Source organism: Musca domestica, unplaced genomic scaffold (assembly GCF_030504385.1).
Source record: "Musca domestica strain aabys unplaced genomic scaffold, Musca_domestica.polishedcontigs.V.1.1 4, whole genome shotgun sequence".
NCBI lineage: Eukaryota > Metazoa > Arthropoda > Insecta > Diptera > Muscidae > Musca > Musca domestica.
The window spans coordinates 24,444,932-24,517,020 of record NW_026712328.1 but is presented as its reverse complement, the minus strand read 5'-3'; the positions used below and the strand labels follow the sequence as shown (position 1 = coordinate 24,517,020).

At 34.9% G+C, this 72,089-nt stretch overlaps 7 protein-coding genes across 7 annotated transcripts in view; 3 read left to right on the top strand and 4 right to left on the bottom strand.

Moving 5' to 3' along the window:
* Positions 1-20, bottom strand: part of LOC105262584 (attacin-A) — a 1,074-nt gene extending 1,054 nt beyond the window's left edge. Inside the window, exon 1 of the mRNA XM_011298228.3 lies at positions 1-20. This exon is cut by the window's left edge and continues 255 nt beyond it. Within this exon, the coding sequence (XP_011296530.2) occupies positions 1-11 (11 nt within the window). The 5' untranslated portion in view covers positions 12-20.
* A 7,422-nt stretch (positions 21-7,442) lies between these two features.
* LOC101889785 (serine protease snake) lies at positions 7,443-13,987 on the top strand. Its single transcript, XM_020034655.2, has 7 exons — positions 7,443-7,565; positions 7,631-7,846; positions 12,877-12,944; positions 13,005-13,120; positions 13,191-13,426; positions 13,487-13,644; positions 13,703-13,987. Exons 1-7 carry the CDS (start codon positions 7,514-7,516, stop codon positions 13,886-13,888), a joined length of 1,032 nt encoding a protein of 343 aa, XP_019890214.2. The 5' UTR covers positions 7,443-7,513; the 3' UTR covers positions 13,889-13,987.
* Positions 13,988-22,838: 8,851 nt separating this feature from the next.
* Positions 22,839-33,260, top strand: LOC109614187 (serine protease snake-like). Its single transcript, XM_059126827.1, has 7 exons — positions 22,839-22,997; positions 23,063-23,260; positions 32,142-32,209; positions 32,261-32,376; positions 32,444-32,679; positions 32,739-32,896; positions 32,958-33,260. Exons 1-7 carry the CDS (start codon positions 22,949-22,951, stop codon positions 33,123-33,125), a joined length of 993 nt encoding a protein of 330 aa, XP_058982810.1. The 5' UTR covers positions 22,839-22,948; the 3' UTR covers positions 33,126-33,260.
* A 2,578-nt stretch (positions 33,261-35,838) lies between these two features.
* Positions 35,839-47,305, top strand: LOC101888154 (CLIP domain-containing serine protease C9). Its single transcript, XM_059126700.1, has 13 exons — positions 35,839-36,041; positions 36,107-36,322; positions 41,681-41,748; positions 41,800-41,915; positions 41,994-42,229; positions 42,287-42,444; positions 42,506-42,686; positions 42,761-42,784; positions 45,005-45,099; positions 45,161-45,276; positions 46,306-46,541; positions 46,802-46,959; positions 47,015-47,305. Exons 1-13 carry the CDS (start codon positions 35,993-35,995, stop codon positions 47,180-47,182), a joined length of 1,821 nt encoding a protein of 606 aa, XP_058982683.1. The 5' UTR covers positions 35,839-35,992; the 3' UTR covers positions 47,183-47,305.
* A 3,965-nt stretch (positions 47,306-51,270) lies between these two features.
* Positions 51,271-56,149, bottom strand: LOC101888327 (serine protease persephone). Its single transcript, XM_005190529.4, has 5 exons — positions 55,347-56,149; positions 52,217-52,332; positions 52,026-52,135; positions 51,798-51,962; positions 51,271-51,737 (listed from the first exon to the last, which is right to left on the bottom strand). Exons 1-5 carry the CDS (start codon positions 55,867-55,869, stop codon positions 51,299-51,301), a joined length of 1,353 nt encoding a protein of 450 aa, XP_005190586.2. The 5' UTR covers positions 55,870-56,149; the 3' UTR covers positions 51,271-51,298.
* Positions 56,150-59,588: 3,439 nt separating this feature from the next.
* LOC105262346 (uncharacterized) lies at positions 59,589-60,148 on the bottom strand. Its single transcript, XM_011297095.3, has 3 exons — positions 59,996-60,148; positions 59,789-59,924; positions 59,589-59,726 (listed from the first exon to the last, which is right to left on the bottom strand). The coding sequence occupies exons 1-3, from the start codon at positions 60,008-60,010 to the stop codon at positions 59,635-59,637; spliced, it is 243 nt and encodes an 80-aa protein (XP_011295397.2). The 5' UTR covers positions 60,011-60,148; the 3' UTR covers positions 59,589-59,634.
* Positions 60,149-66,043: 5,895 nt separating this feature from the next.
* Positions 66,044-68,679, bottom strand: LOC109614046 (uncharacterized). Its single transcript, XM_020039279.2, has 4 exons — positions 68,621-68,679; positions 68,395-68,548; positions 66,285-66,806; positions 66,044-66,208 (listed from the first exon to the last, which is right to left on the bottom strand). Exons 1-4 carry the CDS (start codon positions 68,621-68,623, stop codon positions 66,078-66,080), a joined length of 810 nt encoding a protein of 269 aa, XP_019894838.2. The 5' UTR covers positions 68,624-68,679; the 3' UTR covers positions 66,044-66,077.
* Between the last annotated feature and the right edge of the window lie 3,410 nt (positions 68,680-72,089).

Genomic DNA, 72,089 nt, shown 5'->3' with positions numbered 1-72,089 from the left:
CTTAATGGCATGACTTCACAAGCTGTGCAGTATTTATAGGAATAAGTTTCTGCAACTGTATCGTTCATTGCGGGATTTTTTCCACTGCAAAGATGATAAGAAGGACCTAATTAATGTTGCTGATAGAAACAAATTCATATGATATTGTCGGGACTTTACAATCAAATTATTGTGTGTGTGGCATCAATTGTTTTTACAGCTTATGGTAAGAAACCAATATGAGCATATGAGTTACTTCTCTGCTTTGACGGGCATAGCTGTTTGCTATCACAGGCATCCATAGGTTAAGGATGGTTGAAGTCTAGTATATAATGGATAGCGATCCAAATGAAATAGTCTTGGTTTAAAAAAATTGTATATGTAACAGATTTATATAATATACTAGCTGAACCCGGCGCGCTTCGCTACCCCTTTTGATTTTATATGCATTCAAAATTTTATTTACGAATATATGTTGGTTAAAAAAAAAAAAAATAAAATAAAAATTAAAAAAAAATTATTGCACTACTTTAATGCGTAAATAACCAAAAGCAGTAACATGACATACATACACGAAGGGTTTGTCCTTCGGATTTATTTATTTCATAGCAAATATCAAGCGTGCAGTAAACTGCAATCTTTTGAAGTTAAGTGGCATTTCTATTGCAATTAGTGAATTCGAGATAACAACATACTTCGCCGTAATAATCGTATTTCAAATCAATTGTTGTGTTGTTTTTTAGTGTTAGCCTAAGGCGTTGTGGGTCAATGGTTCTTATTAAAATCATATCCCAATCTGATCCGATTTAAATATAATTTAAAAAAAATACTTTTACACCAAACTCCGCCACACCTTTCATATTTCATTGAAATTAGTGCGTCAAATATGTGAAATCGGCCGATAATATATATATGGGAGCTATATCCAAATCTTAACTAATTTCCAATTAATTTGTCACATTTATTATTGTAACCAAATTCCGCCACACATTCTGAATTTCTTTAGTATCGGTCATATATATCATGTTTGGTGCATAACATGTATGAAATCGGCCGAAATATATATATATATATATATATATATGTTAGCTATATCCAAACCTCAACTGATTTCAATATAATTTGGCAATTTTTTCTGGTGCCAGATTTTGTCTCTCTCGCTTTGGGTGCATCAAATATGTGAAATCGGCTGAGTATACATATGGGAGCTATAATCAAATCTGAGCGTATTTGAATATAATTTGTCAAACTTATTTTTGTACCAAATTTAGCCACTCATGCCGAATTTCATTGGGATCGGAAATACGTATCGTGTTTTGTGCATCAAATATGTGAAATCGGCGGAAAATATATATGGGAGCTATATCCAAATCTGAACCGATTTTAATATAATTTGACTAATTTATTTTCTAATCAAAATCCCGTTACATATTCCAAATTTCTTTGGAATCGAACATACATACCGTGTATGGTGCATAAAATACATGAAATCGGTCGAAAATATATATGAGAGCTATATCCAAATCTGAACCGATTTTAATATAATTTGACAAATGTATATTTGTTTTAATTTCCGCTACACATTCCAAATTTCATTGAAATTAGAGATACATAGCGTGTTTGGTGCATCAAATACATGAAATCGGTCGAAAATATATATGGGAGCTATATCCAAATCTGAACCGATTTCAATTTAATTTGACAAATTCATTTTGGCTCCCAATTCCGTTACTTATTTTAAATTTCATTACAATTGGAAATAAATATCGTGTTTGGTCCACCAAATATATGAAATCGGCCGAAAATATATATGGGAGCTATATCCAAATCAGAACCGATTTCAATATAATTTGACAAATTTATTTTCGGATTAAATCCCGTCACACATTCCAAATTTCATTGGAATCGAACATTCATATTGTGTTTAAGGCATCAAATGAACGAAATCGGTCGAAAATATATATGGGAGCTATATCCAAATCTGAACCGATTACAATATAATTTGGCAAACTTATTTTTGTTCCAAATTCCGTTACGTATTCCAAATTTGGAGACTGTATCTTCAACCAATCAATAGATATGTGCATATAAAATCTAAATTTTTGGGAGGTACCTCCGATTCTGATGCTATATCTCCAGTTCCAAGTGGAAATTCAAAAATGTATATAGCCTATGTTACTTTCAGGCGATGTTGCAGTATATATGGAAATTTTCAGGAAAATCTATTCAGCGGTTTTCGAGTCCATAAATTACAAACAAACAAACAAACATACAAACATTTTCCTCTTTTATAGATATAGATACTATATATACTATCCCGACGGGTATCGCTACACCAACTACAACTTACTACTTAGTCATTGTTATATATTCCACCTTAGCTTGTAGCAAATAATGTAGGTACTATATGGAGGTTTTAGACGCCGGATCCGTTCTCGTTTTTGTAATTTTCGGTTTTTAAGTGAATTTGAAATGCCAACCAACCAACCAAAATAAATTGAAGGTTGCTTTTATTGCCTGATTGAGATGAAATTTTCCACTAATCATTTTTTGTGGATCAAGGAAATTGGTGGTAATCGGATCAGTTTGGATATAATTTCCATATATAGTGTCGGCCGACTTTATAAGTTTGTGCCCCAAAGGCGTAATATCAAATGTGAATGCATTTTAGCACACACGGCCAGGTTCAGTCCAGAAGTATGTATGGCAAATTTGGTGAATATTGGTCAAGATTTATATAAATAGCTTCCATATATATTTTTGTCGATTTCAATTTTATTGATATAGACTTCGGCACACCCTATCGAATTCATTCCGGAGACAAGTACTTATAATTTGGTGAAAATCGGCTCAGATATAGCTATATATACTATATATATGTTTCATCCGATTTGGGGTTTAAGTCCCCGACATTCGTAATATGCACTCCCGAAACAGTGGTATTTGGTACTTGATTTCAGAAACGGCATCAGAAAAAATCGATATCGGCTTAGATATATCTTTATATATATCATTATTTGATTTGACGTATTGCGCACCAAAAATTTAATATCAGCCCAAATAGAATGGATTTCAGCACATATGACCTAATTCAGCCAAGAAGCGAGTGTAAAAGAATCTCTTCAGATATAGCTATATCTTACATATATTTGTTTCAGTCGTTTTTCTATCTAGTCACCCAAATCCGTATAATACACTCCATAACAAGGATTTCCGATATAGGATATTGGGTAAGGTATGTATCTTACATTTTCCAAGTTTTGTCGAGATAGGTTCAGATTTAGATATACCTTCCACATATATTTCCCTTCGGCTATTTTCGCATTCAAATAATGCGATTAAATTAAAACTTCTTTAATTCTTTTATATTAACTGAGTTTTTTAATACTACAAAGTCATGCATATGTGTTTCTGCTATCTGGGACTTTCACACTGTTTTTTATACCCTCTGCCATACATAGTATGGAGTTTAACTCATCAAAATAATAATTTTAGACACAACGAAGTGTTTATATTCTTGATCAGCGTAAAATGTTAAGACCATTTACCCATTTTTGCACAGATCAGTCTTTTGTCTGCAGGCAGGTCAAGTTCGAAGATGGGCTATATCGATGTACGATATCGTATAGGCGCCATATAACGGTACCCCCGATATTCGATATTTTAATGATTGTAGTCAAATTTCTAAATGAAATTGTTTGTTCTAAGCACTTTACCCCCTGGAAGAGAAAAGTCTATATAGGTCCACGATATCGTATAGCACACATTCAACCTTACCCCTCGATATCCGATATTTTCAGGGACATTATTCACAGGAGTTGTTTCAAATTTAGTATTTAGGGTTCGTAATGGGAATTGTCTTTACAGGTCCAGGTCTTCGCAGAAGCACCCTATATTCAGTGTTTTGACGATTTTAAGTACAATATTCACCGAAATTGTTTGAAATTTTGTATTTGAAGTTTCTAACAAGTACTACAGCCTGTGACAGAACTTCAGACTGCTGTAACTTCTAAACCACTCGTCCGACAGCTGTTAAAATTATTCCAGTGACAGCTCATTATATTGTTTACAAGCGCACAAAAGCAATTTGGTGAGAATTTTCCAGAAAATAAGCGTGATAGTGTGATTTATTTATATTTGGCTTGAAAACCACAAGTGACTATCGTTAGAGCACTCCAGCATTTAAATGTGAATAAATCGTTTGTGCTTCATACCATCGCTCGTTACCGTGACGGTTATTCGAAAAAATACAGTACAGTACAGAAGAAACATTCGTATACATCTATACAGTACCCAATATATTGCTTAGCATTGACAACAACCCAAGAAAGCTAAGTTCCTTCGTAAAGCTTTAATTAAAATTTTTGATTAACCCTACCTTCATAATATGTGTCACTGTGTAGCTTCAGACGTAAATACATGTAGGGTATATTTTGAATCAAAAGAACAAAGAAATTTAGTTTAACATCACCCAAAAGTTTCAAATGGAAAGCCTGCTGATGACTTATTAAAAAGTTGTCTTCTTTTTATACCCTCGACCTTGGAAAGGAGGGTATATTAACTTTGTCATTCCGTTTGTAACATGTCTAAATATTCATCATATATTCATAATCAGCATAAAATTCTAAGACGATATTACGATGTCCGTCTGTCTTTCTCTCTGTTGAAATCACGATACAGCCCACATTTTTTGACGTAGAGCGTCAAAATTTAGCAGAACAATTTGCATTATACCTAGGATTAAAAATGAGATATATCGGTCCACGTTTTTGGCATAGCCCCCATATAACGGTACCTTTCAATATTCGGTTATTTGTTGATTTTTGCCACATTTTTCCAGGGATTTGTCTAAAAATTGGTATTTGTAGGGTACAATGATTCCTAGCTTATGTGTCGAAACATTGTATGTATAAGTCCACGTTTTGGTATAGCCCCCATACAATGGTACCTCCCGATATTCGGTATTTTGGTGAATTTTGCCACATTTTTTTCACGAATTTGTCTAAAAATTGGAATTTGTTGGCCATGATGAGTTCTAGCTTATGTGGTGAAACAATGTGGGTACAGGCCCACGTTTTGGTATTTCTCCTATGTAACGTTACCTCCCGATATTCGGTATTTTGATGATTTTTCCCATATTTTCCACGAATTTGTCTAAAAATTGGTATTTGTGGATCATAATGGGTTCTGGCTTGTTTGGCAAAACATTGCATGTATAGATCCACATTTCGAAATTGCCTCCATATAACGGAACCTCCCGATATTCGGTGTTTTGATGATTTTTGCACATTTTTTAATGGATTGGTCCAGAAATTGGTATCTGTAGTTCGTAAAGGGTTGTAGCTCCTGTTGCAAAACATTTTACGTGAAGGTCCATGTTTTGGTATATCCCCATTTAACGGTACCTTCCGATATCCGATAGTTTGATAAAAGTTAGTATTTTTAGTTCATAATGGGTTCAAGCCCGGGGGCAGAACATTGAATATTTAGTTCCACATTTTCATACAACGCACACATAACGATACCCACTGATATTCGGTATTTTGATAATCCTAGTCCCATTTACCCACATAATTGATCCAAATTTGGTATTTAAAAGATTTGATAGATGACAATTCTTGAAGGTTCCCGTTTTGGAATGGCTCGCACACTTTACGGGTTTTTGATAAGTTTAACTGCATTATGCAAACGATCTTACTGGTATATGAAGTTTATTGTAAACATGATTGAATTCAGATACTTTTATATAAAAATGTTTCCTTAACCCTACGGAGGAGGGTATTAAAATGTTTAATGTTAATGTTTTTTTACTTGTTTTAAGTAATGATATCATAGTTTGTACTAAAGTTTTTTTTTTTAGTTACATAAAAATATCATAGCGATATGATCGACATGGCTTTTACAATTAAGAATCAGCTAAGAGTTTGGGAAACTCTTTTTTCTAAAGAAAAAAGTAGACAAAATAGTTTACGTCAATTTCAATAAATTATAGGATATAAGACAACAGGTTTTTTTTATATAAAAACCATTTACCATTTTATCATTTATATTGTAAATACTTTGTCTAAGAAAGTTTAGGCCGCATTGAAATTGCACAAAATCTCGTTAATGGAATGTGTCATAAAACACGACGAATTCAATCAAGAAATTACAGGATGAGATAAAAAAAAACTGCAACAAAGTCAATCGTCATAATTTTTGCATTTTTTTTTATTAATTTTATTGAATGAAAGCAAAAAATTTCGGAAATAGCATCAAAATTTATAATAAGTTTAGATTTGTTCGAATGTTGCTCTGCGGTATTTTGTTCCATTCCAGGCGAAGCGCTTGCTTGATGTGATCTACACTTTGGTACGTTTTTGTGCTAACCTCGCTTTCCCAAATACTCCAGACACAATAGTCCAATGAATTGGTATCCAGTGATTTTGGTGGCCATTGTTCTCCGGAAATGAGGTTCCTCTCATTTTGTAACCATTCTTGTGTGAATTTTCCAGAAAATAAGTTATTCGCGATGGAATTCCAGCGTGATTTCTTTATATTTGGCTGGAAAACCTCAAGTGGCTATCGTTAGAGCACTCCAGCATTTAAATGTGAACAAATCTTTTGTGTCTCGTAACATCGCTCGTTACCGTGATACTGGTAGCGTAGCCCGACGTCAAGGAAGTGGACCGAAGAAAACAGCAACTTCAGAAGAAATGGTTCGAAAAGTGTAGAATTGACTTGATCGAAACCCACGCCGCAGTGGCCGAAAAATGGCTCGTAGGCTGAACATAGCGCAATATTCCATTCGCCAAATATTGAAAAATGAGCTCGGAGTAAAGCCACTGAAATTCCAAAAAGTGCATGAACTTACACCGCAACAGAAAGAAAATAGACTCAAAAGAGCTAAAGAGTTGCTTCGCTTCGATGAGAAAATATTCGTTGTCCAGCAGTTTGTAAACAAACAAAATGATCGTGTTTACTTGCCAAAGAGGTCAGCTGAAAATGTACACCTTCGCTTGGCCATCAGAACTCAAGCGCCGGCCATGGCGATGGTGTGGGCCGCCATTACAGCCGATGGTCGCTCTCCGCTCGTATTATTCGACCGTGGCATCAGAATAAATGCCGAATATTACAGCAAAAAATGAATAAATGTAAAAATTATGGCGTTTGACTTTGTTGCATTTTTTTTTATCTCGCCCTGTAAATAAACTACTTTAATTTTTTTTAAATTTCTTCACCTATGTATTCATTTTAATAATTATTTATCAAATGATAATCCCATGTACATAAACAAAAATATCACTATATTGATTTTATTGTTAATATTGTATTTTTTATTAAATTTTGTATACATGTGTAGACAAACACAATCGAAGCAAATGTACATTTCACATTTTTTCAAAACAAGAATTGAGTGAACTGACACGTTTTTGTACTCAACATGATTAAAAACTCGTGAAAGCTTCAGTAAATCACAGATCTTCAAATAATAGAATCATTCATAAACAACGCTGCAAGACGACGTATCAATGTATTTGCATTGTCCGATTCAATGTTTATCAAAATCACATTCATAATTCTAGCACTGCATCATTTTCAATGTGGTAATTATTTTTCGTGAAATAAAATGAAAACTAATATTGAAAAAGAACATATCTTAATATTACAGTGGCATCGTCTCCTGAGGCTCAACAAGTTACAGAGAAAATTCCGACAGAATGTAAATTTCCCGACAATTCAAATGGAAATTGTGTGCCCTTAGAAAATTGTGCAGCCGCCATAACGGGGAAAGATGCAACAGAATGCTACCGCCACAATAATAATACCTATGTTTGTTGCAAATATAACTTGTGGAGTGAATATAAACCTAGAAAACTAACTGATGGTAAGTAAAATAGACGATAATTTTGCCATATGCAGCAGTTAGTGATGTTGGAAGTATAGAAAAGCTGTAATTATGAATTTCTACCTATACAGAAGCAAATATTTCGTTGTAGCGGAGTTCATAGGAACACTAGCATCGTTATAAGTTATTCGCGATTCACGTTAATGTTGTTTTTACTCTTTGCTAGGGAGATATATACATGCTGCATACATATGAATATAGCATAACTTTTAAAATATTAGAATTCAGGTGTTGTTTAATATTATAGAAGTCAGATAAACAGTGCTGCCCATTGCTAACAATGTCAAGAACACCAACTTTTGCTTCGGTTCAGATTTCCAATTCTATTTTATAGCTTGATCACTTTTGACTTAACCCTGAACTTCTTCAAAGATAGAATATTTTGCTGATATGATTTTTCTTCGCAGCATTGCTTAGTGGTATAATTTTGAAAAAATAAGAAACATTGTCTTCATTGAAAATTAATTTCATATACATTTTGACTTTTTTATACCCTCCACCATACATATTATGGAGGGTATACTAAGTCCGATATTCTGACTGTAACTCATCGAAATAATAATTAGCCACATTTTTAATGGAATTGTTTGAAAATCCACACAAGGATTTCTTTCTTAGTACTTTAAAACCTGAAAGAAAATTGATTACATCGGTCTACTATATCGTATAGCCCCTATACAACGGTGGCCCCCGATATTCGGTATTTTGGCGATTTTAGCCACATTTTCTTTCTGACTACTTTAAAACCTGAAAGAAAATTGTCTATATAGGTCTACGATATCGTATAACCCCCATAAAACGGTACCCCCGATATTCGGTATTATAGCGGTTATATTCGATATTTTTATGATTTTGACAGAATTTTTAGCGTATGTTATATTTTTAAAAATTGTATTCAAAGTTCAGCCCAGCCGAACTTACTGTTTTTTTACTTGATACATATCATATTTACACACTGTGGTGCAGGTTGTTATGTTTATGTATTTTTTTTTTTGTTTTTTGTTTTTTTTTTTGCAATATTCTGTACCTTCGGTTATTTTAATTAAATCTATTAAAAGCGTGTCTAAAATCAGCAAAAAAGGAATATGGGGAGGTACATTATGGGGATATGGAGGCATGTTATCATGTTATCTTTTTGAAAATTTCCGAATTCGCACCAAATAGGGGAGGGTATTCAAAGTTCAGCCCAGCCGAACTTACTGCTTTTTTACTTGTTACGTCTCATTTATACACTTTTGTTTATGTATTTTTATACCCTACACAACAAGGTGGTCAGGGTATTATGTCTTTGTGCATTTGTTTGTAACAGGCAAAAGGAAACAAGATAGACCCATAGTTCCTTTTGATGATCTGCATAGAATCACATTCTGAGTCGATTTATGCATGCCCGTCCGACTGTCGATGCATTTTTGTAAACAAAGTTAAGGTCGCATTTATTGCCCGATCCAGATGAAAATTTGCACAGATCATTTGTTTGGCCCAAGGACGAACCCTATTGATATTGGAGATAATCGGTCAAAATTTAGATATAGCTCCCATATATATATATCTTCGTCCGATTTGCTCTTTTGTGTACCAAACGTGTAATATCAGCCCGAAATGTATGGAATTTTGCCTAAATTAGGCCTAGAAATAAGTATGCCGAATTTGATCGAAATCGGTTCAGATATAGCTATAGCTCCCATATATATTGTTCATCCGATTTGTTATTTTTGTCCTTCGCTGCCGTAATATGCACTCTGCAACAACAATATTTGGAGAAATATATCAAATACAACTCAGTAATACATTTGCTAAATTTTATCGAGATCTGTACTGATTTGGATATAGCTCCCATATATAACTTCGTCCGATTTACTTTTTATTGTGCACCCAACGTCTAATATTTGTCCAAATGGGATGGAATTTGGCACTTAAGACCGAATTGAGTCTAGAAGCTAGTATGTCAAATTTGGTGAAGATCGGTTCAGATATAGCTATAGCTCCCATATATAGTGTTCATTCGATTTGTTATATTTGTTACCCACAGCCTTAATATGCACTCCGTAACAACGATATTCAGGGAAATATATCAAATACCGCTCAGAAATATCTTTGCCAAATTTTATCGATATCGGTTTTGATTTGGATATAGCTCCCATATATATCTTTATCCGATTTCAAATTAATTGTGAACCAAATGGGCAATACAAGTCCGAATTTGAAAGATACAAATGCTTCGGCATATTGAGTCTTTTGAACTTTAAATTATAATTATAATCATATCGTGTATGATTGAATTCTCCCATAAAAGCATTTAATTGTTATGTGGAGCTCTACTAAACTAGCAAAGTGATTTAGGGTATCATAAAGTCGGCCCAGCCCGACTTTAAGACTTTCTTTACTTGCTTTTTTGTAATATTCTGTACCTTCGGTTATTTTAATTAAATATATTAAATTTGTGTCTAAAATCATCAAAAAAGGAATATGGGGAGATATATTATGGGGATATGGAAGCTATACGAAAACGTGTGCCAACACGTCTCATTTACGAAATTAAACTATCTCAATTGTCCCCTTCTATCTCAATGACGAATATCGTTTAATTGACTAAGACTTTTACGCAGATCTGGAGTATATATACTGACATGGGTATTTCGAGGAGTTACAAATGGAACGACAAAGTTAATATACAATACTACAGGGTGAGATAAAAAAACTGCAATAAAGTCAAACGCCATAATTTTTACATTTTTTTTTTTAAATTTTGTTGAATGAAAGCAAAAAATGTCGGATTTACCATTTAATTATAATACAAGTTTAGTTTTGTTCGAATTGAGGACATTTGGCACGAATTATGGCCTTCAGACGGCCAATGAAACCGCCACACTCTGTCCAAATGTTGCTCTGCGGTATTTTGGCATATTCCCGGCGAAGCGCTTACTTGAGGTGATGGAAACTTTGGTATTTTTTAGTGCCAACCTTGCTGTCCAAAATACTCCTGACACAATAGTCCAACGTATTGGTATCTGGAGATTTTGGTGGCCATTGTGCGCTGGAAATGAAGCGAAGAACCTTGTTTTGTAACCATTCTAGGGTGGCGCGTGCTGAGTGCGATGGTGATGAGTCCTGTCGAAATGTCCAAGATCTGCGGCCAAAATGTTTGCGTGCCCAAGGCTTTAATACAACCTCCAGAATATTTGCGCGATAATATTCTGATGCCACGAGCAGAGAGCGACCATCGGCTGTTATGGCGGCCTACACCATCACCATGGCCGTCGCTTGAGTTCTTGTGGCCAACCGAGGGTCCACATTTTCAGCTGACCTCTTTGCCAAGTAAACACGATCACTTTGTTTACAAACTGCTGGACAACGAATGTTTTCTCATCGGAGAAAATCAAATTCGGCAGTTCACCACTTTCGCCCAAGCAAAGCAACTCTTCAGCTCTTTTGAGTCTATTTTCGTTCTGTTGCGGTGTAAGTTCTTGCACTTTTTGGATTTTCAATGGCTTTATGTTCAGCTCACGAGCCATTTATCGGCCACTGCGACGGGGGTTTCGATCAAGTCGCTTCTTTACTTTTCGAACCAATTCTGCTGATGTTGCTGTTTTCGTTTGGCTACGCTACCAGTATCACGGTAACGAGATTTATTCTCATTTCAATGCTGGAGTGCTCTAACGATAGCCACTTGTGGTTTTCCAGCCAAATATAAGGAAATCACACTATCACGTTTGAATTCCATCAGGAATAACTTTTTTTCTGGAAGATTCTCACCAAAATGCATTTGTACGCTTGTAAAGAATATAATGAGCTGTCACTGGAATAATTTTAACGGCTGTCGGACGAGTGGCTTAGAAATGACAGCAGTCTGAATTTGGTTGCAGTTTTTTTTTAATTTTGCCGGAAATTGACTTTAGCACTTAAAACGTTCACGATTGAATGACAAATTTGGTATATAACTAAAATATAAAGAGGGCTATAACTTTGCTTCGAATGGACCGAAATTGTGACATGCAAAAATCAGGCGTAGATTAAGTTTATATTTAGTTGTTTTGCGATCAACTCCGAAATTATAGAGTAATTTTCTAACCATAGCCCTGATCTAATGTAAAATTTCGCGAGCATCGGAAATTAAATTCGACCTTTAGATTGATTAAAACTTAACATGGACGGATACACAAACTTAAATTGAATTGACACATAACAATTAAAAGTTTTTATGGGAGAATTCAATCATACACGATATGATTATAATTATAATTTAAAGTTCAAAAGACTCAATATGCCGAAGCATTTGTATCTTTCTAATTCGGACTTGTTTTGCCCATTTGGTTCACAATTAATTTGAAATCGGATAAAGATATATATGGGAGCTATATCCAAATCAAAACCGATCTCGATAAAATTTGGCGAAGATATTTCTGAGCTGTATTTGATATATTTCCCAAAATATTGTTGTTACAGACTGCATATTACGGCTGCGGAGGACAAAACTAACAAATCGAATGAACAATATATATGGGAGCAATGGCTTTATCTGAACCGATTTCGATCAAATTTGGCATACTTATTTTCAGGCCTAATTTGGTTGTATGTGCAAAATTCCATACTGTTGTTACACGTTTGGTGCACAATAAAAAGTCCTTGGGTCAAACAAATGTGCAAAATTTCATCCGGATAGGGCAATAAATGCGAACTGTACCTTGTTTACAAAAATACATGGACAGACGGATGGACGGAAAGACGGACGTACATGCATAAATCGACTCAGAATGTGATTCTAGGCAGATCATCGAAAGGAACAATAGGTCTATCTCGTTTCCTTTTGCCTGTTACAAACAAATGCACAAAGACATAATACCCTGACCACCTTGTGGCGTAGGGTATAAAAACAGTTACATAATTAGACGTAGCTCACATATTTAATAACTCAAATTTTGTAATGCATATTGATCTACTTTTAAGAGCTTTTAAAAATATTGCGGATTATGTTATGTTAAATATTTAATTAAGTATTTTATTTTTCCAAGGATGTGGCGTACCGATAGTAAATATTATACGGGGCTTACTCACCAAGGAAAAGGAATTTCCTTACATGGTAGGTTAGAATCCTCTGATTGCTAAAAGTGATTACTATTTTCTTTATTTCATTTAAAAGGCCGCGTTGGGTTGGGAGTCAACATTTTTCGATGAACCCTTCGAGTATAAATGCGGTGGAGTTTTAATAACACCAACTTATGTTCTAACAGCCGCTCATTGTGCTCGTCTAAATGGGTAATACACAGAAATTCCAAAAATAGTAATTAAAGCTTTTAATATTTTCATTTCCCCTGTAAAAAACTAGGCAAGCACCTTCTGTCGTTTTGGTGGGTGGTAATAATTTAAAAGACACTATCAATAAACCGATTAACATTGCTGAAATTATTGTTTATCCTGACTACAAACGAAACGAATCATATCATGATATAGCGCTAATAAAACTTGAGCAATATGTAATAGAAACCTCAGCCTGTATTTGGAGTCTGTATGCGATGGACAAAGTAAATTTGACAGCAATTGGTTATGGAACTACACAATTCGGTATATTCATTAATTTCTTAAAGAATTAAGTTAATAAATTAAATTAGTTTCTATTTCTAGCGGGTCCCACTTCTGACAGCTTGCTGAAAACTTATTTATCGGTTGTGCCAAATAAACAGTGTTCAACCCATTTTAGAGATGAAGCAACTTTGCCTAGGGGCCTACACGAAAGTCAATTTTGTGCCCAGGATTTTGAGAGAAACAGCGATACATGCCAGGTAGTATTCCGCATTACAGTTGGTGTTTAATGAATTCCAAATTTCTTTTACTTTTCAGGGTGATTCGGGTGGTCCATTAATTATGAATTCAATTAATCCCCAAGGATTTAATACGCCATTTGTTGTAGGGATTACTTCGTTCGGCCGAGGTTGTGCCTTGGAAATACCTGGAGTATATACAAGAGTTTCGGAATATGTCGACTGGATAGATAATGTGGTATATAATAAAACCCGAGCCGTTTAAATTTTAAGTGATTGTGTGTTTGTTTAAATTTCTACGAGTTTTAAATGTTCAATATAGACATTCGCATGTTTATAATATAGGAACTTAATTATATTTTAATTTCTTTTATTTTATTAAGGTTCCACGCAATGTAAATATAGGTATATTAGATTTCCTTTAAAATAATGCTGCTGTAATTTAGTAAAAAAATTCAAATGGTTCATTTGAAAAACATTTTACATACAGCAGTTGTGAACGTATCAGTGGTTTCTGGCTACAGATATACCTTCTCGTCCTATGACCGTATAAAAAATAACGTTAAAATATAAAGTGTAATTTTTAACAACTATAGTAGGGTTTAAAAGACATAAAATTCAGAAAAAAATCATGAAGTCTTTAATTCAACTGATATACAGCGTGAGATGAAAAAAAGTCAACCAACTTCAGACTGCTGTCATTTCTAAGCCATCCGTTCGACAGCTGTTAAAATTATTCCAGTGACAGCTCATTATTTTGCTTACAAGCGTACGAAAGCATTTTGGTGAAAATTTTCCAGAAAAACAGTTATTCGTGAAGGAATTCAAGCGTGATAGTGTGATTTCTTTATATTTGGCTGGAAAACCACAAGTGGCCATCGTTAGAGTACTCAATCATTTAAATGTGAATAAATCTTTTGTGTCTCGTAACGTCGCTCGTTACCGTAATACTGGTAGCGTAGCCTGACGTCAAGGAAGTGGACGGACGAAAACAGCAGCATCAGCAGAAATGGTTCAAAAGGGCTAAAGAGTTGCTTCGCTTGACCGAAAGTGGTGAACTGCCGAAGTTGGTTTTCTCCGATTAGACAACATTCGTTGTCCAGCAGTTTGTAAACAAACAAAATGATCGTGTTTACTTGTCAAAGAGGTCAGCCACCAGAACTCAAGCTCCGGCCATGGTGATGGTGTGGGCCGCCATAACAGCCGATGGTCGCTCTCCGCTCGTTTTAATCGACCGTGGCATCAGAATAAATGCCGAATATTATGGATAAAATATTCTGGAGGGAGTATTAAAGCCTTGGACATGCAAACATTTTGGCCGCAAACTTTGGACATTCCAACACGACAGGACAACAACACTCAGCACGCGCCACCCAAGAATGTGTACAAAATGAGGTTCCTCGCTTCATTTTCAGTGCACAATGGCGATCAAAGTACCCGGATACCAATCCGTTAGACTATTGTGTCTGGAGTATTTTGGAAAGCAAGGTTGGCACTAAAAAATACCAAAGTGTCGATTACCTCAAGCAAGCGCTTCGTCGGGAATGGCCAAGATACCACATAACAACATTCGGGCAGCGTGTGACGGTTCTTCTCTTCACAGTTACGTTTCGATTTTCAGAATCTTTTAAAAAGTATGGTTCAACCCGAAACGCGTCGCATAGTGGTGAGTGTGTGATAGTGTCTATCTGGCTTTCCCTTTCACTGCAAATTTCAGATCATTAAGCTCGTCTCGAAAGAGAAAACAAACACATAAATCATAAAACATATGATCTTCGCCTTAACAAGGCAAAACTCAAAAATTCAGCCGAGCCTGGCTGTGGGATTTGAACCGCGGACCTCGGTGTGCAGCCAACTAGAAGTTGCCGTCTCTACGTTCAGAGCCATTAACCCGTCTTCCTAAAGCAGCACTAAAACAAGTGTATGCATTGGAAGCAATGTAGCTGTTGTGGACAAAAAATCCATCACTACAAAAACAAAACTTTGCTGTGAAAAAGATCTGCCAATAGAACTTGAGTCGAACCTGGAGAGTTTCTAGTGTATAATTCGAATATGCTAATTTGCAATAAGTTCGAAATATATACTACTTTCCAGAGAACGGCCCTTGTAAGCTATCATCCACACCAAATATGCCTGATGAGCCGCTTAACCAACGGCGAAACGCGTCGTATAGTGGTGAGTGTGTGATAGTGTCTATCTGGCTTTCCTTTTCACTGCAAATTTCAGATCATTAAGCTCGTCTCGAAAGAGAAAAGAAACACAGAAAACTCTTTTGTTTACGTACCCATCGAACCAAAAATGAGCTTCGTCCCTGAACGCGATGAACTTTCTATACAGAGCACGGACTCTGATAATTAAATTTTATTATTGCCTACATTGATCGTTTTTAAAATGATTCATTGTTAAATTATGGACCAAATTTTTTTGGTTGTTTTCCCCAGATATGGTTTAAAATTTTCTTTAAAGAAAATAATCGCAAGTCAAAATAATCTAATTTGTCATATAGTTCTACTGTGGTGCCCGGAATACATTAAAAGTCTGAATCCTCACTAAAACCATGTTTGGTTTAACGCCATATTTCATGACATAGATTATTCTTCATCCAATTTCAAAATAAGTCCCCAAAGAACAAAGTAATAAGGAAAAAGCATGGAACAATGAATTCAAGGTAGGGCAGAAATACCATATGATTTAATTTTTTTTGTTATTTTTCTGGCTTAATATGTCAACTTCATTTGCTTATGTGTGTGTCTTCTTTTCAATAATAAAAAAAATTGTTCAGAAAATTGTCAAATTCGGGTGTTTTCAAAATGCTTATTGCAACGAATGCATCGACAAAATCTACAGTTTTTGTCGCGAAATAAACCATAATAGATATATAGAACATGATTTGGAAAATAAATTTTGACCTTTCATTCAGTTTTTGGGTTTTAAATTATTTATTCAAAATCAATGCAATAAGGTGTTTGCTTTTTTATTGTTTTGATAGTAATTCTGAAATTACAAGCCAAACAGGTAAACCTCTATACTTGCAATTTTTTCAAAGTTAGCCTACCTTGTCTTCATTGTACCATGGTACAAAGGGCTGTAAAACAAACAAATAAAAATGCATTAAGTTTGGCCGTCCAGAACCTTTAATACCCTCCACCATTAGGTACCTAGATAATTAATGTTCTGCCACCAGATCTAAAACCCATTATGAACTACAAATACGAATTTTTAGACAAATCCGTGGAAAATGCTGCAAAATCATCAAAATACCGAATATTGGGAGGTACTGTTATATAGGGGCTATACGAAAATGTGGACCTATACATACAATGTTCCGCCACAGAAGCTAAAACCCATTACGAACTACAAATACTACCTTTTAAACAGATCCGTGGAAAAATATCCGAAAAATCGTCAAAATGTCGGGAGGTTCATTTATATGGGGCAAAATGAAAACGTGGACATATATATACAATGATCCGCCACCGATGCTAGAACCCATTTCGAACTATGAATGTCAATTTCCGTAACAAAATGTAACATATCAAAGTATGGAATATCGGGCGGTATCATTATATGGGGCTAAAGAAAAATGTGGACCTATATGTACAATGTGCCAATGTTCCGGAGGTGAAACTCATTACGAACTACAAATACCATTTTTTGAGACAAATCCGTGGAAAATGATGCAAAATCATCAAAATACCGAATATTGGGAGGTACTTTTATATGGGGCTATACGAAAATGTGGACCTATACATACAATGTTCAGCCACAGAAGCTAAAACCTATTACAAACTACAAATACTGCCTTTTAAACAGATCCGTGGAAAAATATCCGAAAAATCGTCAAAATGTCGGGAGGTTCATTTATATGGGGCAAAATGAAAAAGTGGACATATATATGCAATGATCCGCCACCGATGCTAGAACCCATTTCGAACTATGAATGTCAATTTCCGTAACAAAATGTAACATATCAAAGTATGGAATATCGGGCGGTATCATTATATGGGGCTAAAGAAAAATGTGGACCTATATGTACAATGTGCCAATGTTCCGGAGGTGAAACTCATTACGAACTACAAATACCATTTTTTGAGACAAATCCGTGGAAAATGATGCAAAATCATCAAAATACCGAATATTGGGAGGTACTTTTATATGGGGCTATACGAAAATGTGGACCTATACATACAATGTTCAGCCACAGAAGCTAAAACCTATTACAAACTACAAATACTGCCTTTTAAACAGATCCGTGGAAAAATATCCGAAAAATCGTCAAAATGTCGGGAGGTTCATTTATATGGGGCAAAATGAAAACGTGGACATATATATACAATGATCCGCCACCGATGCTAGAACCCATTTCGAACTATGAATGTCAATTTCCGTAACAAAATGTAACATATCAAAGTATGGAATATCGGGCGGTATCATTATATGGGGCTAAAGAAAAATGTGGACCTATATGTACAATGTGCCAATGTTCCGGAGGTGAAACTCATTACGAACTACAAATACCATTTTTTTAGACAAATCCGTGGAAAAGTGTGGCAAAAATCATCAAAATACTAAATATCGGGATGTACCGTTATATGGGGCCTATTCCGAAACACCGACCGAAATTATCAAAATACGGAATATCGGGAGGTACCGGTAAAGGTAAAGTATTGTCACCCCATGCCAAAATGAAGACAAGGTATCCTAAGTTTGAAACAATTGCAAGTATAGCGGTCTACTGTCTGGCTTGTAATGCAAGATTTACTATCAAAACAATCAAAAAACCAAAAAACTTGTTGCATTGATTTTCAATAAATAATTGAAAACCTCAAAAACTGAATGAAAGGTCAAACTTTATTTTCAAAATCATGTTCTATATATCTCTAAAGGTTTATTTCGCTACAAAAACTGTAGATTTTGTCGATGCATACGTTGCAATAAGTATTTTACACACATAAACAAAAAAAAGTTGGCATGCTCGTATATAGCGAAGAAAATAAACAAGTTAAAAAGCAGTAAGTTCGGCCGGGCCGAACTTTGAATACCTTCCACCATTTGGAACGAATTTATAAGTTTTCAAAAAATAAAATCCTTAACAAATTCTGTTAAAATTTAAACAAGTAAAAAAGCAGTAAGTTCTATGTCTGCGTGTAAAGTACTCACAAGGAACTCCTTGCATGGATTTTCAGATAATTCCATTGGAAAAGTGGCTAAAATCATCAAAATACCGAATATAGGGGAGTACCGCTATACGGGGGATATACGATATTGTGGACCTATATAGACAATTCCGTTTCAGGGGTAAAGTGCTCACAAAGAACTCCGTGTGGGGATTTTCAGACAATACGATTGGAAAATGTGGCTAAAATCATAAAAATACCGAATATCGCGGGGTACCGTTATATGGGAGCTATACGTTATAGTAAACCTATATAGAGAATTCTCTGTCGGGGGGTAAAGTGCTCACAAAGAACCCCTTGTGTACAAAGAACCCCATTCGGTTGAAAAATATGGCTAAAAACATCAAAATACCGAATATCGGGAGGTACCGTTATATGGGGGATATACGATATCGTGGACCTGTATAGACATTTCTCTCTCAGGGGGTGAAGTACTCACAAGGAACCACTTGTGTTGATTTTAAGACAATTCCATTGAAAAGCGTGGCTAACATCATCAAATACCGAATATCAGGGGTTACAGTTATATGGGGGATATACGATATCGTGGACCTATATAGACAATTCTTTTTGGGGAGGTAAAATGCCCACAAGGGACTCCTTTTGTGTAATTACAGACAATTCCATTGAAAAATATGGCTAAAATCATGAAAATACCGAATATCGGGGGGTTCCGTTATATGGGGGATATACGATATTGTGGACCTATATAGATAATTTTCTGCCGAGCTATAAAGTACCCATAAGGAACTCCTTGTGTGGATTTTCAGACAATTCCATAGAAAAATGTGGGTAAAATCATCAAAATACCGAATATCGGGGGGTACCTTTATATGGGGGCTATACGATATTGTGGACCTATATAAATAATTCTCTGCCGAGGTATAAAGTACCCACAAGGAACTTCTTGTGTGGATTTTCAGACAATTCCATTGAAAAATGTGGCTAACATCATCAAAATACCGAATATCGGGGGTACCGTTATATGGGGGCTATACGATATCGTGGACCGATATAGCCCATCTTCGAACTTGACCTGCCTGCAGACAAAAGAGAGATCTGTGCAAAATTTTAGCTTCCTATCTTAATTCGTTTAGCGTGATTACAACAGACGGACAGGGCTAAATCGTCTTAGAATTTTACGCTGTTTCGTTCTCTAATTTTCGAATAATAGCAACTTAAACTAATTTGCTCATTTCCAATTTATTGGTAGATGTTGCACGTAAATGGTCTTCCAAAGACCTATAATCTCTCAGAAGTGGCAAAAGATTAGCATTTATTATTGGTTTTTGACTGAAACGCATCTATATGAGATACAGACATTTGACTATATTCTTCATCGAAATCAGCGTTAACGAAATAGTCAGAAGTGCGTCATTCCTGTATTTGTGAATTCTCCAAAAAGTCACTGGAATGGACATTTTCGTATTTTGTCTACAAAAGTTGGCAAACCCCTTCACACATTGAATATTTTTGGATGGCCATCCAAAACTGCTTGGCTTTTGCAATATCCGGTAAGCCCCATTCAAATGTGCGTGAGGATCGGGCGAACTTTACGACCTGCTGACAATTTTGCAGTTTTTTGGTCCATTTCAACCCCTAAATATATGGCGATCATCTCCAAAAAGAGTAGGTTTCTATTCTGACCCTCCCCCATGCAAAATTTTGTAAGGATCGGACCATAAATGCGATCTGTATATGATATCCTGATATCTCAACTACTTAGTTTTGTTAGCTGTAGAAATATTACCAAATGTTTAATTCAAAATGAAAATATGACAAAATTGAAAAAAATATGAGAAAATATTACAAAATTAATATTTTCATCTTTAGAGAGATATTTTTATGCGATTTTTTTAGACGTATTTTCTTTCTTGTCAAGAGGCCATTCTGAATTAATGAGAACTGTCGGAATCAGTTCAGCCGTTCTCGACATAGGCGATCTTTCAAGCATATCTTCTTTGATAGACATATATATCGCACATATTTTGCTATATATCCGATTTTTTGGATGTTAACATCAATATAAAGATCAAAAGTAACCTTGCCATGGCTTTGTGATTTCGCCGGGATTTAAAATATTCGCTGTTTAATGAAAAATTTTGAATTTTTTCAACACAAAAGATATGGTCTAGTTTACCCGCTAAATATTATCCGATGACCACCCAAATTGGTAGGCTTCTTCCGCACCCTAAACTCTAGCTACATGCGAAATTCCGCGTCGATTGGTCTATAATTGCGACCTGTATAGCTACTGCAAAATCCGACATTTTTTCAGTATTTGGTCCATTTCAACCCCTAAACATTTGGCGATCATCTCCAAAAGAAATAGGCTTCTTTTCTGACCCTAACCCCACCTTCGTGCAAAATTTCGTTAGGATCGAACTATAATTGCGACCTGTAGCGTGATTACAAATTAACATGGACAGGCGGACAGACGGACGGACGGACATACATAGGTAGATCGATTCAGCTCGGCGAGCTAGAAAGATCCATATATACTTTCCTATATGGGAAACCAATATTTCGAGGTGTTACATAAATTCTGGCCCAATCAAACTTATAATACCTCCAACACATAGTGTTGTAGGGTATAATTACAATTATATGGTATTATATCCCCACCTTTATTTTATTGTACCATGAGTCTCCCCAAAAGCTGTAAATATTTAAATTTCAATAATTTACATTTCGAAAGAATTTGAAAATTTTCAAAATCATTTTGTTTATTATTCAAAACAATACATACACATACAAAAACTGTATTAATTATTTGACTTACAAGACCACCAAACGAATCAATTATATTCTGCTGATTGCTTTGCCCTACCTTAATTTCATTGTACCATGGTTTCTCCGCGTTATAACATTTTCTTTTTTCAAAGTTTCATAGAACAAGAATTTATATAAAAAATCTCATAATTTGTCTAGTCTATACATTTATTGTGCGATTTTTATATTAAACTTTGGGAATCCATATGTTCTCAAGACAATACGTGACACGACAACGATTTTATTTTTTATTGCCTTAGCGCCGGAAGTAACCAAGTTCTCAATTATTCAAGTTCTCAATTATTCCATTCTCGTTTTTTTTTTGTTCTACCCTTATCATTTCATTCATCTCTCTTCTTTGTTTTTATGCCCTCCACAATACTATGGATGGTATATTAACTTTGTCATTCCGTTTGTAACTCCTTAAAATACTCAAGTCAGAACCAACAAAGCGTAATATTCTAAGTCGATTTAGCGATGTCCGCCTGTCTGTCCGTCTGTCTGTTGTAATCACGCTATCTATCGAACGAATTGAGATAGAAGGCTAAAATTTTGCTCACAAGTTTATTTTGCCAGTAAGCAGGTTATGTTCGTAAATGGACATTATAGGTCCACGTTTTCATATAGCCCCCATATAACGGTACCTCGCGATATTCGGTATTTTGATGATTTTAGCAACATTATTCACCGGAATTGTTTCAAATTTGGTATTTGAAGTTAGTAGTGTTCACTACAGCCTATGACAAAAAATTTCGTATGCAGGTCCACGTCTTCATATAGCCACCATGTAACGGTATCACCCAATATTCGATATTTTGATGATTTTAGCGTCATTATTCACCGGAGTATTTTCAAATTGCGCATTTAGAGTTCGTAATGGGTGCTACAGTCTGTGACAAAAAATTGTCTATGCAGGTCCAGGTCTTCGTATAGCTCCAATATAACGGTACCTGCCGATATTCGGTATTTTGATGATTTTATCTACATTATTCCCCGTTTATTTTAAGTTTCGAATTTGAATATGATAATACCTATGACAAACAAAGCCTATGTAGGTCCACGTCGTATAGACCCCAATATAACGGCTATATTCTGTATTTTTAAGATTTTAACAGAATTTTTAACGGTTTTTATTTTTTTTAAATTTCAAAATTCATTCCAAATGGTAGAGGGTATTTAAAGTTCGGCCCGGCTGGACTTACTGATTTTCAACTCGTTATTTTATGTATTTTATGTTTGTCAATGCCCAGGTATCATTGAATACGAATGACTAAATGTGTCAACAATAAACATTCTGAGACAAGATACCAGGAAGATAACATCGGCCTGTCGGCATATTCGATTGTCATTTAAAAAAACCAAATCCCTTCTATAAAATGGTCATGATAAAAATGTATTTGTTGTTGGTTCTTTATTTCCAATGTGGTGAGTAGAAAAGATTTTACAGAAATTTATTTATATTGTTTTTCATTCATTATTTCCATTTGTAGTGCCGTCTTCAGCCACAAAATTTCCCACGAAGTGTTGGCTTTCTCGCAGGACCGTCGGTACATGCATCAAATTACTTGATTGTCCAGCAGCCATAACTGGAAAATCTTTCCGTTCATGTTACACGGTAAGGGGTGAACTGTACGTGTGTTGTAAGAAAATTCTATGGGGAGACATGAGACCAAGGCGCATAACTGGAGGTAAATCTATATATATAAATGAAAGTTGTGTTAGTTACTACGCTTATAACTTAAGAACCGCTGGACTGATTTTAACGATTCACACAAATTCGGAGTTGTCTGCTCTCCGAAAAGGATAATATCCAAAAAAATCGCGTAAAAATGTGATATATTAACATTTTCATTTTGACTTTTGAAATGTACAATAGTAATGTTTTATTTTGCATGATTTTTTTCATTTTGACTTACTTTTTTCTAATGTACATTTGTAGTGTTTTTTATATTTTATTTTTGAATTCGAATATTAATACCAATTTATTTAATTGAATTGATTTCTTGAGAACTGAAATTGATGGCGTGTTACATGGAGGTTTAGTACCGAATTATGTGGTGGCGAAACGGAATAGATGATACCGAAATAATTTAACGCCGTCACACCAAAGTTAAAAGATAATTACTTTTTCAAAATCGCTAAAAAATCACGAAAAAAGAGATCTCATTGCAACAATTCGAAAAAAAATTCCAATGGAATTGAATTTTAAAATAAAATTTACATTCTATTGACAAACTTTGTAAGGATCTTTAAACAGTTGCTGTAAAAAGTCAGCGAACAAGTTGAAGATTTTTTTTTTTTCAATTTGTAATATCATATTGAATTCAGTGGATTTTTTGTGAACAAAATAAAGAACAATTTTTCACTATATACAATTTTTCACCAAAAAAATGAAATAAGTGCGAAATACGATGGTAACTGACATCTACCTTTCAACTCCAGAACCTACATCGTGCTTCAGCTGGAAGATGCGCAGACATTTAAACAAACAAAAATGACCGAAAAAGACTAATGAGGCTTATTTCAAAGCGTGGCCCTGCTTCTTTCATGTGACAATAATCCGTCCAATGAGAGCTCAAAATGCAAAAAATTTTGGGGGTACAATCAGTAAAATACCAAAAATAAAAGGGTGCAAAATAGTAGAGCGAATGAGACTTTTAGTAAGAAAAGGATTTCTATTCTTCTAAAAATTCTTCCTGAACATTTAAGATTAAGATCATAAATAACCATCGTATGATTTAAGCCATTTTTGGAGTCTTCGCCACTTTCTTCTATTTTTGGCCCTTATTTGGCATCTTTGTTTCTAAGGGGGTAGAGAACTTCTTCGAAGTAGGGCCCATATTGGTCTTGACGACCAAAAAATTGTATTTATGCTACCCTGGGGTAAGGAACCATCGTACAGATAATTGCCACATAGAAATTTATTCATGTGAAGTCCCCACATTGGAGTATCCCCAAGTCCACTTTCACATTTAATGTGTGGTCAGAAAAGAACAATTTATATTCTTTTGAATTTGTAACCCCCAAGAGAATATTGGTTGGGAACGTAGATTTGGGATATACATCTACATGAAATAAATTGTGAAAACATGAACAAATTACAAATGTAAGAAAGTATGAAAAATATGGACTTTATGGGGTCTCCAATTTACAATTTAAATGACAAATAAAATTAGTTCCCATATTACGGTAATGGGTGTAAAACAGTAATTATATTTGAAATCAGTCTGACCTCAATTATGAGGTGGATAAAACTAATCTTACTTATTTAAATCACGTGATATTTTTTCACTTTGACATGCTATGTTGTTCTGTTATATTTTCGATTTGGTCTCTATTTGTCATCTTGGATTATATGGGGTGAAGAAAGTTTTCAATGTAGGTCGATGTTTCGCATTTTACCATATTTCAAAGTATTTGGCTAAAAAGGTGTATTTAAACAAAAATTTCAACATATCTACAAATTTTAGAATTTTCTCCATGTAATAGAACCCCCTCAAGTCCACCTTTTGGCGGACAAACAAACCGACATGGTTAGGGGGACTTATGAGGACTTTAATGCACAATCTGAGGTGCTAATGGTTTTAAAAAAGTAATTAACTTTGGCTATTCTTAAATCAATTAGCCCTCAATTATGAGGTGCTCATTTGACTTAAAATAAAAAACTAATCGACCAGTACGTGAACATTTATAACATTCATATCTTTGAATAATTATGCTTTGACAAATATGCATAATAGACAAAAACTACCGACCGGCAACGCGGACCGGGCCAGCTAGTTATACATATTTATGAGACTAAACGAAATTTTATACTCTTCCATTTTAAACAAATATTAAATTTAAATTTCGTATTAATTAATACAAAATATCGAGAACCAGACACACGCATTGTTTTTTCCCTACATCACTTGATGGAGTGGGTAAAATTATGTAACACCTCGAAATAGCAGTCCAAGACGTAGGAAACTGTGTATAGATCTTCCAATCTCGCCAAACTGAGTCGATCTAGCTATTTATTTCCGTCCGTCTGTCCATGTTAAATTGTAATCACGCTACAGGTGGCAATTATGGGCTTATTCTCACGACCCATATCACGGAGGTGGGGTTAAGCTCAGAATAGAACCATATTGCTTTTGGAGATGATCGCCAAATGTTGTGTGGGGTTGAATTTAGCATGGGGCTAGACATATACCAGAGGGTAACATATACCATAACTTTTATGTAAAAAAAATATGAAAATTTTAGCTAAACCGCAAATATTTTTAATCCCAGTGAAATCACAAATACATTACTGATAGCCAAGATATCGGGTACATTGCACAATATGTACAATCTATATGTTCAGGAAATTGATGTTAGTTATTCCGCTTATGAGCCAAGAACCGCAGGACTGAGTTTGACAATTCTCACCAATTCGGAATGGTCCCTTGCCAGAAAAGGATAATATCTAAGAAAACCGTGAAAAAAGGCCCATAAAAAATTATTCCGCTTATAAGACAAGAACCGCAGGACTAATTTTGACAATTCTCACCAATTCGGAATGGTCCCTTGCCAGAAATCTAAAAAAACGGTGAAAAAAATATGCCAATAAAAAGTGAATAATTTTTGTTAATTTTTTTATCGCAAGTGATTTTTTTATGTTTGGCTTACAATTTTGATTTGTGATATTTGTAATAGTTTTTACACCCTACAACACTGTGTTGAGGGTATTATATTCAGCTCGCAATTGTTGCTCGATTCTCATGAAATTTAGCATGAAGGTGACGTTAGTAACAGAATAAAAGCCAATTGCTTTTGGACATGATCACAAAATATGTAGGGATTAAAATAGACCAACAACAGAAAAATTCCTTGATTTTTAAGTTGCTCTACAGGTTGCAATCAAAGCAACCAAATGACGAGTAATTTAGCTGGACTGATTCCGACAACTCTCAATAAATAAAGGAATATTTATACCCTACAATACAATGTATTGGGGGTATTGTAAGTTTAATTGGGCCAAAAATTATGTAACACCTCGAAATATTGGTTTCCCACATATAAGTATATAGGGAATATATGGATCTTCAAATCTCGCCGAGCTGAGTCGATCTAGCTATGTATGTCCGTCAGTCCCTCTGTCCATGTTAATTTGTAATCACGCTACAGGTCGCAATTATGGCCCGATCCTTACGAAATATAAAATGGATGGGGTTTAAATCAGAATATAAGCCTGTTGCGTTTGGAGATGATCTCATATTATATAGGGAAACTGAAAAATAGGAAAACTGAAAAATTTCTTGATTTTGCAATAGCTCTACAGGTCGCAATTATAGAACAATCGACGCGGAAGTTATCATTGGGCTAGAGCTTAGGGCAGGGCAGAAGCCTTCCAATTTTGATGGTCATCGGGTAATATTTAGTGGTACAAATAGATCAGAACATTTGTGTTGAATAAAAGCCAAATTTTTCATTAATTTAATTAATGGTCAATTCTGAGTGTAACATAGATGCCGATAATAAATTTATCGGATATATATAGCGAAATACAAACAGTCTTTACATACAAAGATTTTGACAAATTTTGTCGATTCAGAATACACAAAATCGAAAAAAGGTGTCAATAATGATGTTAATATAGATTTTGTAGTATTTTGTGATATTTTTTTATTTTTTTATGTTTTTTATCGCATGCGATTTTTTCAATGTGACTTATAATATTGAAGTGTATATTTTGTATTATTATGTTTATATACAGATTCAAATTATCGTCCGATCTTCACGAAAATTTTACTATTACTTTCAAAGATGTCCGCAATATGTTTAGGGGTTGATATGGACCAGCTTAAAATGTTCCTGATTTTGCAGCCGTTATAAAGGTCTCAAATATAAACCAAAGGACACTAAATCTCGCATGAAGTTAGAGTTTAGGACAGCGGGTACAATGGACCACTACTTTTGTGTGAAAAAATACCAAGATTACTTACAGGCGGTATCCAAAATACACAAAAGGCGAACTTCTGGCTATTTTATGCTGATAAGTTGACGAATATAGCCAAAAATCGTAGACAAGCAAATCGTATAGATGAGTATAAAGTTGGAGATACAGAGGAGCCTCTTGCTTTTGGAGATGATCGCAAAATATTTAGGGGTTCAAATGAACCAAAAACAGAAAAAAAAATTCTTGTCACACAATTCAAGCCAATCGACACGCCTGAGAAGAGAGTTAAGGACAGGGAAAAATTCTAGCATTTTGAATGACCAGTGGATTATATTTAGCTGAAAAATGGACCACAACAACTAACAGCACGACGGAGTGCGTAAATATTGGACAAATGTCCCTGGTCAAAATTCTAAGGGTAATTAATATCTTGGCAGTGCACCGTGACATAATTTCAAAAGCGAAATCTTCTAAAATGGATTTGGACACAAGGGTACTTCTAACATATTGTAGTGTTGTGGGGTATCACATGGTCGGCCCCGCACGGCTATAGCCTTCGCTTACTTGTTTTTGTTATATATTAATATTTTTTTTATTTTTTGTCATGTTTTTAATCGCATGAGATTTCTATTCGATGACAATATTATATTGTACATTTTGTAATATTTTTTCACCTTACAACACTATGTGTTAGGGGTATTATATTCAGGCCGCATTTATCGTCCGATCGATGTTCCATGACCATAGAGTTAAGTTCAGAATTGAATCATATTGTTTTTGAAGATGTAAATTTAAGACTTAAAATGGACCAAAAAACTAACATTTTCTGATTTTGCAGTCATTCTACAGGTCACAATTAACCTTTAAATAACGAGATGGTGGTAAATTGTACCCTTTCTTCGCATTTTTCTTAAATTCTCTTTTCTATTGTGCCTTGTTAAAGTAGCTGTTTTGTTTAAATAAAAAAATGTTATTTTAATTATTGTAATTTAAAATATATAAGCTTATATTTATAAAACAAAAAAAAAATATTAAAATTTCACCTCCATAGTTTATGGTTGAAGGCACGGAAGAGAGCGTAAATATTGGGCAAGTGCCCCCGGTCCAAAATCAATCGTAAAATTTGCGCAGTTCTGTATGGCATTATTTCAAAAAGGAAATTTAACATAATTAATTTGGACCTAAAGAGATTCCAACATATTATAGTGTTGTAGGGTATCACATGGTCGCCCCGCATGGCTATAACCTCCATTTTCCAATTAAGTATTCCATTATTTTGAGGGATACGTTCATTCTTGTCTAAGGAGTTTAAGAACTTCAGAAACTTTATAATAAATCGTGATCACATAGGAATCACATAGTTGTCCTCTACCAATCTGAGACTTTGCTTACTTACTTATTTGTTTATCTTTTCTTCGACGTAGGTAGCATTTCGTTTGTCATTCTCTTTGCAACTAACTTAGGAACATATATATTTTCAAATTTGCGTCTATTGTCTAATCACTCAATAAACCTTAAGAACATTTTAACAACGTTTTCCATCAAAATTAGTTATAATTTAGTACTTTGAGTTCCAATTGAAAATTTCAACTTAGCACATAAAAATTCGAAATCAGTTTAAGTTTTTGTATGTAATGGTTCTTCGGATTAAGGTCTTTTCAAAGTTTTGATGCCTGTTTTCAACGTCAATAACTATAAGTTTTCCAAAGATTTCCAAATCGGTTTACGATTACAGGCTTGGACATATTCTAAAATAGAAATGACTACAGTTTGATGTTGGAATTTCCCAATAACCATCAGATCCATATTCAAGAATATTTAACTAACTTGAAGATCGTCAGAAAAATGAATGTGTGTAATATCAGCCCAAATTGGATGGGTGTTTGCAAAACCGACCGAATTCAGACTAGAAGAAAGAGTATCAAATTTGGGTAAAGATATAGCTATATCTCCCATAAATTTGTTTCATTCGATGTGACATGAGACATTTGAAGATATTCATAGCAAAATTTTTCGAGATTAGTTCTGATTTGGATTAATTTTATTATTATTTTTAATTTTATGGACCCATTCGACACTTTGGTATTTTTTGGTGCCAACCTAGCTCTCTAAAATACTCCAGACACATTAGTCCAACGGATTGGTATTCGGAGATTTTTGTGTCCATTGTGCGCTCGATGAATCTCATTTTGTGAAGCGATGAATCTCATTTTGTAACCATTCTTGGGTGGCGCGTGCTGAGTGCGATGCTGCTGAGTCCGGTTGGAATGTCCAAGGTCTGCGGCCAAAATGTTTGGGTGGCCAAGGCTTTAATACACCATCCAGAATATTTTCGCGGTAATATTCGGCGGCCTCACAACATCACCATGGTGGGCGCTTAAGTTCTGATAGCCAACCGAAGGTGCACATTTTCAGCTGACCTCTTTGGCAAGTAAACACGATAATTTTTATACCCTCCACCAAAAAAAAAAAAAAAAGAATGGAGGGTATATTAAGTTCGTCATTCCGTTTGTAACTCATCGAAATAATCATTTTAGACCCAACAAAGTATATATATTCTTGTTCAGCGTAAAATTCTAAGACGATTTAGCCCTGTCCGTCCGTCTGTCCGTCTGTTGTAAAATTTTGCACACACGATATCGTAAAGCCCCCATATAACGGTACCCCCGATATTCGGTATTTTGGTGTTTTTAGCCATATTTTTCAACGGAATGGTCACAAGGGGTTCTTTGTACACAAGGGGTTCTTTGTACACAAGGGGTTCTTTGTGAGCACTTTACCCCCCGATAGAGAATTCTCTATATAGGTTAACGATAACGTATAGCCCCCATATAACGGTACCCCCCGATATTCGGTATTTTGATGATTTAACCCACATTTTCCAATCGTATTGTCTGAAAATCCACACACGGAGTTCTTTGTGAGCACTTTACCCCTGAAATGAAATTGTCTATATAGGTCCACAATATATCCCCCATATAACGGTACTCCCCTATATTCGATATTTTGATGATTTCAGCCACATTTTTCAACGGAATTGTCTGAAATTCCACACAAGGTGTTCTTTGTGAGCACTTTACCACCTGACATAGAGTTATCTATATAGGTTAATGATATCGTATAGCCCCCATATAACGGTACCCCCCGATATTCGGGATTTTGATGATTTTAGCTACATTTCCCAATGGAATTATCTGAAAATCCACACAAGGAGTTCCTTGTGAGTACTTTACCCCCAGACATAGATTTGTCTATATAGGTCCACAATAGCGTATATCCCCCCATATATCGGCACCTTCCGATATTAGGTATTTTAAAGATTTTAACAGAATTTTCAATGGATTTTATTTTTTTGAGTATTTTCTAATTCGTTCCAAATGGTGGAGGGTATTCAAAGTTCGGCCTATCCGAACTTACTGCTTTTTTACTTGTTTTTGTTTACAAACTGCTAGACAACGAATGTTTTCTCATCGGAGAAAGCCAAATTCGGCAGTTCACCACTTTCGGCCAAGCGAAGCAACTCTTTATATCTTTTGAGTCTATTTTCTTTCTGTTGCGGTGTACGTTTTTGCACTTTTTCGAATTTTAATGGCTTTACCCCGAGCTCATTTTTCAATATTTGTCGAATTGAATATTGCATTATGTTTAGCTCACGAGCCATTTTTCGGCCACTGTGACGCGGGTTTCGATCCAGTCGTTTTCTTCCGTCCACTTCCTTGACGTTGGGCTACGCTATCAGTATCATGGTAACGAGTGATTGTACGAGACACAAAAGATTTATTCTCATTTAAATGCTGGAGTGCTCTAAGGATAGCCACTTGTGGTTTTCCAGCCACTTGTGGTTTCACACTATCACGCTTGAATTCCTTCACGAATAACTTTTTTTTTTTTTTAAATTCTCAACAAAATGCTTTTGTACGTTTGTTAACAATATAATGACTTGTCACAATTATTGCAATATAAAAATTTCACGGTTTCACTTAATAATTTCAGAATTGTAGTTTTAACTGTTTCTTTCAATAAAAGGTATTCAATTTTTACTACATATTAGTCTTCTCGTACCCTTTTATAAGAGTAGCGATATAGCGAAATAATAACTGATTGATTGAGAATCAACGACCAGTCGAAACGGCAAAAATTAAACATTTTTCACGGGTTTTTGAAAATTCATACTAAAGGTACGAGTTCAAAAATTTGGTAAAAATTATATACTTCTTATTGGACAAACGGATAAAACTACAATTCTAAAATTTGGAATGGAAGTCACTGATGAAGTGCATGATTGATGCACAAGATGGTTTTCGGTTATTCGAACTTTAAGGTTAGGAAAAGTTTTAAAGCCAAGATATAGCTTCCATATGCCGTTCCCATTTTTAATTTGTCTAATATTTATTTACATATTAATTATTTTAGAACATCACTATTGGCGCATTACTCAGAGTAACATTATACTTTGAATTGAAAATTTATTAAGCCTGTCACAAATTCGAATATCGAATACCTTTCATGAATAAGAAAGTTTCTAGTAAAAGTATGTACTTGTTTTACAAAAACTAGCTTTTATAATTCTATAACAACGTTTATTTGGTCAAAACCCCTAGGAATTCGGAACTATTTCAGATATTTTTTTGTTCTTTACCTTTCAGATTGTGGAATGCCGCGATATGAAATATACAATGGTCTGCAAACGGAGTATCGGGAATTTCCTTACATGGTTTGTCAGTGATTTCCCCAATAAGAAATTTATAATAACTCTTTTATAAAGGCAGCTTTAGGTTGGGATTCAACATTCAAAGCGGGTACTTATGATTATAAATGTGGTGGAGTTCTAATAATGAATAGTTACATTGTAACAGCAGCTCATTGTGCCGTATTAAATGGGTAAATGGGAAAAATTCGATTTATATCTAATATATCTAAAGAATATAATCTTCTTTACTTCGTTCAGTCTTCCGCCCAGTGTCGTTCTTGTGGGTGGAACAAACTTAAACGATTCCAGAAATAAACCAATAAAAGTCACACAAGTAATTCGACATCCCCTGTACAAATCAAGAAATTTATATCACGACATAGCTTTGCTAAAACTGGAAAAGTGCCCGGTCGCAAATCCCCTATGTATATGGACTCTCTACGCGTTGGACTCTGTTAATATAACAGCCGTCGGTTATGGTCATACCTTTTTTGGTAAATATATCAAAATTATTTATAATTCAGACATTAGTAATTAAAAACCTTTTCCCTAGCCGGCGCCCATTCTGAAAGACTTCTAAAGACACACCTCTCAGTAATACCAAATAGAATTTGTGTAAGACATTATAGAGGGGACACTTCTTTGCCCAAAGGTATTGCGGACACCCAGTTGTGTGCTAAAGATTTTGTAAGGCAAAGTGACACTTGTCAGGTAATTGGAAGTAAAATCGTTTGAATTTGTGGATTATTTTTACCATATCTTTTGTTTGTAGGGTGATTCAGGGGGGCCACTAATATTGCGTTCCACAAGTCCCCAAGGCGATGAAATAGATTTCTTAGTTGGTATCACATCATATGGCGGTGGATGTGGTTTTGGAAAGCCGGCCGTATACACCAGAGTTTCCCAATATATAGACTGGATTGAATCGATCATATTTTAAAATAACATACGCACATAAATTATTTAAAAAAAAAAAATAATGATGCTTATTATAAGTAATGATGTAGCTACATTTTTAATTCAATGTTTAAGTATTTGATAGAAGTTTAAAAAAAAAGAAATTCTAGCATCAAAGCCCGAATTACCATCGATTTGATAGAAAATTTAAATAGAAAATTAATATAAATTGGATAAGAAATAAAAAACAAATATGCCCTAAATCTTTTCATATTGGTTATTCTCATTGTTATACTCCATCTATGTAAAAACAAATTATAAGGGCGTTTAGAAGAAAAAATTGCCAGGACTAACTTTAAGAAATGTAAGTATCTATAAATGCACCCCTCTACTACTCTTATGAAAATTTTCGTGAGGATCGGACGATAATTGCAATCTGTATATAATAACCACAACCTGTGTTGTAAGGTGACAAAATATTACAAAATATGCACTTCAATATTAAGTCAAATTGAAGAAAAATACTACAAAATCTATATTAACATCATTATTGGCATATTTTTCAGCAATTTTTTATATTTTATTCTTCTATGCCAAGAGGGCATTCTGAATTGACAAAATTTGTCAAAATCGGCCATTCGTGAGATATAAGCATTCTAGCTAATATATCTTTCCTTTGTATATACATATTGTATATATTTCGCTATATATATCCGATATATTTACTATTGGCATCTACGTAACGGTCAGAATTGACCTGTTCGTCTATTTATGATTTCGGCGGTATTAAAATATTCGCGGTTTAATGCAAAATTTGACTTTTATTTGACTTTTATTTAACCGATGACCATCCAAATTAGAAGGCTTCTGCCCAGCCCTAAGCTCTAGCCCCATGTTAACTTTCGCATCGATTGGTCTATAATTGCCACCTGTAGAGCAACTGCCTACATATTAAACGATCATCTCCAGAAGCACTAGGCTTCTATTCTGACCCTAAACCCACCTCCATTTTCAATTTCGTGAAGATCAGGCCATAATTGCGACCTGTGATTACAAATTAACATGGACAGACGGACATACATAGTTAGATCGACTCAGCTCGTCGATATAGGAAGATCCATACATACTTTCCTATGTGAGAAACCAATATTTCGAGGTGTTACATAATTTTTGGCCCAATCAAACTTGTAATACCCCCAACACATAGTGTTGTAGGGTATAAAGGTAAAATTATATGATATCCTAGCCCCACCTTGAATTTATTGTCCTTAAAAGCTGTAAATATTAAAATTTCAGCCTGTTTTTTGTAAAAAAGATACTTTCAATCGAATCGTTCGTATTCAAACGTATTCGATTTAATATGGGATTTCATAAAAATGTTCGTCCATTTTCGAAAAGCTTTGGTATGTGAAGGTTTCCATAACCATTATTTTGTTCATTTTTATACCCTCCACCATACATAGTATGGAGGGTATATTAAGTTCGTCATTCCGTTTGTAACTCATCGAAAAAATCATTTTAGACCCAACAAAGTATGTATATTCTTGATCAGCGTAAAATTCTAAGACGATTTAGCCCTGTCTGTCCGTCTGTCCGTCGCTACAGTCTAAACGAATTAAGATAGGAAACTAAAATTTTGCACAGATCTCTCTTTTGTCTGCACGATATCGTATTTCCCCCATATAACGGTACCCCCCGATATTCGGTATTTTGATGATTTTACCCGCATTTTTCTAATCCACACAAGGAGTTCCTTGTGCCGTACTTACTGCTTTTTTACTTCTTTTATTTAATTTCATTAAGAGTTGTGCTGATTATGGCAACCCCAATAAATTCAATATTTATCACAAATTTGTAAAATGAAATTGAAAATTCTCAAAAAACATGTATATTCTTTAAATGGAAGATATATAAATTCCCCGTCATACACGTACAATTTTGGCGAGATTCTGTAACAAACAGCCAATTTCTGTTTAAAACAATGGGTCTCCTTCTATCGTTTTTTTCTGACCTTTTTTGTTTGTATTTTTTTGTTACAAAAACCAGAAATGTAGGGTAGAAAAGCTTTATTGTGTTTGTCACTCACAGAAAAGAACATGCACTACAAAAACTCAAAATATATTTAATTTTGCCAAATTCCAAACGAAAGGATAAATACTGTTACAAAAACAGATTCTTAAACTTCACCAGGATTTGAAAATTTTCAAAATTATTTTGTTTATTATTCAACACTAAACAAAAACAGTATACATAAATTGGCCGACAAGACTATCAAAAGAATCAATTACATTCTGGTGATTGCTTTGTACTACCTTGCTTTCATTGTACCATGGTTTCTGCCCGTTAAAAGATTTTTGTTTTCCAAATTTTCATAGAACAAGAGTTTATATTAAAAACCCCATAATTTGTCTAGTCTCTACATTTATTGAGCAATTTTGATATTAAACTCCGGGAATCCATATATTCTCAAGACAATATTGAAACATAATTGTGACACAACAGCCCTATTTATTTAAACGATTTTATTTTTTATTGACTTAGCACCGGAAGCAACCAAATTATTAGAACAAGTTGCCTGTGGTTCAATTTTAAAGTTTAAGATAAAATAATTAAAATAAAGATGTAAAGATTATCTTCAATATATAATTATTGCATTCTCGTTTTTGTTTTGTTCTATAATTTAATTAATCTTCCTTCTTTGTGTTTATTTTATTTATTTTATATTTTGTTTAAAACGTGTCAATGCATCGAAACAATTATCAGTTCGAATAGAATACATTTTACTGTATCAATGAATACGAATGACTAAATGTGTCAACAATAAACATTTTGAGACGAGCTTCCAAGAAGATAACATCGGCTTGTCGGAATATTCGATTGTCATTTAAAAAACAAAATCCCCGCTCTAAAATGGTCATGATAAAAATATATTTGTTGTTGGTTCTTTATTTTCAATATGGTGAGTAGAAAAGATTTTTCAGAAATTTATTTATATTGTTTTTCATTCATTATTTCCATTTGTAGTGCTGTCTTCAGCCATAAAATTTCCAACGGTTGATCCGTTTCCAACAGAGTGTACGCTTCCAGACAAGACCCGCGGTACATGCATCAATTTATTTTATTGTCCAGCAGCCTTAACTGCAAAAAATATCACGTTATGTTACACGGAAAAGGATGAACAGTATGTGTGTTGTAAGAACGATCTATGGGGCGATATAAAACCAAGGCGCATAACTGGAGGTAAGTTATACATATTTATGAGACTAAACGACAACATTTTTATATCATACAACACTATGTGTTGGGGTTATTATAAGTTTCATTGGGTCAAAAATTATGTATCAACTCGAAATATTGGGTTGTTAGCTAGAATGCTTATATCTCAAGAATGGCTGGACCGATTTTGACAAATTTTGTCAATTCAGAATACCCTCTTTGGAATAAAAGAATAAAATCTAAAGAAATTGCATAAAAAGATGGAAATAATAATGTTAATATAGTTGTAGTATTTTGTGAGTGTGAGTGTATATTTTGTAATATTTTTTCACCTTGCAATACAGGTTGGGATTATTATATACAGATGGCAATTATCGTCCGATCCTCACGAAAATTTTCACAAGGGTAGGGTTAGGATCAGAAGGGCTAGGATTATGTTTTGCAAAGATGTCCGCAATGTATTTAGGGGTTGAAATGGACGAACAACTAAAAATGTTCCTGAATTTTGCAGCAGTTATGAAGGTTACAAATATAAACCAAAGGACACGAAATCTCGCATGATATCCGAAATATACAAAAGGCGAACTTCAGGCTTTTTATTTAAAGCTGATTTCGTTGACGAATATAGCCAAATATCGTAGACAAGCATATCATATAGATTAATCTAAATTTGGAGATACAGAGGGGCCTCTTGCTTTTCGAGATGATCGAAAAAATATTTAAGGGTTATAAATTTTCCTGATCACACATTTGAAACCAATCGACACGGAATTGTTGACCATTTGATTATATTAAGCTATAAAATGGACCACAACAACTGACAGCACGACAGAGTGCGTAAGAGTTGGTCAAAATTCTAAGGGTAATATCTGGGCTGAGCTTCATGACATAATTTCAAAAGCGAAATCTTCAAAAATGGATGTGGACATAAGGGAGCTTCTAACATATTCTGGTGTTGTAGGGTATCACATGGTCGCCCCGCACAACCTTTGCTCAGTTGTTTTCATAACTCATTATCTTGAGGGATACGTTAATTCTAGTCAACAGGGCTTAAGACCTTCAGAAACATTACAATATATTAAATTCATTTAGGATAACACATGGTCGTCCGACCAAAGCCTTAGCTTGCTTCTTTCAAAATTAATTGTAATTTAGCTTATGAAAATGTACAAATAATATTATAATATTAGACTTATTCTTCATTTTATCGGAATTTCCCGCAAAGATATTATGTGTTATTCTATATTTTCTTCTGGCAGATTTGCATAATATTTAATATTACGCAAAACGATTTTTAAATATGTGTATGTTGTAAACACTCACTCAACCTTAAGAAAATTTCGATTACATTTTCCATCGAATTTGACTATAATTTGGCACTTCGAGTTCCAATTAAAAATGCCAACTCTGTACATAACCAGTAAAGAAAGTCCTAAAGTCGGGCGGGGCCGATTTTATGATACCCTACACCACTTTGCTAATTTAGTTGAGCTCCACTTAATAATTAAAAGTTTTTTTATAGGAGAATTCAATCATACACGCTATAATTATAATTATAATTTAAAATTCGAAGGACTAAATATGCTGAAGCATTTGTATCTTTTAAATTCGGACTTGTATTGCCCATTTGGTGCAAAATTAATTTGAAATCAGATAAAGATATATATGGGAACTATATCCAAATCTGAACCGATCTCGATAAAATTTGGCAAAGATATTTCTGAGTTGTATTTGATATATTTCCCTGAATATCGTTGTTACGGTGTGCATATTACGGCTGTAGGTAACAAATACAACAAATCGGATGAAGAATATATATGGAAGCTATAGCTATATCTGAACCAAATTTGGCATACTACCTTCTAGACTAAATTCGGTCGTATGTGCCAAATTCCATCCCATTTGGGCAAATATTAGACGTTTGGCGCACAATAAAATGTAAATCGGACGAAGTTATATATGGGAGATATTTCCAAATCTGAACCGATCTCGATAAAATTTAGCAAAGGCATTTCTGAGCTGCATTTGATATATTTCCCCAAATATTGTTGTTACAGAGTGCATATTACGGCTGCGGAGGACAAAAATAACAAATCGGATGAACAATATATATGGGAGCTATAGCTATATCTGAACCGATTTCGATCAAATTTGGCATACTTATTTTCAGGCCTAATTTGGTTGTATGGGCGAAATTCCATACTATTGGTGCACAATAAAAGGCAAATCGGACGAAGATATATATGGAAGCTATATCTAAATTTTTACCGATTATCTCCAATTTCAATAGGGTTCGTCCTTGGGCCCAACAAATGTTGTTTGCAAAATTTCATCTCAACCGGATAATAAATGTGACCTGCATTTTGTTCACAAGAATACATGGACAGACCGACGGACTGACATGCATAAATCAACTCAGAAAGTGATTCTAAGCAGATCATCAAAAGGAACTGTGGGTCTATCTCGTTTCCTTTTGCCTGTTACAAACAAATGCACAAAGACATAATACCCTGACCACCTTGTGGTGTAGGGTATAAAAAACAGAGACGAAATCGTTTTAAGTTTTTGTGTTTAGGCATTTTCTGCAATGTAAAAGATGAGAAGTTGCCATTAAAAAAAAATCCAAATCGGTTTACGATTACAAATATTGTGAAGGTTTGGAAAGGTTTTCAAGAACCCCCGGTCAAAAAAGTGGATGGAGTATTGCATAAACGACCGAATTCTAGAAGCTAGAGTATCAAATTTTGTTAAAACCGGTTAAGATATAGCTATATCTCCCTAATATTTGTTTCATTCGATTTGATTTATTTATTTTCAGTTAGAAAAAAAATAAAAACCAGCTCAGAGATATTTTTTCCTGAATTTTTGAAATTGGTTCATATTTGGATATTGATCCCAGATATCCAATTTCATGTGTATTCCACGTAAATGTAGAATAGTAGCCCATATTGAATGGATTTTGGAAAATAGGCCGAAAATATGTCAAATTTTTGATAGGAGCTTCAGTATATGTTTCATCCGATTAGATATTTAAGTGCAATAAAGATATGATAAGCATTCTTTAATTATGGTATTCAAAAACAAGTAAGCAGAGGCTATAACCGTGCGGGGTCGACCATGTGATACCCTACAACACTACAATATATTGGAAAACGTGCTTGGGTCCAAACACATTTTAGTCGATTTTTTGAAACAATGTCATACAGTCTTGTACAAATGTTAGCTTTGGCTTTTGATCGGACCATTTGCCCCATATTTGTCTCTCTTTCGTTTTGATTGGTATTCAAAACAATTTTACATAAAAGTTGTGGTCCAATTTACCCGCTATGTATAATCCAATGACCCGTAGAACGACTGTAAAATCTGAAAAGTTTTAATTTTTTTGGCCTCTTTGAACCTCTAATTATACACCTTTAAAACAATAGGCTTTTATTCTGAACCTAAGCCAAATTTCGTTAGGATAGGACGATAGTTGCGACTTGTACATAATACCTTCAACACACAGTGCCGCAGGGTGTAAAATATATAAAATATTACAAAATGTACAAATCAAAATTGTTAGTGAAATATGAAAAAATCGTTTGCGAAATTTTATGAAAAATATTCGCTTTTTTATAGGCTTATTTTTCCGCGATTTTCTTAGATCTTATCCTTTCCTAGCAAAAGGCCATTCTAATTTGGTGAGAATTGTCAACATCAGTTCAGCGGTTCTTGACTTATAAGCGAAATAACTAGCATAAATTTATTTTACATATATGCATCTTGGCTATCAGAACTGCTGTAATGGTCAGAATTTGTGATTTCGCCGGGATTAAAAATATTCGCGGTTTAGTGGAAATGCTCGTATTTTTATACCCTCTACATTGTATGGAGGGCATATTATGTTTGTCATTCAGTTTGTAACACTTCGAAATATAAATTTTAGACCCCACAAAGTATATATATTCTTGATCGCCATAAAATTCTATGTCGATGTCCGTCCGTCTGTCCGTCTTTGGAAATCACTCTAGCTTCCGAACGAATTGAAGTAGATTGATAAAATTGTACTCAAATGTATATTATGTCTGCACAACTTTTGATATTGAAAATGGGCCACGTAGGTCCACGTTTTGGTATTGCCCCCATATAACGGTACCTCCCAGTATTCGGTATTTTGATTATTTTAGCGACATAGTTCACCAGAATTGTTTCAAATTTGGTATTTGGTTCGTACACGCCTTCGTATAGCCCCCATATAACGGTACCTCCCAGTATTCGGTATTTTGATGATTTTAGCGTCATTGTTCACCGGAATTGTTTAAAATTTGGTATTTGAAGTTCGTAATGGATGCTACAGCTTGTGACAGAATATTGTCTATGCAGGTCCAGATCTTCGTATAGCGCCGATATAACGGTACCTCCTTATATACGGTATTTTGATGATTTTAGTTACATTATTCACCGTTTATTTCAAGTTTCGTATTTGAATATGGTAATAGCTTATGACAAAAAATGCCTATGCAGGTCCACGTCGTATAGACCCCAATACAACGGCTATATTCGATATTTTTAAGATTGTAATAGATTTTTTAACGGATTTTATTTTTTGAAAATTTCCAAATTCGTTTCAAATAGTGGAGTATATTCAAAATTCAGCCCGGTCGAACTTACTGATTGTTAACTTGTTTATACATAAAAGTTATGGTCTATTTTGCTTGCTAAATATTATCCGATTGTCGTTTTTGGTCCATTTCAATCCCTAAATATTATTCGATCATCTTCAAAAACAATAGGGTTCTATTCTTGGGCCAAATAAACTTATAATACCCCCAACACAAAGAGTTGTATGGTATAAAAAGGGTGGATTTTGAAACATGATATTTCATTTTTCTCAAAGTCATAACTTTCATCTCTCACACATATGTATATTGACAGTAGGTAGGTTAAATTTGTAAATGTGCCATGTCACTCCACGTTTTCGTATAGCCCCCATATAACGGTACCTCGATTTGTTCGGCATTTTGATGATTTTAGCGGCATCATTCACCAAAATCAATGAACATTTTCAAGTTGCTTCTAAATTATGGAGTACCGAACTTAGCTGCTTTTTATTTCTTTGCCACTAGTCCTAATGCGATAAAATGAAAAAAAAAAAAAAATCAGAAAATAATGGTTATGAAAATACTGTTATATCATAGCTTTTTGGAAATGGAGGGAAGCTTTCAACATTTTTATAAAGACCCAATTTAAACGAATACTTTGGATAAAGCTTCGAGTAATTTTTTTTACAAGATCGGGTTGTTACTATTCTATACATGTGTTTATTTCGGCCGAATCCCTTTATGAATTAGGAACAGTCTTTACTAAATTACTTCAGATATTTCTTTGTTCTTCACATTTCAGATTGTGGAGTGCCGCGATATGAAATAGTTCATGGTCTGCAAACGGTGTATCGGGAATTTCCTTATATGGTTTGTCAATGGTTTCTCTAATAAAACATTTATAATAACTCTTTTATAAAGGCAGCTTTAGGTTGGGATTCAATGTTTGAAGCGGGTACTTATGATTATAAATGTGGCGGAGCTTTAATTATGAATAATTATATTCTAACAGCAGCACATTGTGCTATGTTAAATGGGTAAGAATCGATTTACATCTAAAATATCGATTTGCATCTCAAATATCTAAAGAATTTAATATTTTTCCTTTCGCACAGTCTTCCGCCCAGTGTTGTTCTTGTGGGCGGTACCAACTTAACAGATTCCGCAAATAAACCTATAAAAGTCACTCAAGTCATTCGGCATCCACTGTACAAACCAAAACTTTCATACCACGACATAGCTTTGCTAAAACTTGAAAAGAGTCCGGCCGCAGATCCCTTATGTATATGGACTCTCTACGCAATGGACGATGTTAATGTAACAGCCGTCGGTTATGGTCACACCCAATTTGGTAATTATTTCAAAATTGTTCATAATTCAGACATGGTTATTTTGACATTTTCTCTAGCCGGCACTAATTCTGAAAGTCTTCTAAAGACCCACCTCTCAATAGTAACAAATAGAGATTGTACTCGACATTATAGCGGGGAAATTTCTTTGCCTGAAGGTATTGCGGACACCCAGTTGTGTGCTAAAGATTTCGAAAGGCAAAGTGATACTTGTCAGGTAATTGGAAGCAAAATCGTGTGGATTTGTGGATTATTTTTACCATATCTTTTGTTTGTAGGGTGATTCAGGTGGGCCACTAATATTGCGTTCCACAAGTCCCCAAGGCGTTGAAACAGCATTTTTAGTTGGTATAACATCATTTGGTAGTGGATGTGGTTTTGAAAAGCCAGGCGTTTACACCAGAGTTTCCCAATATATTGACTGGATTGAATCGATCATATTTGAAAATAACTACATATAATTACCAGAATAAAGAAGTGTAAACATACGCACATAGATTATTTTAAACAATTAATGATGTTTATTTATATAGCTATATTGTTAATTCAAAGTTTAAGTATTTGATAGATATTTTAAAAAAGAAATTCTAGCATCCAAAGGCCGAATTGTCATTGATTTGGTAGAACATTTAAATAGAAAATTAATAAAAATTAAATAAGAGATACAAAAAAAAAAATATGCCCTAAATCTTCTCATATTGGTTATTCTCATTGTTAAACTCTTACTTATTTTAAGAAATGTAAATATCTACGAAAGGGGGTGACCCTGTAAGGTTTTATATTATTTGATACGAAAAATTGTCTGCTTGTATGTGGGCATGATATGGTTCGGTTCACTCTTCTCCATAAAAGTTAAAATAAAACAAGTAAGCAAAGGCTATAGTCGTGCAGGGCCGACCATGTTTTACCCTACAACACTACAATATGTTAGAAGCCCCCTTATGTCCAAATCCATATTGAAAGATTTCGCCTTTGAAATTAGGATTTTGACTAGGGACATTTGCCCATTATTTATGCACTCCGTCGGGCTGTTAGTTGTTGTGGTCCATTTTACAGCTAAATATAATCCAATGGTAATCCAAAATGCTAGAATTTTTCCCTGTCCTTAACTCCCTTCACAGGCGTGTCGATTGGCTTCAATTGTGCGATCGGAAAAACATTTCTGTTTTTGGTTAATTTGAAGCCCCTTCCGTACCTCCAACTTTAGACTCATCTATATGATTTGCTTTTCTACGATATTTGGCTATATTCATCAACGAAATCTGCATAAAAAAGCCAGAAGTTCGCCTTTTGTGTATTTCGGGTATCGCCTGTAAATAATGCTGGTATTTTTTCACACAAAATTAGTGGTCTATTGTACCCGCTGTCCTAAACTCTAACTTTATGCGAGATTTCGTGTCCTTTGGTTTCTATTTGTGACCTTTATAACGGCTGCAAAATCAGCAACATTTTTAGTTGTTGGTCCATTTCAACCCCTAATATATTGCGGACATCTTTGAAAACAATAGGGCTAGCCCTTCTGAGCCCAACCCTACCCCTGAAAAAAAATTATCCCCAACCTGTGTTGTAAGGTAAAAAAATATTACGAAATATTATTAGTCAAATTGAAAAAATCGCATACGATAAAAAATATGAAAAATTAAAAAATGTCACAAAATACTACAAAATCCATATTAACATCATTATTGATATCTTTTTATTCGATTTTTTAGATTTTATTATTTTATGCCAGGAGACCATTCTGAATTGACAAAATTTGTCAAATCTGTACTGCCATTCTTGAAACATAAACATTCTAGCTAACATCCCCTTCCTTTGTATATACGCATTGTATATGTTTCGCTATATATATCCGATATATTTACTATCGGCATCTACGTTACGGTCAGAACTGACCTGTTCGTCTATTTGTGCTTAGCCGGGATTAAAAATATTCGCGGTTCAATGGAAAGTTTGACTTTTATTTAACACAAATGTTGTGGCCTATTTCACCCTATAATTGCGACCTGTAGAGCAACTGCAAAATCAGGAATTTTTTCAGTTTTTGAAAAAGAAATAGGGTTCTATTCTGACCCTAGCCCCACTTACATTCTAAATTTCGTGAAGATCGGGCCATAATTGCGACCTGTAGAGTGATTACAAATTAACATGGACAGACGGACGGACGGACATACATAGCTAGATCGCCTCAGCTCGGCTAGATAGCAAGATCCATATACACTTTCCTATGTGGGAAACCAATATTTCGTGGTGTTACATAATTTTTGGCCCAATTAAACTTATAATACCCCCAACACATAGTGTTGTAGAGTATAGAAATGTTATATTAGGGTCTATACGACGACATGGACCTGCATTACAATATTTAAATGCGAAATTAAAAAAAAAAAAAAAAAAAAAAAAAAAAAAAAAAAAAAACAAATCGGATAATATTGTAGCTAAAGTCATCAAAATACCGAATATCGGGAGGTACCGTTATATGGGGGCTATACGAAGACGTGGACCTGCACAGACAATTTTCTATCTTAGGCTGTAGTATTCATTGCGAACTTCAAATACCAAATTTGAAACAATTCCGGTGCAGGTCCACGTCGTCGTTTAGACCTGATTATGACGGCTATATTTAATATTTTTAAGATTTTAGCAGAATTTTTAACGGATTTATATTTTTTTTTAAATTGCCAAATTCGTTGCAAATGGTGGAGGGTATCCATAGTTCGGCCTGGCCGAACTTACTGCTTTTATTATTAATTTATTTTTATTTGTGCTATTTTCAGGATGCTATGCGATTGAATTTAAGCCGGCAACTATTGCTGACTTTCCTGCCATTTCTCGTGGCTTATTTACGAAATATAATGAGTTTCCTTTTATGGTATGTTAATAAAGTGTAATATTTATGTGAGAAAAATATATGTGCTATGTTTGTAAAATAGGCTGCCTTGGGATGGGACTCAAATGCATGGCCTGGAACTTATGATTATAAATGTGGAGCAGTTTTGATCAAACCTAATTATCTACTAACAGCAGCCCATTGTGCCGATTTGAATGGGCAAGTATTACAATGGCATTAATTTATATTTAAATTATGTTTATAACCTCCATCATGCATATTATGGAGGATATATTAAGTTTGTCATATTGTCTGTAAATCATGGAAATAATTATTTTAAATTAAATTATTAAAAATTTTAAGCCGATTTTGCAATGTCCGTCTGTTGTAATCATGTTAGAGTTCGGACAGCAATGATTGAAAACTAAGATTTTGAATAGAGTTGTCATTTGTCTGCAGGCAGGATAAGTTCGAAGATGAGCTATATCAGTAAAGGTTTTCATATATAGATGTATCTGATCATATTCGTTATTTTAACGTTTTTATCGGAATAGTTTAAAATTCGGTATTTAGAGTTTATAACTTGTTATACCTCATGCAGCTGAACATTGTTTTAACAAGTCCACGTTTTCCTATATCCTTCATATTATTGTACTTCCCGATATTCGGATTTTAAAGATTTTAGTCACATTTTCTAAAGGAATAATTTCGAAATCGGCATTAAGAGTTCATAACGGATTCTGCCTCCTGTTGCAGAAAAGCTCCCATTTAAAGGTGCCTCACCAGTTTGATGTTCCAAGCCTAAATTTCTAACGTAATCGTTTAAAGCTCGATATGCACAGTTCACATTGGGTTCTAGATCCTGTAGCCGATCACAGTCTATACTGGTTTACATTTTCGTATAGTCCCAATATAATTGTACATTTCGATATTCGTTATTCTGCCGATTTAGCCAAATTTTCCAATGAAATAACTTATGAATCGGTATTTCGATTTCATAAATGAGCAATTTCTAGGTTCCTCAAAGTTTTTCTATAGGCCCAATCCTCCCGATGAGTAATATTTTGATTATTTTAATAAAGGAATTGTATGTTTCTATCTACGGAAGTGACGCGTACTTCTCGAATGCTGGATTTTTGGTATTTACAGCCAATCTTACATGAGTAATGTACCAAATGGTGGAGTGTATAAAAAGTTCGATCCAACCGAACACAACTGATGTTTTACTTTTTTGTTTTAATTCTATAGGTCAGCCCCATCTGTGGTTCTGGTCGGAGGTGTAAATTTAACGGACACTTCTATGGCCCCAATAAAAATACTTAACATTACCAAACATCCAAAATATAAACACAATGAACCTTATGACGATATAGCAGTACTAAAGCTGGAACGAAATGCAACAACTCCTTGGATCTGCTTGTGGAATCAATATAAGCTGAACGAAATAATGGTGACCGCAGTGGGTTATGGGAAAGAATTTTTCGGTAATTGGCTTGTAGTGTGTGATATTACTATGGTGCTTTTAGATATTTCTAAACCCTGGTAAACATTACCATTTTTATCCGCAATAAAGGTTTCAAGCTTAACTATGTATATTCTCTAAAGGCATGATGCCACTTCTAACAGAACAGGTGTCTTTTTTATGTCGAAAACCTACACGTTTTAGATGTAATGTTTTCCTATTTGTTATGTATGAAACTTCCATTTAAAAAAAAATTATACTAATAATGTTTATATTCCACAGCTGGTCCTGGATCGGATACTCTGTTGAAAGCTCATTTGTCTGTTATGCCAAATGATGAATGTTCGGATTACTACAAAAACGATACAACACTGTCGCAAGGAATACGCAGCACACAGCTTTGTGCCAGGGACAATGTTCGAAACAGCGATACTTGCCAGGTAAAGAGAGAATATTTTTTCCGATTGAATATGAAATGATTCTTCTTGCTTTTAGGGTGACTCAGGTGGCCCTTTGATAATGAGTTCCGGGTATTTGACAAAGTATTTAGTCGGTATAACATCGTTTGGCCAAGGCTGTTCTTTGAACATACCGGGAGTATATACAAGAGTGTCGGAATATCTAGACTGGATTGAAGAAGTTGTTTATGGAGAACTAAACTAAGAGTTTAATGTGGAAACAGACATTATTTATTTTATTTATTGAAATATTTCTTACCTTAATTTTGTCTAGTAATCATATGAAACCAAAGGAAATAACGAAATTAAACATTATTGCCCTACTAAATATGCATGGTGGTGTAGGGTATCATATAGTCGACGCCTCCCGACTTTTGACTTTTCCTTGTTGTTTTTTTTTCTGTTTTTTATAACCTACAACACTATGTGTTGGGGGTATTATAAGTTTGATTGGGCCCCAAATTATGTAACACCTCGAAATATTGGTTTCCAAAATAGGAAAGTATATATGGATCTTCCTATCTCGCCGAGCTGAGTCGATCTAGCTATGTATGTCCGTCCGTCCGCCCGTCTGTCCATGTTAACTCCATGTTAACTCTACAGGTCGCAATTATGGCCCGATATTTCAGAAATTTAGAATGGAAGTGGGGCTAGGTCCAGAATACAAGCATATTGCTTTTGGAGATGATCGCATAATATTTATTTAAATGGACCAAAGACTGAAAAATTTCCTAATTTTGCATCTGCTCTACAGCTCGCAATTTTAGACCAATCGAAGCGGAAGTTAGCATGGGGCTAGAGCTTAGGGCTAGGCAGAAGCCTTCCAATTTGGTGGTCATGTGCTATTATTTAGTGGGTGAAATATACCATAACATTTGTGTTAAATAAAAGTCAAATTTTCCATTAAACCGCGAATATTTTTAATCCCTGCGAAATCACAAATAGACGAATAGGTCAATTCTGACCGTTACGTAGAGCCGATAGCAAATATATCGCATACATATAGAAAAATATATCAAATGTATATACACAGAGGAAGGGGATGTTAGCTAGAATGCTAACATCCCCTTCCACATCGCATGCGATTTCAATACCCTCCTCCTTGGAAATGAGGGTATATTAACTTTGTCATTCCGTTTGTAACATCCCCAAATATTCTTCGTATACCCCATAATGTATATATATTTATAATCAGCATAAAATTCTAAGACGGTTTAACGATGTCCGTCTCTCTGTCTGTCTGTCACGATACAGGCCACATTATTTGACGTAGAGCGTCAACATTTAGCAGAACAATTTGTATTGTGTCTAGAATGGTTGGTATTGAAAATGAGATATATCGGTCCACGTTTTGGTATAGTCCCAATATAACGGTAAATCCCGATATTCAGTATTTTGATGATTTTTGCCGCACTTTTTGACAGATTTGTCTGAGAATTGGTATTTGTAGGCCATAATGGGTTCTAGCTCCGGTGGCGAAACTTTGTATATATGGGTCCACGATTTGGTATAGCCCCCATATAACGGTATCTTCCGATATTCGAGATTTTGATTGTTTTTGTCACATTTTATGACGTATTTGTTTAAAAATTAGATTTTGTTGGTCATAATAAATTCTAGCTCCGTTGGCGAAATATTGTATGTATGGATCCACGTTTTTGTATATCCCTATATAGCGCTACCTTCCGATATTCGGCTTTTTGATGAGTTTTGTCACATTTTCATACGAATATGTCTAAAAATTTGTATTTGTAGGTCATAAGTGGTTCTAGTGTTTCCATTACCCTAAGGTGGAGGGTATTAAAAGTTCGGCGCGGCCGAACTTAATGTTTTTTTAATTGTTTCAATTTGACTCATAATATTGAAGTGCATACTTTGTAATATTTTTTACCTTGCAACACAGGTTGAGTTTATTATATACAGATTGCAATTATCGTCCGATCAATTTTCACAAGGGTAGGGTAAGGCTCAGAAGGGCTAGGCCTACTGTTTTCAAAGATGTCCGCAATATATTTAGGGGTTAAAATGGACCAACAACTAAAAATGTTCCTGATTTTGCAGCCGTTATAAAGTTCACAACTAGAAACCAAAGGACATGAAATCTCGCATGAAGGTAGAGCTTAGGACAGCGGGTAGAATTGACCACAACTTCTGCGCGATAAAATACCAACATTACTTACAGGCAATATCCAAAATTCACAAAAGCCGAATTTCTGGCTTTTTTTACCCTCCACCATACTATGGAGGGTTTGTAACTCATCGAAATAATGATCTTAGACCAAACAAAGTATATATATTCTTGATCAACGTAAAATTCGAAGACGTCTGTCTGTCTGTCTGTCCGTCTGTCTGTTATAATCACTCTATCTTTCGAACGAAGTGAGATAGAAGGCTAAAATTTTGCACACATGTTTATGTAGGCAGGTTAAGTTCTTAAATGGGCCATGTAGGTCCACGTTTTCATATAGCCCCCATATAACAATACCTCCCGATATTCGGTATTTTGATGATTTTAGCGACATTATTAACCGGAAATGTTTCAAATTTAATGTTTGAAGTTCGAAATGGATACTTCAGCCTAAGGCAGAAAATTGTCTATGCAGGTTCACGTCTTCGTATAGCCCCCATATAGCTGTATATAACTTACTAACTAACTTTAACTTAGGTATTTAAAGTTCGTAATGGAAACTATAGTCTGTGAGAGAAAATTGTCTATGCAGGTCGAGGTCTTCGTATAGGCTCTATATACCAGTACCTCCCTATATTCGGTCGGTATTTTCACGATTTTAGGTACAATACTCACCGAAATTGTTTGAGATGTCGTATTTGATGTTGGTAATGGAAGCTACAGCCAGTGACAGAAAATTGTTTATGCAGGTCCAGGTTTTCGTATAGCTCCGGTATTTTGATGATTTTAGCTAAATTATTCACCGTTTATTTCAAGTTTCGAAAATATACGTCGTACAGACCCTAATATAACGGCTATATTCGACATTTTTAAGATATTAGCAGAATTTTTGGCGAATGTTATCTTTTTCGAAAGTTTTTTCTAAATGATGGAGTGTATTCAAAATTAGGTCCGGCTGAATTTACTGCTTTTTTACTTGTTATTTTTCATATTTTTTATGCTATGCGATTTTTTCAATTTGACTTATAATATGGAATGAACCAAAAACAGAAAAATTTTCCTGATCACACAATTGAAACCAATCGACACGGAATTTAGCCTGCGAAGAGAGTTAAGGACAAGGAAGAAGTCTGAACAAAAACTAAAGGTAATATCTGGGCAATGCTCTATGACCTAATTTAAAAAGCAGAGTCTTTCAAAATGGATTTGGACTTAAGGGTGCTTCTAACATATTGTAGAGTTGTCGGGTATCATATGGTTGGCCCGCGCGACTGCAGGCTTGCTTACTTATTTTTTTTTTTAATTTTATTGAATGAAAGTAAAAAATGTCGGAAATAACATCAAATTTTAGAATAAGTTTAGATATATTCAAATAGGTCACCTTTGACACGAATTATGGCCTTCAAACGGTCAACGAATCCATCACACGCTGTCCGATTGTTGCTCTGCTGTATTTTGGTCTATTCCCGGCGAATCGCTTGCTTGAGGTGATCGAGACGAGCCAACTTTGCTTCTCAAAATACTCCAGACACAATAGTCCAACGGATTGGTATCCGGAGTTTTTGGTGGCCATTGTGCTGGAAATGAAGCGAGGAGCCTTATTTTGTTACCATTCTTGGGTGGCGCGCGCTGAATGCGTTGGTGCTAGGTCGAATGTTGTAATATCCAAGGTCTGCGGCCAAAATGTTTGCATTCCCAAGGCTTAAATACACCCTCCAGAATATTTCCATCGGCTGTAATATTTTATATATATTATATATTTTCCGTCTATTTTTTTTCTTCATTTACGCCGGGCTACGCTACCAGTATCACGGTAAAGAGCGATGGTACGGGACACAAAATATTTATTTACATTAAAATGCCGGGGCTATACCCAACCCCTTTTGGTTTTCCAGCCAAAAATAAAGAAATCACACTATCACGCTTGTATTCCATCACGAATAACTTTTTTTCTGGAAAATTCTAACCAAAACGCTTTTGTACGCTTGTAACAATGTAATAAGCTGTCACTGGAATAATTTTAACATCTGTCGGACGAGGGGCTTAGAAATGATAGCAGGCTGAAGTTGGTTGCAGTTTCTTCATCTCACCCTGTAGCTTTTGCTCACTTGTTGAACTTATTTTCACCAAATATTGAATCTTCTTAATAGAAACAAACAATTAAATTTAAACAAAAATATCTTTATGTGTATTTTAAAATTCATCCCTCCAAACAATTCTCTCTATCCAATCTAAATATGAATAAACTCTTGTGAAAATACTTGGATAACCACTACGGCAGTACAGTCCATATGATGTGATACCAATCAAATGGTAATGTAAACGATTACTTCTACGACGACCACGAATATTTAATTGTAAGGGGCCACCCGAATCGCCTTGGCATGTGTCACGATTGAGAGCATAGTCCTTTGCACACATTTGACTAAAGATAATGCCTTCTTCTGTTTCGGGAATCGGAGGCAGTTCACGATTACATTCATCATTCGGCACAATGGTCATATTGAGATGAGTCAAACGATTTGTACGTTCCTTGGCGAAGGAAGTCGAGCCATAACCCATGGCATAGGCCACAGGGAATGGAAATGATGGATGTATCCACAAACGTATCGGTCTAACAAATTCCGTTAACCTGAAAGAAAAGGGGTAATCTTAAGTAACCTAAACGTACACATTTACGCAAAAAACCTACACAACTTCACTGTGCAGTTCCAGTAAGGCAATGTCATTGTAATATGACGTCGTTCTATAGTCCGGATGGTTGTAGATATTAATAATAGTTCGAATTTGTGGCTCAAGGTAACTTTCTTCTACCTTCAGATTAAGGTCACCAATACGAACTTTTGTTGGAACTTCTCTGTAAAAAGATTTAATCAGTTAAAAGTTTTCAGTTGATGTAAGTGGTGATGTGATATATTACCCTCCAATGTTTGTACAATGAGCAGCTGTTATTACAAATTTATCACTGATAAGGCTTCCTCCGCATTTGTAATCAATTGTGCCGATGGTTGTGACAAAACCCAAAGCAGTCTGTAAGTGTGAAAAATAAAAAAGGAATTTGAAATTTAGATACTGTGCATAAATATTGTCTTTGAAGATAGTTTTTCCTACCATGTGAGGATATTCGCCTGGTGCAGCTAAACTTCTACCATCAAATTTCGATTCGTTTGCATCGCTGGCTATGTCTGAATCATCGGGAAAAATACGTTGTATATATTCGCCATATTCTGTAAAATAAAAGTAAATTGTTATTGTTTCTATTGTCCGAAAAAATATATATCTTTAATAGAACGAAACAAAATTCAAATGGCTTCAGAAAAAAATTACCGCGTAAGATTTAAACATTGAACTTCTACTCCAAGTTTAACAAATATATCTCATTCTCATGTACAAATCCCATTAAAATTGGTGGTATTCCGTTCAGATTTATATAAATCTCTTCATTTGACCAAATAGAATAGATTTTGGAGACGTAATGTAGTCTAGTAGAACATCAATAATATTTGGTACAAGACAGTCGTGCGGGGCCGATCATGTGATAGCCTACAACACTACAACATGTTAGAAGTCTTCTTATGTATATAATATATATATATATAATATTCCCAACCTGTGTTGTAAGTTGAAAACGTATTACAAAATATACACTTCAAGTCAAATTGAAAAAATAGCATGCGATAAAAAATATTAAATAAAGAAAAAATATCACAAAATGCGACAATATTAACATCATTATTGGCATCTTTTTATGCGATTTTTTTAGATTTTATTCTTTTATGCCAAGAGGACATTCTGATTTGACAAAATTTGTCAAAATCTCTCCAGCCTTCTATCTAAAATCCCCTCCTGTTGTATATACACATTATATTTCGCTATATATATCCGATATATTTACTATTGGCATCTACGTACTTTCAGAATTGACCTATTCGTCTACTTGTGATTTCGGCGGGATTAAAAATATTCGCGGTTTAATGGTAAATTTAACTTTTATTTAACACAAATGTTATGGTATATTTCACCCACTAAATATTGCCCGATGTACATTGAAATTGGAAAGCTTCTGCCCAGCCCTAAGCTCTAGCCCCATTGCTAACTTCCGCGTCGATTGGTCTATAATTGCAACTGCAAAATCAGGAAATTTTTCTGTTTTTGGTCCATTTCAACCCCTAAGTATTTTGCGATCATCTCCATTATAAATTTCGTGAAGATCGGGCTATAATTGCGACCTGTAGAGTGATTACAAATTAACATGGACTGACGGACGGATATAGATAGCTAGATCGACTCAGCTCGGCGAGATAGTCTTACATAATTTTTGCGCCAATCAAACTTATTATACCCCCAACACATAATGCTGGAGGGTATAACAAGTAAAAAAACATTAAGTTCGGCCGGGCCAAACTTTTAATACCCTCCACCTTAGGGTAAAAGAAACATTAGAAGAAATGTGGCAAAACCCATTAAAATGCCGAATATCGGGAGGTACCGTTATATGGGGGCTATACCAAATCATGGACCCATACATGCAATGTTTCGCCACCGGAGCTGGAAACCATTATTACCCACAAATACCAATTTTTAGACAAATCCGTGAAAAAATGTGGCAAAAAGAACTAAAATACCGAATATCGGGAGGTACCTTTATATGGGGGCTATACCACAACGTGGATCTATACATGCAACGTTTTTTCACACGCTCAGGGACCCGTTATGACCTACAAATACCAATTTCCAGACAAATCCGTGAAAAAATGTGGCATAAATCATCAAAATACCGAATATCGGAAGGTACCGTTATAGTCTCCATACCAGAACGTGAACCGATATATCTCATTTTCAATACCAACCATCCTAGACACAATGCAAATAGCTCTGCTAAATTTTGGTGCTCTACGTCAAATGATGTGGACTGTATCGTGATTTCAACAGACAAACAGACGGACAGACAGACGGACAGACAGACGGACCTCGTTAAATCGACTTAGAATTTTATGCTGATTATGAATATATATACTTTATGGGGTCGAAGACGAATATTTAAGGATGTTACAAACGGAATGACAAAGTTAATATACCCTCCTTTCCAAGGTGGAGGGTATAAAAACGTAATTATTATAATACCGTAATGCATAAACAAACAAACAGCTCAGTCTACCAACGCGTGAGCATGCGAGGGACAGCTGACCATGAGAAAAGCAGGAACATGACATGACACGAAGGGTTTATCCTTCGGATTTATTAATTGCATAGCAAATGCCAAGCGTGTAGGAAACTGCAATGTTTTGAAGTTAAGTGGAATTTCTGTTGCAATTACAGAAATCGAGACAGGAACATATTTCCCCCTAATAATCGTATCGTATATTGTTGTATATTTTTTACTGTTAGCCTAATACCATTGCAAATATGTGAAATCGGTAAAAAATATATATGGGAGCTATATACAAATCAGAACCGATTTCAATAGAATTCGGCACACACACACATTTTTAGACAAATTCCATCACACATTCCAAATTTCATTGAAATGTGGAGTACACAGCGTGTGTAATGCATCAAAAAAAATGAAATCGGGCGAAAATATGTATAAGGGAGCTATATCCAAATCTGAAACGATTTCCATATAATTTGGCAAAAATATATTTCTGATCAAATCTAGTCAATCATTCCAAACTTGGAGACTGCAGCTGTAATCGATCAATAGATATGTGCATATTAAATCTAAAATTTTGGGATGTACCTGCGATTCTGATGCTATATCTCCAATTCCAAGAGGAATTTCAAAAATTTATATAGCCTATGTTACTTTCAGGCGATGTTGTAGTATACATAGAAATTTGCAATTGAAAAGCTGTGCGGCGGTTTTCGAGTCCATAAATTACAAACAAAAATACGAACATTTTCCTCTTTTATAGATATAAATGTTTTAGAAGAAACATCTTCACAAAATTATAGATTTCATAAGAATATGTTTACAAACAATATTATATGATGTGATATCATGAAATGTTTTTTTCGATCTTGGAAAATATAACTTAGAGCTTATTTCAGAGATAATGGATTCCAAGACTGCGTACAAAGTCTTAATACGAATTAAATATTTTGCACCATTTCCAACATAAGGCTGGAACACGCATGTCTATTTTAGGACAGACGTTAAAAAATGCCTCATAGAATTAACAAATAAATTCTACACTTTTCAAGGGGAGTTCATTATTTTCACTTTGCGCTATTTACATACTTCTTTCACACAGCCGTATATTGTTGTTTTCTGGCAGTGATTGTTCACTTCTTATTCCGGCATTCGATGATGCTGCAATTGGCTCATTTCTGGTTTCCCGTTCAGATACGTTAATTGATGGCTGTTCTCTTGTGTCTTGTGGAAAATTTCCTCCATTATTGAATGTTTGCAATAAAGGTTGTCTCCTTCTGTCGGCATTAAAACCTGATGAAATTTCTGGTTCTCTTCGTCCTTGTGAGAGGAATCCTTCGCTGTTAAGCGTTTGTGATCTTCTCTGGTCTGAAATAAAACCAATATTCGCTTGACCCAATATTGGCTGTCTAGGATTCTCCGCAACAAGTATATTATTTTCGAGAATATTTAAATTGTTGTTAACGACATTCGATAATTGTGATTTTAAATAAACTTCGCGAGCATTTGTTGGACCTGGGAAAATAATGTTATCATTATCGTTATTCCAGTTGCGTTGGGAAATAACCGAAATTATGTGCAATGATAAGAAAAAGATTCCTATTAAATTCATCGTTCTACGATTTGAAAATCAACAAGCCGAAATTATTAATGAGCGTAAACAAAACGAATCATACTTCTTTGGATTTGAAACAAGACTGTCTCGATGAATGTTTCTTACGCAGATCCATGGTGCACATTTCGATGTTGTTCCAACAGTGACGTACGTATGTATTTTTTGTTTTGTTTCGAAATTGAATTTCTTTTTATCAGTATTCCGTCGAACCGGCTACTTAATCTGTGTAATAAAATAAAGGTCAGACCGCAGAACCCATTTGTTTTCAATATTTCGGGAATGTTTTTTTCACCGAATTTCTTTCCGATCAGCCTTAGGCATCCAGTTATGACAATAAAATCGGTTTGTTATTTCAAAATATTTAATCACTTATTAGTACATCTGGTTCTTGTAGACAAAACGATAGATTTTTTGTTTATTTTACCGAAAATGACGTCAAACGTGTTAGGGGCTAACAACCAGATTGGAGTGATTGTCATTCATTTTATATAAGATACAAAAAATATATACATACAAATGACTCGACTACGAAGAATAGAAATATGAAAGAGAGATTAAACCCATAAGGGATTTCCCCCCTCTTGAAATATCTACGAAATGTGTAACATCATAATTAAGAAGAAATAGACAGACTAGATTAGGGGAACAGGTTTTCTACTATTTAATAAGAAAATTGATTTTTGCGGAATTGACACCGCCAAGCACAAGGTTGAGTGACACACAAGAGCAACATTTTCATCGTTGATATTGTAGCAAAATATAAAAAATAGTTGGGACGGCGCTTAAACGAGCTCCAATGTTCACAATACTAGTTTTCTGCACACCCAATTTAATTTACATAATTATGATTCTAGACAGAAGCGCTCTGTAGGAATACTAATAACTCAACTGAGTATACCCTAGACCACATAGTGGTTCAGGGTATTGTGTGATTGTGCTTATGTTTGTTACAGCAAAATGATAGAAGATAGACCCCTTAGTGCCTTTTGAGTTCTCCAGTGAAACACAATATCAAATCGGATGTAATACATTTATGGGAGCTATAACTATGTCTACACCAACTTTCAACAAATTCGATATACCATGGATATAATACATGTTTCTGAAATCGGCTAATCATCATCGGCATCATAAATGCAACTTGTACTTTGCATACCAAAGTATATGGACAGACGGATCGAGTATCGGACGGACGGACGGACATGCATAAATCGACTCAAAATTTAATTATATGGAGATCACCAAAAGCAACTATTGATATAACTCGTCTTAAGCGAATTGTTAAGTACCACAATGTGGCTTAGGGAATAAAAAGCGTTTAGACCGTACGGAACGAACTATTTTAAACTAGTATTGGAAACGTTGATCGATATACAGGGTGAGATAAAAAACTGCAACCAACTTTAGACTGCTGTCATTTCTAAGCCACTCGTCCGACAGATGTTACAATTATTCCAGTGACAGCTTACAAATGTACAAAAGAATTTTGGTGAGAGTTTCCAGAAAAAAAGTTATTCGTGATAGAATTCAAGCGTGATAGTGTGATTTATTTATATTTGACTGGAAAACCACAAATGGCTATCGTTAGAGCACTCCAGCATTAAAATGTGAATAAATCTTTTGTGTCTCGTACCATCGCTCGTTACCGTGATATTGGTAGCGTAGCCCGACGTCAAGGAAATGAACGGAAGAAAACAGCAATATCAGCAGATATGGTTCGAAAAATAAAGAAGCGACTTGATCGAAACCCGCGTCGCTGTGGCCGAAAAATTGCTCGTGAGCTAAACAAATCGCAATATTCCATTCGGCAAATATTGAAAAATGAGCTCGGGGTAAAGAAATTCCAACAAGTAAAAAAGCAGTAACTTCGGCCGGGCCGAACTTTAAATACCCTCCACCATTTAAAACGAAACGAACTTTTCGAAAAAAATGAAATCCATTAAAAATTCTGTTAAAATCTTAAAAATATCGAATGTCGGAAGGTGGCGATATATTTTGGGTGGATTTACGATATTGTGGACCTATATAGACAAATCTATGTCTGGGGATTAAGTACTCACAAAGAACTCTTTGTTTGGAATTTCAGACACTTCCATTGAAAAATGGAAAAATAACGAATATCGAAAAATAACAATTTACTTTCACGATTTAAAGTGCTCACAAAGAACTCCTTGTGTAGAATTTCAGACAATTCCGTTGAAAAATGTAGCTAAAATTATCAAAATACCGAATGTCGGGGGGTACCGTTATATGGAGGCTATACGATATCGTGGACCTATATAGAGAATTTTCTTTCAGGGGCTAAAGTACTCACAAATAACTCCTTGTGTAGAATTTCAGACAATTCCCTTAAAAATGAGGCAAAATCATCAAAATACCGATTATCGGGGGGTACCGCCATATGGGGCTATACGACATCGTGGACCGATATAGTCCATCTTCGAACTTGACCTGCCTGCAGTCAAAAGACAGATCTGTGCAAAATTTTAGCTTCCTATCTTAATTCGTTTTGACTGTTGCGTGATTACAACAGACGGACAGGGCTAAATTGTCTTAGAATTCTACGCTGATCAAGAATATTATACTTTGTTGGGTCTAAAATTATTATTTTGATGAGTTACAAACGGAATAACGAACTCAATATACCCTCCATACTATGTATGATGGAGGGTATAACAAGTGCAAGAATTTACACCGCAACTGAAATAAAAATAGACTCAAAAGAGCTAAAGAGTTGCTTCGCTTGGCCAAAGTGGTGAACTGTCGAATTTGTTTTACTCCGATGAGAAAACATTCGTTGTCCAACAGTTTGTAAACAAACAAAATGATCGTGTTTACTTGCCAAAGAGGTCAGGTCAGATAATGTGCACCTTCGTATGGCCACCAGAACTCAAGCGCCAGCCATGGTGATGATGTGGGCCGCCATAACAGCCGAAGGTCGCCCTCCGCTCGTATTAATCGACCTTGGCATCAGAATAAATGCCGAATATTATCGCGAAATATTCTGGAGGGTGTATTATCGCATTGGGCACGCAAACATTTTGGTCGCAGACCTTGGACATTCCAACAGAACTCAGCATCATGGCACTCGCCACCCAAGAATTGTTACAAAATGATGTTCCCGCTTATTTTCCAGCGCACAATGAACACCAAAATCTCCGCATACCAATCCGTTGCACTATTGTGTCTGGAGTATTTTGGAAAGCAAGGTTGGCACTAAAAAATACCAAAGTGTCGATCAAATTACCGCAGAACAACTTTCAGTCAGCTTGTGACGGTTTCATTGACAGTTTGAAGGCCATAATTCGTGGCAATGGTGATCTATTCGAACAAATCTAAACTTATTCTAAAATTTGATGCTATTTCCGACATTTTTTGCTTTCATTCAATAAATTTTAACATAAAATGTAGAAATTATGGCATTTGACTTTGTTGCATATTTTTATCTCACTCTGTATATATTTAAAAATTTTGTTTCAAATATCGTGAAGGACTGGGAACATTTGCATGCAAAACCAAATCGTCCAGATCGATTTAGAAGACGTAGATAAGATTTTGTTTTGATCACGACTCATTTACTCATAAATAATATTAGACTAATTTTGTTTAATAACATTTTAAATGAATTCAATGACCCTGTACCAAACCACAACACATAAATCACAATTTTTGTTTCGACGTTTAAATTTATTACGTCACAAATCACAATTATTTTATTAAATTAAGAAACACTCAACAACGAAATACAGTTCATGCAGCAAATCACAGACTAATTTTGATGTTATAAGGATCGACAATAGATGCACTCTGCACTTGGTGGAACTGAGAAGTACCGCCTAAATGATCATATTGAGCTGTAAGGAAAATAGAAATAAATCAATGAGATATTCAAAACGAAAATTCTATTCAATTTTACCAATAATTTGTCTTTGAATTTCTTCGAGATCCTTCTCACTGTTGTACTTAATGAATTGCACCGAGTTACTGTTTTCAGCTGGCGCGGGAGCTGCAATAGCCAAATATAAACAGCAAACGAGGAGGAGACATAAAATCTAAAATATTTTCCATAAAGTTATATTTAAAATTTAATAGTTTTTTTTTATAAATATTTTATATAACTCACCATAAAAGATTTCATTATGTATATTTCTTTGTCTGTGCAACCGAATGAAAGATACTAAAACGTGCACTTGATGGGTATTGTTATTTTATATAGCCACTAATTTCCATGAACTATTGTCGGAAAACCAGTTTCCGTTGACAGTAGTGCTAAATGTTTTTTCGAAGATGCTAAATTGACAACATAAACATAAATTTGAATAAATCCTCCATTGGCTACTTGTTTTTTATGCTGTTCAAAATAAAAAGTCAAATTTATATTAAATGCCACATTATGTTTTTATTAGTATATTTGCCTTTGGTTTGTCTTTCCATATTTATTTAATTTACATATTGTTTTTGAACAGTGGTATCTATTGTTAAAACTGAAATTTAGCAATAATTATATTTTTAAATAGATTTTCGCTTTGTGTATTATTTATAATGTAACACCTCGACATATTGGTTTCCCACATAGGAAAGCATATATGGATCTTCCTATCTCGACGAGCCGAGTCGATCTAGCTATGTATGACCGTCCGTCCGTCTGTCCATGTTAATTTGTTATCAAGATACAGGTCGCAATTATAGCCCTATCCTCGCGAAATTGAAATGGATCAAAAACAGAACATTTTCCTGATTTTGCAGTTGCTCTATAGGTCACAATTATGAACCAATCGATGCGGAAATTCACATGAAGTGAAAAGGAGCCTACCAATTTGGGTGATCGTCGGACAATATTTAGCGAGTTAAATATACCCAATATTTAGCGAGTTAAATATACCCTAACTTTTATGTAAAAAAATAGGAAAATTTCCAATTAACCGCGAATATTTTAAGTCCCGGCCAAATCACAAATACATTAAAAGGTCACTTCTGACCATTAAAGTGATTCCGATAGCCAAGATATCGGAAATATAGCAAAATGAAGGCAATATATATGTAAAAGAATATATCTTATTTATTTTGCTTATAAGCCAAGAACCGCTGGGCCAATCACAATTCTCATTAATTCGGAATGGTCTATTGCCAATATCTCTAATAAAATCGCGTAAAAATATGACAACAAAAAAGTGAATATTATTTGTTATTTTTTTTCAATTTTTGTCATATTTTTTATACCCTCCACCATACATAGTATGGAGGATATATTAAGTTCGTCATTCCGTTTGTAACTCATCGAAATAATCATTTTAGACCCAAACAAGTGTATATATTTTCTGATCAGCGTAAAATTCTAAGACGATTTAGCCATGTCCGTCCGTCTGTCCGTCTGTTGTAATCACGCTACAGTCTAAACGAATTAAAATAGGAAGGAATAGGATTTTGCACAGATCCCTCTTTCGTCTGCAGGCAGGTCAAGTTCGAAAACGGGCTATATCGGTCCACGATATCGTATAGCCCCCATATAACGGTACCCCCGATATTCTGTATTTTGATGATTTTAGCCACATTTTCTAATGGAATGGTCTGAAAATCCACAAAACAAGTTACTTGTGGGTACTTTATCCCTTGGAAGGGTATTATCTATATAGGTACACGATATCGTATAGTCCCCATATAACGGTACCCCCGATATTCGGTATTTTGATGATTTTAGCCACATTTTTCAACGGAATTGTCTGATAATCCACAAAAAGAGTTCCTTGTGGGTAAATTATCCCTTGGAAGAGAATTATCTATTTAGGTCCACTATATCGTATAGCCCCCATATAACGGTACCCCCCGATATTCGGTATTTTGATGATTTTACCCACACTTTTCAACGGAATTGTCTGAAAATCCACACAGGGAGTACCTTGTGGGTACTTTATACCTCGGAAAAGAATTATCTATATAGGTCCACGATATCGTATAGCTCCCATATAACGGTACCCCCGATATTCGGTATATTGATGATTTCAGCCACATTTTTCAATGGAATTGACTGAAATTCCACACGAGGAGTTCGTTGTGAGTACTTTACCCCTTGGAAGAGAATTATCTATATAGGTCTACGATATCGTTAGCCCCCTATATAACGGTACCCCCGATATTCGGTATTTTGATGATTTTAGTTACATTTTTCAACGGAATTGTCTGAAATTTTATACAAGAGGTTCTTTTTAAGCAGTTTACCCCCTGACATATATAGGTTAACGATATCGTATATCCCCCATATAACGGTACCCCGAAAAATCTGTGTGAAAAATCCACACAAGGAATTCTTTGTGAGCACCTTAACCCCAGGAAAGTAATTGTCTATATAGGTCAACAATATAGTGTATCCCCTTCTGATATTAGATATTTTAAAGATTTTTTGAAAATTTTCTAATTCGTTCCTAATGGTGGAGGGTATTCAAAGTTCGGCCCGGCCGAACGTACTGCTTTTTTACTTGTTATCGCATGCGATTTTTCAATTTGACTTAAAATTTTGAATTCTACATTTTATAAAGTTTTTCTACATCCCCCAAGACTATGTTTGGAAGGTATTATATACATGTCGAAAGTATCTCTGATCCTTACGAAATGTTGCATAAGGGTAGCTTTAGGGTCAGAATTAAAGTATAGGGTCAGAATTAGATGTAAATTTAGCTGTTCAAATGGACCAAAAATATTAACATTTTCTTCATTTTGCAGTCGCTCTACGTGAGGAGAAGGTTAGGGACGTGGAAGAAGTCGAGCATTTTGGATGACCATTGGATAACATTTAGCTCTAAAATTGACCAAGACTTGTGTGAATTAATTTTGAATACATATCAATACGGCGGAATGCGTAAATAAGGGTAGCATCTGGGCAGGGCTCTATGATATTATTTTAAAAAACGAAATATCCAAAATGAATTTTAACATAAGGGGGCTTCTTACATATTGTAGTGTTGTCGGGTATCACATGGTCGGCCGCGCCCGTTTGCTTACTTCTTTTTATTAATATTTGCAATTAATGTATATAAAATCAGTTGTGAGTGATTCTTATCCTCTTTTACCAAAATCCCTTTAAAGCAACTTAAAAAATATCAGTCGGTTTGCGACCCAATATTCGATTATTTAATTATATTTTGACTTCTGTTATGATTATTCAAACAATTGACCCTCTATGGAGGAGGTTTCTTAGGAAGGGGCCAATATTGTCCATTTATATATAAATATTACAACGTACCACATTTTCCTACACTTTATATGAGATACCTGTTTGGGTTCCAGATATAGTGGACCGAAGTATCCCATTTTCACACTTCATCTAAAAATATTAATAAGGACAAAATTACAAGAAAATCAAACATTTATACCCAATTTTATGCAAAATCATAAATTCCGACAAATTCCATTATCATATCAGATTTCTGCTTAAGAGAAATATTTGGATATAGCAAGTTGCATAGAATATCTGCTTTGTTTCGCAAATTATGAGAGATATAAGTATCGAAAATCGTGACGCTTTGTGGGTTAGGTACTAGATAGAGGTTGGCAGATAGTTTTTATCTTCACAACAGATCTTGCGTTAGCAAAAATATTTGAATGTGTAAAGAGAACCGGATGCTTATTTCGTATTTTATAATCGTTACGGTTATTAAAAATTGTAACTCTTTGTGGGAGAGGTACCAGAAGGAATGGTCCGATCTCCAACATCTTTATAACGGATCTGGTGTTGATAGTAATCTTGAGATGTGCCAAGTTTGAAAGGATTCAGATGTTAATTTTTTATAAGCTTAATGGATATTCAAAATTTTAATCCTGTATGGGAGAAGTACCAGCAAGAGCAGACCGATATCTCCCATCTTCACTCTTTAACAAATATTATGATGTGTGAAATTTGAAGACAATCGGATTCTTTATCATATTTTATAAGAGTTATAATTATTTAAAATTTTGACCCTTTGTGGGAGTCGCACCTGACGTAGCACTTATGCAAATATTAGCATTTGCAAAGTTGGAGGAAAATCGAATGGTCCTTCCTCTTTCTGTGCAGTAAGATATTTTTTTTTTTTGAAAATTTCGACCTTTTTTGGGGAGGTACAGAAAGGAGTAGACCGATAGTGCCCATCTGCCAACTTGATCTAAGCTTTGGCAGAACATTGTCTATATGCGTCCACGTTTTCTTATAGCCCCTATATAACTGTACCATCCCACAACATTTTCAAAAGGAGTTGGGGTTCGTAATGGGTTCTACCTCCTGTGGTAGATCGTTGTAGTTTGGTATTTTTTCTTAACCTCATGGTGGGGGCTGCAGGAAAACCGATATACCTCATTTATCAACCTACCATTTTGTCAGATTTCAAAGCTCTACCTCAAATAATGCGAGCGGTATCATAATTTCAACAGGCAGACAAATGACATCGTTATATAAACTTACAATTTTATGATGACAATGAGTATATATATTTATGGGGTCTACGACGGAATCAACAAAACAGATTTAATATCCATCACCAAGATGGATGTGAAAACTAGTACTAGTTCTAGTACCTCCGCCACAAAAGATCACAATTCTTATAAAAATATATTTTCTGCAAAGAAGGAGAAACGATAAATCGATTTTGCTCCAACTTTGCACATCCTAAGATTTGCGTCAGTTCTAGGTCAGGCACGACAATAGACAATATCGGTCCACTCTATCAAGTACCTTCCCACAAAGGCTTAAAATTTTGAATAATCAGAACTCTGATGTATGTGATGTAAGAGTCCATTGTCTTCAAATTTTACACATTCCAATATTTTTAGTAACTCAGGGTCTGCTGTTAAGATGGAATATATCGGTCTACCCCTTCTAGTACCTCCCCAAAAAAGGTCGAAAGTGCTTCCCCGAAAAAGGGTCAAAATTATGTATAATTATAACTATATAAAATGTGATGTAAGAATCCGATTGTCTTAAAATTTCACACGTTCCAATATTTTTATAAAATTAAGATCTTGTATTAAGGTGGAATATATTGATCCACTCCTTCTGGTACCTCCCCCACAAAGGCTCAAAATTTTGAATACCCATAAAGCTCACAAAACGCGAAATTAATATCCGATTCCATTCAGAATTGGCATATCTGAATATTTCCATCAACACTGGATCTGTTATAAAAACGGTAGATATCGGATCATTCCTTTTTGTACCTCCACTACAAAGGGTCAAAACTTTTAATATCCACGAAAGCCATAAAACTCGAAATAACGAAGGCTCAAAATTTTTTAATATCCATGAAGCTCGAAACTAACATCCGATTCCATTGCAGACTTCGTACACCTCAATATTTAAATCTACACAAGATCGGTTATAAAGATGGTAGATTTTGAAAAACAAAACGCTCAAAGAAAGCGAAATAAGCATCCAACTCTCTTCAAATTTTGCACACACAAGCATTTTTGCTTATACAAGATCTGTTGTGAAGATGATATATATCTGCAAAACCCTTCTAGTACCAACAAACTGTCACATTATACTTTTATCTGTCATAACTTGTGAAGCAAGTCAGCGATTCCTCACAACGTACTATATGTAAATATTTCTCTCAACCAGAAACCTGAGATGAATATGGAATTTATCGGAATTTATGATTTCGCATAACATTGGATATAAATGTTATATTTTCTTGTAATTTTACCCATACCAATATTTTTTATGTATTAGATGAAACATTTTCTTATTATTTAATAACATTATCCTATAAATTATTATAACATGTGTCATGCAAAGTGAAGGAAGTAACCAAGATGTTACCAAGTTACCCCATATTTATATCGTATTTATTTAGGTCGATACAAAATAGACAATATTGGCCCATTCCTTCAGAACCCACTCCATAGCGGGTCAAAAGTTTGAATAATCATAACAGAAGTCAAAATATATTGAAATAATCGAACAATAGCTGAGGGTATACGTCTGTCGGCAGAACCGATTGATACTTTTTAAATTATTTCTCGTACTCGTACACTAACGACTTTGCCATAATCTGGAAGAAAGTTATTTCTTTAGCGTCTCCTTTCTAAATTGTTAGAGCAACTCCATCAAATTGTGCCTTTCAATTAACCAAACAAATGGATTCTCAATAACAATACATTTTTATTATAGAAATATGTCTTACAAGCTATTAACAAATAAACAACAACAATGACATGACAACAAACCAGGATGCAATTTAAACTAACTTGTTGAGAAAATTAATTTTTTCTGGTTTAATGACGAAAATAAACTGATTTATCGTATAGGCCTTTTCGAATTGTTCTCGCATCGGATATAGGGTTTCAACAGCTGATGGTTTTGAAATCTCTGCAAAGGAGAATAAGAAAAATATTTTAATAAAAATCTTGATGACTCAAATCCGTTAAACACCCAGTAATCGTACCCTTCCTCAAATGCGTCGGTATAATGTAGGCTTTTTTCTGTGACTTCACAATATAAACATCTGACGAATTGACAGGAGTTTTATTTGGTTCCAATGGGGCTTCACCACTGGCCTCCAATAAAGTGGTGGCCAATATCTTGGCTGCTTCAATGGTTCGGTTATGTTGAGGTTGTAGCAGTAGCGAAGGTGGCTCTTCAATCATGAGCATTTGTGTGGCAGCCGAATCGTTGTTGTCGGGCAATGTAGCCGATGTGACATCGAAACCTGGATGTTTAGTGTATTCATTTTTGGGCACAACAAAAGGAATTTTCAATGTGTCCGAATTTATAGGCAGCTGGTAATTTTTATATGGAAATGTACCAGAGGGTGGCGGAGCATACGATGTAAACAACGGTCTAGCATGGGAAGATCCAAACGAAGCCTTAGTGGCTTTTAGTTGTGGATGAGTATTGAAATCATCAATACTTCGTGTTGTTTTACTGATATAGGTTTTCGAGGGTGTAGCTGGAGTTGTGGAATTAACTGTAAGAAAAATAAGGTAGATTATCAATCTTTGCTGAAAAGAAATAAGCCAAAATTTTCAATGTTGTTTGAACAATAGTTCCCATTGCGACACCTTTTATCTTTTGTCTAAGATAGGTACTAGTAATCCAGAATGTAATCATTCCATATTTAAAAATCACTCAAAGAGTGGCATAACGCCACTCCACTAATTATAGGTACTGAGTTTATGAAGTACCTAAATACCAAACCATGCTTAATCTTGCACAAAAATTTAGCTTTGATATCTGGTGACCCCTGTTAAGCCAAAATCCATCCTAGTATACTTTATATCACACATATGGTGCACATTACACTTAAATAGGACGAAAATTAATATATGACATTTATATCCAAATCAGAACCGACCTCTACGCAATGATAATTCTAACCTGGGGAATTCGGTCGTATATGCCAATCCTCATCATAGCCTGAAACCGAAAGAAGATATATAGTTAGTTGAAAAAACTGCAACCAACTTCAGACTGCTGTCATTTCTAAGCCACTCGTCCGACAGCTGTTAAAATTATTCCAGTGACAGCTCATTATATTGTTTAAGAGCGTACAAAAAAATAGCTCGTGAGCTGAACATATTGCAATATTCCATTCGGCAAATATTGAAAAATTAGCTCGGGATAAAGTCATTGAAATTCCAAAAAGTACAAGAACTTACACCGCAACAGAAACAAGAAAGACTCAAAAGAGCTAAAGAGTTGCTTCGCTTGGCCGAAAGTGGTGAACTGCCGAATTTGTTTTTCTCCCATGAGAAAACATTCGTTGTCCAGCAGTGTGTAAACAAACAAAATAATCGTGTTTACTTGCCAAAGAGGTCAGCTGAAAATGTGCACCTTCGTTTGGCCACCAGAACTCAAGCGCCGGCCATGGTGATGGTGTGGGCCGCCATAACAGCCGATGGTCGCTCTCCGCTCGTATTAATAGATCGTGGTATCAGAATAAATGTAGAATATTATCGCGAAAATATTCTGGAGGGTGTATCAAAGCCTTGGGCACACAAAAATTTTTGCCGCAGACCTTGGACATTCCAACAGAACTCAGCATCATCGCATAAGAATGGTTACAAAATGAAGTTCCTCGCTTCATTTCCAGCGCACAATGGCCACCAAAATCTCCGGATACCAATCCGTTGGACTATTGTGTCTGCAGTATTTTGGAAAGCAAGGTTGGAACTAAAAATACCAAAGTGTCGATCACCTCAAGAATGGGCCAAAATACCGCAGAGCTATATTCGGGCAGCGTGTGATGGTTTGGCCGATTGAAGGCCATATATCGTGCCAAAGGTGACCAATTCGAACAATTTAATTCTAAATACCCACTGAAAACTAAATTCAATTCTTAAGGGATCAAAAGGGTTTTTAATTATATTTTACCCACAATTTTACAAATTATTTCACTAATATTTTCCTTCCTTATTAAGCCTTTGTCCTCATTCATTATTTCGTTTTATGTTTTTTGCGTCCACCGAAAAATTTAACACTTAAAACTCAATATTTTAACATGCAATCACTATATGAGTTATTTTTAAATTTCGGAATGAAATCCTTTTTCGTACCATTTTTTGTATTCATTACAGTGGGCGGTGGTGGTAAATAACCATTTTTTCTTGTTACTTGAGTATTTAGTTTTGTTAGGTCAATAGATGTTGTTGCCGCATGAGACTCAGACCACAGGATGAAGCTGAATAAAACTATTTTCCAAGTTGTTGTCTGAAACATTTTAATACAGTATTTTTTGTTTAATTTCTGGAACTAATTCGAACACACTTTTATATTTTTTACCATATTTGAATATGTAATTTTCTTCAAACAGTTTTCTTTACACGTTCTGTCAATTTGAATAGTTCACCGTAATAATAACAACTAAACCACAATTGTCTGTTAACATTCTATTTATAAATGTTGAAGACTTGTATGTTTTTGCACTTTAAGACAATGAGCCCAACACTAATGGGCATATTTCTTCTTAAGAGGTGTGTGTGTTCCGTTTTTTTTTTAATCACCTACAGAATGGTGGCTAGCATTTCTGGTTTATTGAAGCGCTTGTTAAAAGCTAACAGCAAAACCTCTCAGTGCCAAATAATGGATTCCCGTTGGAGCCGCCTATGTAATACCACAATACCCTCCCGAACATGAATCTACAAAATATAACAGAGTTTGGGAAATATGGACAAACAGTAGAATATAACGAGAGTTTTTTAAACTGCTTTCGCACGTTTTGAGTTCATAGCACTTTTTCCATTGAATTGTGTCTAGCGATTTAAGCTCAATGTCTGCGAAATTAAGCCGAATTGGCGATTTTAGAATAAAGATCAGCCAGAAGCAATGAGTAACAAGCAAACGAAGGCTATAGTCGTGCGGGGACGACCATGTGATACCCGATAACACTACAATATGTAAGAAGCCTCTTATGTCCAAAACCATTTTGGAAGATTTCGCTTTTGAAATGATGTCACGGAGCACTGCCCAGATATTACTAGCATTTTGACCAGGGACTTTTGCCCAATAGTTCCGTCGTGCTGTTAGTTGTTGTTGTCCATTTTACAGGTAAATATAACCCAATTGTCATCCAAAATGCTAGAATTCTTCCCTGTCCTTAGCTCTCTTCTCAGGCGTGTCGATTGGCTTTAATTGTTTGATCAAGATTTTTTTCTGTTTTTGGAAGGCAAGAGGTCCTCTCTATATCTCCAAATTTAGACTCATCTATATGATTTGCTTGTCTACGATATTTGGCTACATTCGTCAACGAAATCAGCATAAAAAAGCCAGAAGTTCGCCTTTTGTGTATTTCGGTTATCATCTGCAAGTAATGTTGGTATTTTTCAAACACAAGGAGTGGTCCATTCTACCCGCTGTCCTAAACTCTAACTTCATGCGAGATTTCGTGTCCTATGGTTTCTTTTTGTGACCATTGTATATTTTTGTTCTGACTCACCTGGTTTCTCTTATTTAAGGACTTACTTAACTAACTAACTAACTAAAATAGAAGTATAATCAGAAAAGCGTGAATTATAGCGTATTTGAATTTCGTGATGGGTACTGTCTTATATGATCAAAAATTTTTCCTTAACAGAACCACGTTTTCCTATAGCCCCCCTATAACTGCACATACTGATATTCGGTATTTTCACGTAATTGGTCACATTTTCAACGGAACTGTTTAAAATGTAGTCATTGGAGGTTGTAATGTGTGCTCCATTCCATAATAGGTCAACGTCTTCGTACATCCCCCATATAACTTTTTCTCTCGATATTCAGTACTTTCTGCCACATTTTCACTGAAATTATTTCAAATTTAGAATTTGGTCTTCTTATTGGGTAATGACTTCTTATAACAGAAAATTACCTATGAGCGTCCACATCTTCGTACATCTCCCATAGCCACGTTTTTCAACGGAAATCGCCTTATTGTATATTGACTTTGTCATTCCGTTTGTAACATCTCTAAATATTCATCGTAGACCCCATAACGTATATATAGGGTGAGATAAAAAAAAACTGCAACAAAGTCAAACGCCATAATTTTTAATTTTTTTCTTAATTTTATTGAATAATAGCTAAAAATGTCGGAAATAGCATCACTTTTTAGAATAAGTTTAGATTTGTTCGAATTGGTCACCTTTGGCTCGATATATGGCCTTCAATGAAACCGTCACACGCTTTCCGAATATAGCTCTGCGGTATTTTGGTCCATTCCGGGCGAAGCGCTTGCTTGAGGTGATCGACACTTTGGCATTTCTTAGTTCCAACCTTTGCTTTCCAAAATACTGCAGACACAATAGTCCAACGGATTGGTATCCGGAGATTTTGGTGGCCATTGTGCGCTGGAAATGAAGCGAGGAACTTCATTTGGTAACCATTCTTGGGTGGCGTGTGCTGAGTGCGATGGTGCTGAGTTCTGTTGGAATGTCCAAGGTCTTCGACCAAAATGTTTGCGTGACCAAGGCTTTGATACACCCTTCAGAATATTTTCGCGATAATATTCTGCATCTTTTAAAACAATAGGTCTAGCCCTTCTGAGTCTAACTCTACCCTTGTGAAAATTTTCGTGAGGATCGGACGATAATTGCAATCTGTATATAATAACTGCATCCTGTATTGTAAGGTGAAAAAATATTACAAAATACACACTTCAATATTTAAGGTCAAAGTCAAAGAAAAAATCGCATTCGATAAAAATATAAAAATATAAAAATATGTCATAAAATACTACAAAATCTTTATTAGCATGATTATTGGCATCTTTTTGTGCAATTTTTATAGATATTATACTTTTATGCCAGGAGGGCATTCTGAATTGACAAAATTTGTTAAAATCGGTTCAGCCATTCTTGAGATGCCCAGCCGTAAGCTCTAGCCCCAAGCTAACTTCCGCTTCGATTCGTCTATAATTGCGACCTGTGGAGCACCTGAAAAATCAGAAAATTGCTCTGACCCTGTATGTAGTAAGTTTATTGCAAATGTATGCATTCACTTTTTCAAAACAAAACATCTATATTAATGTAAACAGGGCAATATAAACGTTACGGAACCTGGAAAATTATAGTCCGAAATACCTGTCATTACCACACTTCAATTTGGAACAAATATATTCTCAAAAAATTGTTACTGACCTTGAAGAAAATTTGATGATTCTGCCAAATTGAATTTCAAAAAATGCATTTCAATTCGTTACATTCGTCTTTAAATTTGAACTATTTGGCATAAATTAGATTTTCTTTCATTTGCAGAAATAAATAAATTATTAATTAAATTCATGGTAGAATCAAGAACGTTAAGTCATTTCAAACAAGCATTCCCATCTCTGCAGTTTCTGTAACTGAGCTTATCAAACTCAATCGTCCCTGAAGTGTCACAACAAAAAACAAGACTTATTTATTTATATATCATGTCCAAAAATCAGTGAGTGTTGAATAAAAATTGTGTTGATGAGACAGTTCAATGATACTAGGAAAATACGAGAATATGGCAAAAATTCATAATTGTTCAATGTATTACATAGTAGACTTCACGGGATTTTTTTCATATTGTTTATACCCTTGTCCTTACGGCATCGGAAGATATATACAGGGTGAGATGAAAAAGCTGGAACAAACTTCAGACTGTTGCTATTTCTAAGCCACTCGTCCGGCAGCTGTTAAATTATTACAGTGACAGCTCATTATATTGTTTACAAGCGTAGCGTAGCCCGACGTCAAGGAAGTGGGCGGAAGAAGACAGAAATATTAGTAGAAATGGTTCGAAAAGTAAA

Bases quoted from the DNA above. Each gene is read 5' to 3' on its own strand.
- LOC101889785 (XM_020034655.2), top strand. From the start codon at position 7,514: ATGTTTATCAAAATCACATTCATAATTCTAGCACTGCATCATTTTCAA. The intron at 13,121-13,190 runs GTAATACACAGA...GTAAAAAACTAG, and splicing joins CATTGTGCTCGTCTAAATGG to GCAAGCACCTTCTGTCGTTT. The intron at 13,427-13,486 runs GTATATTCATTA...TTCTATTTCTAG, and splicing joins TTATGGAACTACACAATTCG to CGGGTCCCACTTCTGACAGC.
- LOC109614187 (XM_059126827.1), top strand. From the start codon at position 22,949: ATGGTCATGATAAAAATGTATTTGTTGTTGGTTCTTTATTTCCAATGT. The intron at 32,680-32,738 runs GTAAATATATCA...CCTTTTCCCTAG, and splicing joins TTATGGTCATACCTTTTTTG to CCGGCGCCCATTCTGAAAGA. The intron at 32,897-32,957 runs GTAATTGGAAGT...TTTTGTTTGTAG, and splicing joins GGCAAAGTGACACTTGTCAG to GGTGATTCAGGGGGGCCACT.
- LOC101888154 (XM_059126700.1), top strand. From the start codon at position 35,993: ATGGTCATGATAAAAATATATTTGTTGTTGGTTCTTTATTTTCAATAT. The intron at 45,277-46,305 runs GCAAGTATTACA...TTAATTCTATAG, and splicing joins CATTGTGCCGATTTGAATGG to GTCAGCCCCATCTGTGGTTC. The intron at 46,960-47,014 runs GTAAAGAGAGAA...TCTTGCTTTTAG, and splicing joins GAAACAGCGATACTTGCCAG to GGTGACTCAGGTGGCCCTTT.
- LOC101888327 (XM_005190529.4), bottom strand. From the start codon at position 55,869: ATGAATTTAATAGGAATCTTTTTCTTATCATTGCACATAATTTCGGTT. The intron at 51,963-52,025 runs GTAATATATCAC...ATCTTTTTACAG, and splicing joins CATTGTACAAACATTGGAGG to AGAAGTTCCAACAAAAGTTC. The intron at 51,738-51,797 runs GTAGGTTTTTTG...CTTTTCTTTCAG, and splicing joins GAACTGCACAGTGAAGTTGT to GTTAACGGAATTTGTTAGAC.
- LOC105262346 (XM_011297095.3), bottom strand. The intron at 59,727-59,788 runs GTAAAATTGAAT...TTTTCCTTACAG, and splicing joins AATTCAAAGACAAATTATTG to CTCAATATGATCATTTAGGC.
- LOC109614046 (XM_020039279.2), bottom strand. The intron at 66,807-68,394 runs GTACGAAAAAGG...TTTTTCTTACAG, and splicing joins TGTAATGAATACAAAAAATG to TTAATTCCACAACTCCAGCT. The intron at 66,209-66,284 runs GTACGATTACTG...TCTCCTTTGCAG, and splicing joins ACCGACGCATTTGAGGAAGG to AGATTTCAAAACCATCAGCT.